This window comes from Capsicum annuum, chromosome 2 (assembly GCF_002878395.1).
Source record: "Capsicum annuum cultivar UCD-10X-F1 chromosome 2, UCD10Xv1.1, whole genome shotgun sequence".
Taxonomy (NCBI): Eukaryota; Viridiplantae; Streptophyta; class Magnoliopsida; order Solanales; family Solanaceae; genus Capsicum; species Capsicum annuum.
This window is the reverse complement of record NC_061112.1, coordinates 139,346,950-139,408,127: the sequence shown is the minus strand read 5'-3', so window position 1 is coordinate 139,408,127 and position 61,178 is coordinate 139,346,950. Positions and strand designations below refer to the sequence as shown.

The following is a 61,178-nucleotide window of genomic DNA, read 5'->3' as shown; positions in this document are numbered from 1 at the left end:
TCCACCCCTTGTGCTGTAAGGATATTCTCTTCAATTCCATCAACTCTATCATCTAACAGAGTTCCAGCTACAGTTCTTCCTTGCAAAGTTGAAACATTATCCTCCAACTCCAAGTCTGAATTCCCATGGATTAAATAGTCATTACTTGATCCAATATTATCAACTTTATTCTGCAGCACATTTGAGTGTTCATTCTGAGTCTGAAAGGGAAAAATGGTCTCGGTAAATATCACATCTCTGCTAATGAAGAATGTGTGATGCTCAAGGTCAGACAATCTGTAACCCTTCTGTGTAGCTCCATATCCCATCAAGACTGACTTAACTGCCCTGGGGCCAAACTTATCTGTTTTATGTGGAATTATTGCATAACAAAAATATCCTATTATCCTCATATAAGACAAGTCGGGTGGTCTTCTAAACATCACCTCAAAGGGAGATACATTATGTAAAACAAACAAAGGAATTCTATTGATAATATGCACAGGTGCAAGTATACAATCTCCCCAAAACCTGACTGGTAGATGCCCTTGAAATTTAATTGCTCTAGATGTCTGTAAAATATGTCTATGTTTCCACTCCACTATACCATTCTGTTGTAGTGTATGTGGACAGGAACTCTGATGCACTATCCCATAGTGTTTGAACAATTTATCACATTGAGAGTTAAAGAACTCTCCTCCATTATCTGGTCTAACAACCTTAATCTGTGACCCAAATTGAGTCTTAACCATTGAAACAAAGTGTTTCTAGATAATAGAAATATCTGACTGAAGGTGCATTAGAAACACCCAAGTCCACCTGGAATGATCATCAACCAATGTAAGGAAAAACTTCATGTTATTATGCGTAGCAGCCTTGTACAGTCTCCATACATCCATATGAATCAAATCAAAATAATTGACACTGATTACTGATTTGAATAGGAAGCCTGATCTGTGTTGCTAATGGACATATATCACATTGAGATTATGCAAGGTTATGATCAGTCTTTAACATACTAATCTTTCTTATTATATTCATCGACATATGCCCTAGTCTTCTATGTCATACACCACCATCATCATCACTTCTCTTAGCTGTTGTTAAGGATCTTGTACCATGTCTTTTTGCTTGATGTTGTCTTTGTGTTCTCAACAAGTATAATCCCTCTTTCTCTTCACCAATCTCCTTTACCTTTCCAGTGAAGAGATCCTGAAGGATGAAGAAATCCGGAAAGAATAAAGCACAACAATTCAGCTTTTTAGTTACTTTAGAAACTGACAAAAGGTTGAACTTGAAAGATGGTACACATAACATATCTTTAACTACATCACCTTCTGTTAACCTTGTATTCTCTGAGTGAGTACTAGTGGTTAAATCACCGGTAGCTAAATGAACCTTTCCTGGATTCAGTACCTACCATGTGGTTAGTAGCACCACTGTCTACAATCCACTCTATACAACTATCACTAGTTATTTTACATAAAGAAGTACCTGCAAATGTACCTGCTATATTTGCACTTAAGTCCTGCGATTTTGGCATGTTTAACATGTCCAGTATTTGATTATATTGGTTTGGAGTGAAGTAAGGGACTGTTCCTCTTCCATAGCTAGTTCCTGGCTGAGAATAGTACTGTGAATAAGGATTGTACTGCTCATAACCATACCTCTGAGATCTTTGTGTTGGTACCTGTGGATTAGGACACAAACTAAGGTCTCTTACCCCTTCCACCTGTGATCCATCTGTAGCTTGAACCATATTGACCCTCCTTTTACCCTTCCAATTGGGTGGATATCCAATCAGCTGGTAACAAATCTATCTTGTGTGTCCTTGAATGTTACAATGCATACAATGCTTTAATTTGTTGTAGTCATCTCTGGTATGCCTTTTCATGTCATAATAGTCACAGTAAGGTCCTCTTGGTTGCCTTTGCAAATGGTTGTATCCTCTACCTCCTCTATCTCTTGAGCTTGATCCACTACCAGAACCACCACCTCTATTAGACAATAATGCAGTAGGTGCAATTCCTTCACCTGCACCATAGTTCTCAATACCTAAAACCCTCTGGCTTTCATCTTATATGATCATGGCATAACATTGATTAACACTAGGTGGTGGATTCATCATAAGTATTTAGATCCTAGCCTGACCATAACTGTCATTCAAGCCCATCAAAAACTGTAATAATTTCTGTCTACTCATGTTTTCTGTGTATTCCTTTGATTTGGCACAATCACAAGCAGGTGGCAGAATGATGGAGTCAAATTCATCCCATAAATCCTTGAGTTTGGAATAATACACAGATACATGGGAATTACCTTGAGTGTCTGTAGCTATGGCTTTGTGTAAGAGAAAATTTTTGGACAAGTTCACTTTATCAAATCGTTCCTGCAAATCAGACCACACAAGACCTGCACTCGATCAAAATAATATTCCACTGATCAATTCCTTGCTAACATTACTCATTATCCACAAGATAACCATCGCATTACACCGATCCCACTATTTTTTCTCCAATTCATCAGTAAAATCATCTCTCTTAATGCTCCCATCAATAAACCCCAATTTATTCTTCGTAAGAAGATTCAACTGCATTGCACGACTCCACAATGTGTAATTCTCCATTCCGACGAGCTGTATCCCAATTTGTACAGCTCCTAGTACATCGGAAGGTGAGAGAAATAACGGATGATCATGATCAATCTTCTTCACCATTGTTGCTAAAAAATGAACTCGAATATGAAGCAAAAACAAAAATTTGTAGAAAAATTTTGAAGGTTGATCAATTCTGAGATCGATAACTCTCAATATAGTTGTTCCCTCTCTGATACCATGTTAATTTGTACATCAAACACTGATTCGAAGTAGCTTACGAGTGAATTCAGAGCATATCAGTTCATACACACACAATCTGTTACAGAGATGAAAATAGAAACTACTACATGATGATTGAACTAATTCCTAATTCATGATATACTACACCTCTATTTATATACACACTAGCACTAACCAACTGAATACAAAATATCTGATATATACAGCTGTCAACATGTACAGCTATCAACTAACCTTCCACTAATTAGTTGTAATAACCTAACTAACAACTCAACTAACTGCTGATGACATGACACTCAACCTCAAATTAACTATCTGCAATATCTTTATTATACTCTCTAATAGTATCTTCGAAAGAGTAGGATCTAACCTAATAATACTAGCTTTTTTGTAGTGGGACTAATTTGAGTTTTCACTCTTCAAATAAAATTTACTCCCTAGTTTATATCATGGATTATCAGAATAGTCAAGCCTCCAAATGTTGAAATCAGCTGCATGACAAAAGGCAAAACAATATAATACATTATTGCACCGTCAACATTTATTTTCATTTGCGGGCAACAGGACTTCTAGTCCTTGAATCAAGGAGTGATTTTCCAGTCACCTCTTTCTCTAAATTTGATACTCCCTTTTTCCTAAATACTTGTTATCCTTATTTAAAATAAATATTTCATAATATTATTTGTTGTTTGAAAAAATTAAGACATAATTAATTATTTATTTTCACTTATATCATTAGTCATACATATAAAGAGATATTAATATGGTGAAAAGAAGAAAAGTATTAAATAGAAATAAGTAATAAACAAGGATAATCTAAAATTACTCTCTAGTTAATGTTTTTCTTAAAGGACGTGCAGATAAAAAATATGATTAGTATTTTAGAACGGAGGAAATAATTTCAAGCGTAGGCAACCACTCCACTATAACACCAATTATGATCATATAACTTGATTTGTTCTAGTCCTAGTGATCATTAGCATTATATATCCAGATGGGAGTAATCATCACCCATTATAAATTTATAATCATGGATGCTCTTTCTTTCCGCAATTGGTGGTCCAAATTATCTGTTCCATGACATAAAATGATTGTTTTCGTTAATTAGAATATGCTTGGCAAATCATATGATATAACATTTGGATCGATTTTGTAGTGGAAGAGTAGGCACAAATCTACGCATTTATGGAGAAACTCTTCTACGAGGTGTCATCTGACCTTGCTTTTACTAATATTGAAAATAATGCAAAGTAAACATCAATATAGGACAAAAACCGAAGTCTTAGATTTCTGCATCTTTACATAAAAAAAAAACAAATACAAGTTATGAGAATAGACCAACCCCATTTAAATGAAATTCTGCTTACACAATTGCGTCAACAAGTCATGATTTGTACCATTTTCCATACCCCACACCATCTTATAACCAACTTGATAAACCATTTCGGGCAAAATGAGTCATCCCCACTTGCTTCAAGATCCAATAACAGTACCATACATTACTTGAATAGATGAGTTACATAAACAGTAGAAGATCTAAGCCATTGCTGCACACAGTAAATGTTAGTATTATGTGTATATTATAACTAACAGTTTTGATTTTCAAAATTTGAGTATTATGTGTATATTATAACTAACAGTTGTTATTTTCAAGATTTGAGATTGGGTGGTCATGATGTTATTAATTTGGACATATGTAAGGAGAAGCATTTGTCTTAACTGGATTCTTTTTTCATTTGCTAGTTAACAAAGTCATCTAGTTGGAGGATACTGCTCGTACTTAGATTCCAATAGAAGCACCGGACAAAATGCAGGAAAAGAATAGAAAAAGAATGGTGGATGGGGCAAGAAAGAAGATCTCAAAGTAACTTCCCTACGGTTTCATCTTGATATTCGGATTAATTTCGCGTATAGTCATAACTTCATATTTTAATGTGATGCGAATAATTTTGTAACTTTAGTGTTATAATTAATAAAGTATTGCGACTAATCATGAAACTAGTACTAATAATTCCGAGTGGTACAACAATGGTAACAACTAAGTCCAAGTCTCAAACAAATCGAGATCAATTATATGAATCTTTAATGATCGCGTTCCAATTTAAAGTCATCTCAGGTCAACTAAGCTGTAAGCAAAAGTAGTAACTTGCACTTAGTAAGTGCATGCCCTATCTAATATATTCTACTAGTGTAATCTACTTGAACCGCATGAGGCAACTGTTTACAGCTATACTGTATTCAATACACCTCCATATTCCTAATCTCAATCATATACATTATTATTCATATCCAGTAATCACAGCACCTATGGGACTTTTGGGTAGGAGAAATTCTTTCTTGTTCATCTTCTTTTATATAATCTTTTCTTTTTGTGTTCCATGGCCATTAGAATCTTGTCATTTGGTTGATAAAACAGCATTGTTAGACTTCAAGAGAAAAGTTACTTCTGATCCTTCAAACTTACTGCAAACATGGACACTTACAACTGACTGCTGCAAATCTTGGGAAGGTATAGCTTGTGATTCCAATGGTAGGGTTGTCAACGTCTCTCGTCCTGGCCTTGCTTCAGGGGACGATTTCATTATCGATACTTCAATATCTGGATCTCTTTCACCTTCTCTTGCTAATCTATCTTTTCTTGAATTGCTTGATCTTAGTAATCTAAAGGACTTAACAGGTCCAATTCCACCTGAATTTGGCAAGTTGTCGCGTTTGAGTTACCTCTTTCTTGATACTAACAAGCTCTCGGGATCTATACCTGTCACGTTCAAATATTTGTACCAACTCAAGAAGCTTTATCTCAGTGATAATACTCTTTCTGGTACTATACCTTCAAGTATTTTCGAAAGTTTTGTTTCACTATCGGAACTTGGTCTATCAGCAAATCAGTATTCAGGTCCAATGCCATCTTCGATTGGGAACTTATTATCATTAACCAAGCTTGATATGAGCCAAAATAAGTTCTCTGGTAGCATTCCAGAGAGTATAGGAGGACTGAAGAATCTTGCATATGTTGATTTGTCAGAAAATCAGTTATCTGGAAAGATTCCAAACTCCATTGGAAATCTTTCCCAAGTAGTTCTAATGTATCTGAACCAAAACCAACTGAGAGGAAAAATTCCTTCATCAATATCTGGTCTTAGCTCCTTGGTTTTCTGCCGTTTATCGGAAAACCAGCTGAGTGGCAGTATACCACCTTCTCTTGGCAATCTTCCTAAGATCCAAAGGTTAATATTTGACAACAACAAGCTTAGTGGAAAACTGCCTGCAACACTTGGACATCTTGTAACTCTCACTGACATGTACTTTTCGAATAACCTTCTTACAGGCAAAATCCCATCAAGTTTTGGCAATCTACAGAACCTACAGACACTAGATTTGTCAAGAAATAAGCTCAGTGGTGAAATCCCTCATGAGCTTGTTAAACTAGTGAGCTTACAGACCTTGGATCTGTCATTTAATCCTTTCGGGCTTTCAAGAATACCAAATTGGTTCAAGAAACTTAAACTGTTTCGTCTCATTTTGGCGAAGACTGGGATCACAGGGAAGCTTCCAAGTTGGTTGGCTTCATCATCATTATCAACACTTGATTTATCCAACAATGCTTTGACAGGAAAATTACCTACATGGATTGGAAACATGACCAACCTCTCATTCTTGAATTTATCAAACAACGCCTTTCATTCATCGATCCCTGATGAATTCAGGAACCTGTCACTGCTGATGGATCTTGATCTTCACTCCAACCGATTTTCAGGCAACTTGGGAGCAATCTTTTCCAAGAATTTTCAAGACCCCCTTGGCCGCTACAATTCCATTGATCTTTCATACAACATGTTCCGTGGACCGATAAATGAAAACATTGGAAATGAACCAGTCATGACATCTATTGTGTCACTAAGTTTATCCCAAAATCCATTGACAGGGCACATACCAAAATCATTAGGAAATTTGACAAGCTTGCAGGTAATTAAACTAGCCGAGAATGGGCTAACAGGTGGAATTCCAACAGAACTTGCGAACGCCAAGGAGCTGAGAACAATTTTACTTCCAAATAACAATTTGGGAGGTGCAATACCAGCAGAACTTCTTAATTTGAAAGATCTCCAAGAATTTAATGTGTCAGGAAATCGACTAAGCGGTAGAATCCCTCCTCATAAAGCCAATATCCCAAAGTCTGCATTTTTGGGAAATCATGGCTTGTGTGGAGCTCCACTTCCTCCTTGTAAGCACACATAGTCTCTGCCAAAAGGCATTTTCATTTTCGACATGATCTTTCGCTTTAAGGCATTGTATTTCCGCAGTACTCACTCATACACATGAAAATCAAAAGTTATTCTGACCACCACAAGTTTCTTTGTCTCCTATTTTTTTGGACAGATTCATAGAAGGCATTAGAAGCCTGTAGGCAGATGATATTGTCCTCTTCCAGTAGGTGTTTTGTTTACAAGAATATTGTATAAAACAGATACTTTCAGTTCCTTTTAAGTATCTTCTTTTGTAGAGCAAACATGCTAGAATGTACAGACAAAAAATGGATGTCAGCTTTTCACTTACTGTGGATATACCACGACTATTTAACATGATCAGAAATAATGTAATTTAAATACATACAACCTTTTTTCCTAGATAGTTAATTTTACTCTAAAACCTCTACATCTCAATGCAAGTAAAAGTCAGCTGGTAAATCATCTATAGCAGATTTCCCTGGTGCCAAAGGAACCAAAACAACTGATAAATTATCGGCGCTGCCTTCTGAATAACTTGTTGAGCTAAGCTTTCAAATATTTCATCAAATGCCACAACCAAAAACTCATGTTGAAGTTAAATGTAGCCAAACAATTTGTAGAAAAAGTTGGAACAAAGTTTGGGAAATTTTCTTCATGTATATTCCTTCTCAATGACCTTTATTTATACAAGCTAAACTAAAGAAAGAATCTTCCTTTCTAAGCTAAATAATGAAACTAAAAATTCTAAAATAGAGAAAATGGCCAAAAGAGCCCCCAACCTTTGCCCCAAATCTCAACTACACACTTATACTTTGTCGGAGTCCTATGACCCCCCTGAACATTTTAAAAATGGAATTGTTACCCCCCGAATACTCACACCCAGATGGGTAATGGAAAATGAGCAACACGGACCTGCCATGTCATGCCACGTAATTTCCACGTAATATTATATTTTTATATTAAAAAAATTAATTATTATTCTTAAATATGTATATTCTCTTTCTCTATATCTTTAATAAGCTAATATACCTTCTATCTTCTCTCTAACTTTTGGCCCCTCAATCTACGGTCGTCTCTTGGAGCTCCGGTCGGCGGAGCTCCAATGGATACTACGAAAAATCAACAATTTCCGTTTTTTAGAAACTAAAAAAGAAGTATTATTCATTGTTAGTTTTTTGTGCTTAAATTTCTGTATTTTGGAACAGTGTCATATAAAACATTGATACCTACATCAGATTATTCGTCTTTTATATTTCTTGTTCATTTTGTATTCAGTTTTTGAATTCAATAAGAGATTTTTGGAAATTTTTTTCATGGATTGTGTTGAATCCCTGAAGTATTTGAGTTTGAATGCTGATTTGGGATTTGGATTTTTGGCGTTTGGGTAACTTGGACAATTGTATAAAGATTTGGAGTTGTTGTTATGGTTTGATTTGGGACAGAGGGTTTTGCAATTTAGTTGGTATTGTAAGGATTGGAACCTTTTTTTTGTGATTTTTGTGGGAAATCAAGTGAATTGAGAAATGGGTGTTGTTCCAAAAATGATTTTGATGGAAAATGTAGTGAAAAGATAAAGTCTTGTAAGACTGGGTTGTTGATGAATTCGAACTTAGAAGAGGAAAAAAGTGTGGTTTATTGGAATTGGATGATGAGAAGGAAGAGTTTGAAGAAGAGTGCAATGATGAGAAAGATAAAGAGATTGGCCATGGTAGTCATTGAAGAGTTGTTGAAGCTTTTTATGAGAGTATTTTGGGATGGTGATGAAGAAGAAAGAAAAAATAAAATAAAAATAATATATATATATATGTACTTTTATATTAAAAAGAAATGTAAAAAATATTTTTTTTAAGATTTTCGGACTACTCACTCTCTCAGAGAGAGTGAGATACACTTTCTTTGCCATATAAGCCTTTAGGGGTGTAATAGTTCCATTTTTAAAATGTTCAGGGGGGTCATAGGACCCCCGCAAAGTATAAGTGTGTAGTTAGGATTTGGGGCAAAGGTTGGGGGCTCTTTTGGCCATTTTCTCTACTAAAATATAAAAGAAGAAGCTTCTCTTCTAAGTTAAAATAAAGTAATCTTCTATTCTAAGTTGGCCATGTTCTTGTTTGCTACTGGAAATGTTTATTTCGGCCCAAATGTTTATTTCTTCTAACAAATGAAGCTTTCTTGTTTGGATCGAATGACCTTCTTCCTTTATTCTAAACATCCCCCTCAAGATTTCGGGGATCGAAGTGAGTCCCATCTTGGCAAGAAGACGGTGGTGCGATGGTCCAGAAAGGGACTTTTTGAATATGTCGGCAAGTTGATCCTTTGAAGGGAGATAGTGAAGAGAAATGAGCCCGGAAAGAAATTGTTGCCGAACGAAATGACAATCTAGCTCCACATGTTTTGTGCATTCGTGGAATACGGGATTTCTAGCGATATGAATCGTTGCTTGACTGCTAAAACGCACGGGTATCGGCAAAGCCGGTGGAACTGATAGATCATACAGTAAGCGAGTTAACCAAGTGAGCTCCGTAACTAATCATCTCATCGATCGATATTCTGCTTTAGCTGATGAAAGAGACACAGATGTTTGCTTCTTGGATTTTCAAGAAATGGGAGAACCTCCCATGGAGATAAAAAATCCACTGATAGATCGACGAGAATCTGGGCAAGACACCCAATCCGCATCGCAAAATGCATTGAGGGGAAAGATGGAGAGGCGGATAAGAAAATCCATCAACAAGAATGTCCTTTCAGGTAACGCAGAACCTTTAAAGCTGTTGTGAAATGTATATCGCAAGGAGTTTGCATAGATTGACTTAATGTTAATACTGCATAGCATAGATTTGGCCTGGTATGAGTTAAATAATTTAACTTGCCAATCAAATGCCTGTAAACAGAAGGATCTGACATGGGTGTTCCTGATGATTCAGAAAGTTTACAAGAAGAATCCATCGGAGATGATACAGGATGCAGATGAGAAATGTCAAACTCTTGAAGCAAATCAAAGGTATATTTCCTTTGACTGATGATAATTCCATGATCTTCCCTTAAAATTTCCATTCCCGGAAAGTAATGTAGAATTACTAGGCCTTTTATTTTGAATTCAGAATGAAGAAACTGTTTTAGACACTCAATCTCTTTGGTGTCACTACCTGTAATAAGGATATCATCGACGTAAACAACCACAATAGATATCAAAGAACCACTCTTTTTGAAAAATAAGAATAGTCGTTGAGAAAAGCATTGTAACCTTTGAAATGAAGAGCACCTGCAAGTTTGGCATACCATTGCCTAGAAGCTTGTATCAAACCATAAAGCGATTTGTTGAGTTTGCACACCAAATTATGATCAGGAGAAGACCAACCAAGTGGAAACTTCATATATACTTATTCTTGTAAATCTTCTTGCAAGAAAGCAATTTTAACATCAAATTGAGAAATATTCCAATGCCTTTTAGCAGCCATAGCCAAAATGCATCTGATTGTAGTCATTTTGACTATGGGGGAGAAGGTTTCATTAAAATCTACCTCTTCTTTTTGGATGTCCCCCCTTATGACTAGCCTAGCGTTTAGCCTCTCAAGTGATCCATCTACATGATGCTTTACTTTGTAAATCCATTTGCAAAGTAAAGCCTTTCTTCCAGGTAGAAATGGAACCACAACCCGAGTCTGATTGGACTGTAGAGCTGCTAATTCATCATCCATAGCACTGTACCAATCTGGATTAGTAGATTCCTGGTGATGACTAGTTGGTTCTTTGATTTTAGACACTGATTCAAGAATAAGTTGATTTGATAAAGAGAGTCCAGCAAAAGAAATAGAATTAGGTACAACAGAAGATGCAAAACAAGACTCAGTGACTGGGCTAAAAAATATATTGTTACAAAAATAATCTTGTAAATAAACTGGAAATACACCTTTATTAGTTCTGTCTGATCTCCTAGGAAGTGGTGTAATGGTTGTAGGTAGATTTTCTGGTGGAGAAGGTGGGTTTGATTGTGAATGTGAAAAATCTGAAGCTGGTAGTGTATCTGAATATGGAAAATTGTGGTTTATGGAATTTGTGTTGAAAAGGAGTGTGTCATCAGTATAAGAAATAGTTTCATGGTCTGGTACAGAAAAGATAGATAGAGGTGATATGGGATTCTTTGTAAAGGGAAAAATGTTCTCACGGAATTGGACATCTCTAGTGACAATTATTTTCTGTGTATTCAACTCTAAGAGTTTAAAACCCTTTTGATTAATGGGATAACCAAGAAAGACATAAGTTTGTGCTCTTGATTCAAACTTCCCTCTCCCATGTGATAAAGTTCTAGCATAGCACAAACATCCAAAACACTTTAATGAACTATAATTAGGTGTCTTACCAAACAATCTATGATAGGGAGCTTTTCCATGAAGGACTCTTGAAGGTATCCTGTTAATGAGAAAAGTAGCAATGAGAATACACTCTCCCCAATATCTTAAGGGAACCTGAGATTGAAATAAAAGAGTCCTTGCTGTTTCAAGCAAGTGTCTGTGCTTCTTCTCAACAACTCCATTTTGTTGAGGGGTAGCCACACAAGATGTTTGATGTACAATCCTTCAGAGTTGAAATAATTAGTTACAATCAAGCTCTTTCCCAACTCCAGGGTATTATCTGACCTTATTTTCTTCAACTTAACATTAAATTGTCTCTCAATCATAGTAAAAAAATATTGTAATACAGGAAAGGCATTACTTTTGGTTCTCAATAGATAAGTCCAAGTCCCTCTACTATAATCATCCACTATAGTAAGGAAGTATCCATATCCATTGTAAGTATTAGGGTCCCCAAGTATCAATATGTAAAAGTTCAAATATAGAAGTTGTTGAAATTTGACTAATATGGAAAGAAAGTCTAGATTGTCTAACTTTGGGACAAATATCACAAAAACACTCAGAATTAGATGAAAAAGAAAGGAAACCGACATTCTTCATTAATAAAAAAGGCAAATGCCCCAATCTAATATGTCAAAGTCTTACATCAGCGGCTGCATTAGTACAAATGGGAAAGAAAACAGTACTATCTTTGTTAGCAACTAACTCTGAAACTGAAGAACTACTAGGCTTAGCAACAATCTTCCTACAAGTAGTCTTGCTGAAACTAGAGAATGACTCCTTGGAATTTGGCTTAAGTAGGTAAAGACCTTCTTGTGCTTCACCAAACACTTGAGGCCTCCACATGGAAGGGCCCTGCATCACACAGTTTATTAAAGTGAAATACAAGGTTCAAGAAAACTGTTTACACAACTTGTGAATAGACATAAGATTATACTTGAAACTAGGAATATATAACACATTTTCTAGAATCAAATCAAAAAATATGGCTACTGTACCCACGTGAGTAACTGAAATAGTTTGACAATTAGAAAGATTGATAGTTAAAGAAAATTGAAGATAAGTTATGGAAGCAAAGGAAGATGAATTGAAACACATGTGTTCTGGTGCACCTGAATCTATGATTCAGGTGCTAGAGTTTAGGACAGAAAAACATGAACCAAAATGCTTAGAAATTGTATCAGCTACAAAATTAGCATTGATGTCAATTCCTGAATTTGAACCTTCCTCCATCTTCATCTATTTGAACATCTGAACAAACTGAGAATATCATTCCTTGCTGAAAGGCATCTCAGATTCAATAGCTTATTTTTGCACTACATCTTCCACCATAACATTATTCCCCGTTATCTGATTTTGAGAATCCTTATCATTTGTGAACTGAAAATTCTCAGGAAAACCTATCAATCAGTAACAATCTACTTCTAGATGTCCTTACTTTCCACAATAATCACAAGAGACATTTGGGTTGTATTTTCCTTTTTTTCCTTTGACATTTGAAAGTTGTTTGTTGACCCTCTGTTGTTAGATCTGAGAAGGTGCAGATCTGGGATAAAAATTTCCAGATCTGTGAGGAGCTGATGGTACAAATTTTTGTGTCTGTTTCCCTGCTTTCTGATTGTTAATATTTCTTGTCATGGAGGCTGATGAATCTGCAGAATTCACAGGGTTGAAATAAGATTACCTTTGGTTCTCATCTTGCAGAATCAAATAGTAAGCAAGATTGATGTTAGTTAATGGGTTGATCATGAGAATGTTGCTTCTAGCTTGAGAATAGGAATCATTAAGAGCCATGAGAAACTGTATCAACCTCTCATCCTCTAAGGATTTCTTTAGTTTGAGCTTACCTTCACACATACACACACAACTACACTGAATATTAGAATTAAGAGAATCCAGTTCATTCCATAATTTTTTTGAGTTTAGTGAAGTATACTGCTATGGTATTTGTTCCTTGATTTAAGCTATTGAGCTCCTTTTGCAGATGATAAAGCTTAGCACTATTGGACTGATCAAATCTGTGCTCAAGGCTGGTCCAAAGTTTTTGTATAGTTTTGAAATAATTACACTGTCAGCTATATCTTTAGAGAGTGAATTCAAGATCCAGAATGTGACCATGTCATTGCACCTGTTCCATGCTTGAAAATCTGTTGCATGCGATACTGGGCATGGGTGGGAACCCGTGATGAATCCCAATTTATTCTTTACTGACAGAGCAATTAGGACTGATCTCTTCCATCCTGGATATCTCTTGCCATCAAAGGGTGTATTTACAAGTGTCATACTAGGATTATCAGAAGCATGAAGATGATTATGATGATTTGGATCCATGGTGAGGGTGCTAGCAGTAGTAGTCACTGAAGTAGTAGTTGTTTGCTCCCCCATGTTTGAGATCGAGAAAGGAGAAAGTTGGTGTTGAATCTGATCTGAAAATTATTTCTCTGATACCATGTAGAAAAAGTTGGAACAAAGTTTGGGAACTTTTCTCGATGACCTTTATTTATACAAGCTAAACTAAAGAAAGAATCTTCTTTTCTAAGCTAAACAATGAAACTAAAAATACTAAAATATAAAAGAAGTTTCTCTTCTAAGCTAAAATAAAGTAATCTTCTATTCTAAGTTGGCCCATGTTCTTGTTTGCTACTGAAAATGTTTATTTCGGCCCAAATATTTATTTCGTCTAACAAATGAAGTTTTCTTGTTTGGATCGAATGACGCTCTTCCTTTATTCTCAACACAATCACATCTAGAATATAATAGCTGTGATGTCACATTGTTCCAACGAAACATCGCCGATACCTTGAGTCATGGGAAAGTGGCTCATGAGGAGATCAGTAGCATTATAAATAGGAGTGAATATTCCTCCAAAAGCTTCAACCTTAGCCCTCTAAGTCCCAACCTATCTGCATTATGATGTGTCTTCAATTCTTTGGCCAAAGAAGCAGAGCAAATAAACGCCTTTCGAATGCAAACCGTGGAGAATTCTAAGTCAATACCCTCAATGGTTTCAATTAATGATGAATTTAGAAATGAGCATTGTTCGATGTAATTCGTAAGACTCTGCTGCATTAGAAGTATTAATCAAGGTTTTTTATATAATAAGTAATCTCCTTCAATACACTGCACCAGTGGTCTAGTGGTAGAATAGTACCCTGCCACGGTACAGACCCGGGTTCGATTCCAGGCTGGTGCATCAATATTTTAACGAAAAAGAAAACTAAATTTTTGGTTAAAATATTAAAAAAGCTTGGGGTGTTGCGAGAATCGAACTCACGACCTCTCGCACCCGAAGCGAGAATCATACCACTAGACCAAACACCCAATACATCAGTTGAAACAATTGATTTCCACTTTTAAAATTAACTACCCGATGAATTCTATATATTCTACGACTATGTTATGAAAGTAGATTTACTTGTTAAAAGGAAGCATTTTAGTATGAGATTTCATGTTATGTAATGTACCTGAGTTCCATGGGGAGGTCTACGTAATTGGTGTTCCCGCATATAAAATCAAACTTTTTTGTCCCTTTTGATGGATTGATCCATAAGTTTTTTGTCCATTAGCAAAATTGAACGTAGGCCTAGTGGGCATAAGTTTTTCAGAAATTGAATTTAAGATCAAGTATGACTTGTAGAATACTATGATATGAAAAAATAAACATATATCGCGAATAAGTTACTATATTTGTTTTTAGAATAGAGACGGAAGCGTAAACCACCTATTCTAGCAGTCTACCTTGGGCTCAGACTTTAAACCTTGTTTCTTCTTTTATAACTTGAGAAGGGCCTTCGATTGGGCTCTTAACTTGGGAAGGGCCTTCTACTTTGAAGGGATAGCATAGGCTACCACTTCATGTTTCATCTTAAGAACGTATTTCTACAGAATATTTGATTCTTTTTGGGGACATTTTGTTTTCATTTGAAAATTAGTAGAGTAGTATTTTAAATAAATAAACAGAATTATTTTGAAATTCTGGAATTGCTAGCAGAAAACTCTATTATTTCAATCTACACCGCCTTGTTTCATAGTTTAATTTTGAGACATAAGATGGGTCCCCATTGACAGGCTGGAGGCTGATGAACATCACTAGATAACTCCCAGTATACTATACCATGTGGAAGTTCTTCTCATTTCAATTAAATGAGTGAATTTATTAAGCTTCTGATGCTTAAACTTTTATCATCTCAAATTAATAAACGTAATAATATAGGTGTAAAATTAAAAATAATCTCTTACTTCTTAAAAGTGGATAAATAAAAGTGAATATCTATTATTCGTATAGCAACTATAACTGATAAAAGCATATAGAGGGAAGGGCGGAGCTAGCCCTGTAGTTGTCTTGACAATTAAATCTAATTAATAAATTAAAATCAGAAATTATAAACTTCGTATTCTAGCTCCTACGTCTCGAAATGGAAGTATAGGAGGTATGAGAGTCCGCGTGTAGAGTAATAATAGTAATCCATTAAAATCATGACTCCCTCACTCAGTGGCGAAATCAGAATATTTACGAAGGGGTTCATAACGGAATATACGAACTAACCGAAGAGGGTTCAACGTCTAATATATATACATAAAAAATAATTCTAATCATGTATATATAACATAATTTTTCGCCGAAGGAGTTCGGATGAACCCCTCGGCAAAGGGTAGATCCGCCACTGCCCTCACTACACATTACATGTGATTCTCCATAATTCCTACGTCTCAAAATTTGGAATTTCACGTTAACATTCACACTACTTGGAGGCTGGAGTTGGATATGTGTGATTTGTGAAAGGGTAGACCCAAAATTCAAATATCCGTTGGTACTCAAAATAATATATGAAGACACAATTAAAGAAGTTTCCGTATGTAATTAACTAGAAATGGTTTCAACATGAAGAGGGTTTATATGAAGATCTAAAAATTGTGAACTTGATTTTTTAACAAAAAAAAATAGAAAAAGGGATACTGATACTTAGAAGCTAAAACAGAGACTCACATAGACCAATACATTAGCATTCAAAAAGATTTGAGATTGGAAATTACTCCCATCATCTCAAACTATTTGTGGTGCTTCTTTTTTACATGCCGTAAAAAAATATTTGGACAATATAATATCTTTCTCCATTAAATTATTTGTGAAGAGGGTTTATATGAAGATTTAAATTGTGAACTTTATTTCCGAAGACAAAAATAATAAAAAAGGATTCAGATACTTAAAAGCTAAAACGACAAAGAGTCACATAGGCCAATACATTAGCATTCAAAAGGATTTAGGATTGGAAATTACTTCCGTCGTCTCAAATTATTCATGGTATTTCTCTTTTACACGTCCGTAAGAAAATATTTAAACGATACAATATCTCTCTCCATTAAATTATTTACTTTATTTGTTTTTTGTGTCATCTCTACATAATTTGTAGTCTTCAAAAACAATTACTATGAAGGATAAAATAAAATAAAATTTATTTTGACCTTTTAAAATGACAAAAAACTTAAAATAACATTTTTTAGAAATCACGATAGATTATTTGAGAGACAAAGAATACTCGGAATCTAAAATTAGCAAATGCACATTCTTTGTTGGCTACCACAGGCAGCATTGACTCATCAAGAGGTTGTTAAGGCACTTCAGAAGTTAGATCGAGATTTTTGTGGTGTAGTCAGATTTAGGTGAGATTTTTCACTTTTGTGCTTTGATAGTTACAAATACACAAAAAAAAAAAAAAAAAAAAGGGGGTTGAGACCTAATCAATTTAACAATCGAGTACTGTGAATGGTATTGTTACTTTTTTAAGCATGAAAGCAAATAATCATGCTACTACATTTTATGGGTGGGAATTTAATACGTGAAATAATTGCCTCTATTTATGAATTGTACTGATGCTGACAATAACTTTATATAGACTAACTAACTTGTTTCATGAATTTGGACATTGTTAATTGATCTTTTGTTCTTTAGTAAAAGTGATCATATCTGCAATAGAATTTTACTAATTGGGTGTATTCCACTTTTATAGTGGTAAAAACTATTGCTCAAAAAGTATTTGAAATACTTAGGCCCGTTTGGCCATGGATATTTTTCTTTTTTTTTTCGGAAAAACTTTCTGGAGTTGGAAATTATGATGTTTAGCCATAAAACTTTGAAAAATAATTTCGGAATAAAATTTTGAAAATGGAAAACAACTTTTTGTTGTTTTCCCTGTTTTCCACTTCCAATTTCAACTTCTATTATTATTACATATAACCTCAATCTTTAAATTTTTACACAAATCCTCTTATTAACTAAATTCCCTAATTTTTTTAAAAAGATCAAATTCAATAAAATAATTAATTCAAGTGAAAATAATTAAGAATTTTCATCAACAAATTTAAGAATATATAAAATATATTTATATCTATCAATCATATTTATCAAAATATATCTTTCTCTATTTAATAGATTATGGTTAGATAAACTTATTTAGCTCGTGCTTGTGATATTTTTATTCAAATTTTAGAAGACTAACAATAATAATAATTAGTTTGTTATTAATTATTTTATCAATTGAAGACATATAAATTATTTTCTCAACATTTAGTTGTATGTTAGTAGGTAAATTAGTAGTTGAGTGATTTTGATAATTTTTAAAAGTTGAGAGCATAAAATTATATTTAAAAAAGATTTTTCAAAAGTGTAAAAAAAAGTTTCAAAAAGACATTGTTAAACCCAACTCCAACTCCAACTTTATCTTCAACTCCAACTCCAACTCCAACTCCAACTCCAATTCAAACTCTGAAAAAAATAATTTTTTCGGTCAAACGGCTACTTATACTCCAACGTATAATCTACACAAGCTTTTGCAAGAGCATGTGGACTGTACTGGAATAGTGGTCCAATTTTGGAGCCATAATGTGCGTACCTAGTTTCGACCTTCATTTCCTTAAAAAACTGTTGGATATTCTAGTAAGCTCATCACTTGATTATATGTATTAAAAAATATTTTAAAAATTTTACTTCGATTAAATTATATGGAGAATTGATTATGTAAGCCTTTTACAAATTGGCTATACGATAATTATTTGTGCAAACTTCATAAAGAGTTTAGATTTCAGTTTAAACAATTGATAAGAGGAGTAGCAAATAAGCAAAGTTGGCATGGCAAGTAATGTAATGTAATGAAGCAAAATGGGGTACATACAACACTAGGGACGTCATAGGAAAGTAGAAACCTCCTTCCTAGTCTGTACCTTTCTGTTAGTTTCTCTCTTTCCATCTCCATATCAAAATAATATTTCATCTGATTCAGCGTACATAAAGTATTTATAAAGCATGAAGTTTAAAAGAAAATTAATTAAAATAAGTTCGTCTAACATAAGCTATAAAAATTTTATGTGGCTATGAATTATTTAACTAATTATAAAGTGGGATGTGACTAAACATAAAAATATGGTATCTTTTTCAGAAGAAAAAAGAACCTCAAATAAAGTGAGATGGACGGAGTATTTTATAGTCATAAAAGTTTGAATGTCATAATTTCACCAGATGTAAGAAAAATCACCATTAATTTTAGTTTGCATTACTATTGTAAAATAAACTAAGAAACTTAATCGTAATAACCTAATGAGCATAATATTTTATTTACACAGTACAATTGTAGAATCAAGTGTACGATTTAAATGAATTAACCTCGTATTATAATGGGTTAAATTAAACTATACCGATAGTGTGTAGCATTGCTGCTATTTTGGGAGCACATAGTATAGTATAATCCATTCAATAAACATGAGTTTGGGTTGTTTTGAAATTATAAAATGTGGAGGTTGTATATGTTGCATTTCAACGCTTTTGGGTACAGGAATCTATAATTTGATACAATAACTTCAACACTAGTTCAAATTTAAAACAAGAATACTATGAAGTACAACAACACCCTCAGCACAAGATCAAAATGATCTTTCTAAGAAGTGTGTTTTATTTTTTCAGAAATTAAGATGAAACAGAAAAGTAAAGTCAAGTCCCCCGACTTCACGGAGTGTCCTTAAGGAATAATTTCCCTCATTGTACCCGAGGTTTTGGAATTTTCCTCCCAGGATAAAATGACTTTCAATCCAACAATAGTGGTACCTCAAATAATTTGATTCGTCGAACTCACTCAACGATTTGATTGATCACAAGGAATGTTTTGAAGACAAGAAGGGTTTGTATTTCAAAAATTTTTTCATACCAAAACCTGTGGACAAATGCAGGTTTATATAGCCATCAAATGCCCCTTCCGAAAGGTGGCAATGGTTCATCCGAAAAGGTGTATCCTTTTGAAGAGTCATGTCTGTTTATTCGAAACATTGTGTCTTTTGCTGAACAGATACAACTATCTGAACAGTCACTCTTATTCCAAAACAATATGTCTTTTCATAAAAGTTTGTGTCCCTCCATTTTCTATTCTCACCAATTGAACCTAACAATCCCCCCCATGAATGGGGAATGACTATTCTTTGTAAAACTTTACAGACAAATATGTGATCATCAAGCAGAGACTGATTACATCAGGATAAGTGGGTTTCCCTTTGAACTTTTCGTAGTGAACATGCATCGGATGCACTCAGTCAATTGGTAGATTTGATATCTTTGAACCGTCGAGTTTTAATGTACACCTAGACAACACATGTCACACAACCAGCATTTCACCGTTTATGGTTCTCACGATTTTGCTCTTTTCAGCCATGAACACGTCCCGATTTCATAGGAGATTAGAGAATAGGTCTTTACTAACATTCTCCTTGAAGCAGCTTTCACTTCGCCCTCACATAGGTGATTTCTAAACGTACAATCCTATAGATTAAACTATTTGGTCAAATCTGTCAAATTTAGATAATCATTAAAAGACTTTTCACCTTAAGTCTTATCCTTGTTTACTAAACATTGTTTACGTCATGAGAATTGGTTGGTATTTTGACAATGTTAAACCTGTCAGACACAACTTTGTTTGATCTCCTTGAACCTGACTCTTTATATCTCCAGTCTGCTAGGTAGAATTACCACCATGCTGACTAGTCCTAGGCCTTAAACCCATTTCCTTGGATGTTCTCTCAACTCCTTCTATAAATAGGCCTTTTGTAAGTAGATCCAACACATTATCCTTTGACTTAACATAGTCAACAGTGATAATTCCCTTAGAGAGAAATTCTCTAACGGTATTATGTCTCCGTCTTATGTGATGAGATTTACCGTTGTACATCATGCTCCTTGCCCTACCTATCGCCGTTTGACTATCACAGTGTATACATATTGGTGCCACTGGTTTGAGCCAATAAGGAATATCTTTCAAGAAATTTCGGAGCCATTATCCATCTTCACTAGCTTTATCTAATACGTTAAATTCAGATTTCATTATAGAGCGAGCAATACAAATTTGTTTGAATGATTTTCAAGAGATCGCTCCTCCACTGATAGTAAATACATATTCACTCATGGATTTTACTTCGTTTGATTCGGTGATCTAATTTGCATCACTATATACTTCAAGTACCGTAGGACATTTATTATAATGAAAAGTGTAGTCTTGAGTGTATTTAAGATACCTCAAAACTCTTTTCATTTCCATCCCATGAGTTTTATTAGGAATACTCGTGTACCGACTCAACTTACTAATAACGCATACTATGTTTGGCCGTGTACAGTTCATTATATTCATTAAACATCCCAATACTCTTGCGTACTCCAATTGTGAGTCACTTTCACCTTTATTTTTTGAAGTGCAAAGCTCATATCAAAAAGAGTCTTGGCAATACCAAATTCCATATACTTGAATTTGTCAAGTACCTTTTCGATGTAATGAGACTGTGACAATGAAAACCTTTATAGAATTCTATGGATTCTTATCCCAAAGATCACATCCGCATCTCCAAGGTCTTTCATATCAAACTTGCTCTCGAATATTCGTTTCATTGCATTTATGTCTGAAATGTCTCTACTGATGATCAACATATCATCCACATATAAACACCCAATGACTTGGGAATTTGGAGTGTCTTTAATATAAACACATTTATCACATTCATTAATTTTGAATCCGTTTACCAACATGATTTGGTCAAACTTTGCATGTCATTGCTTAGGTGCTTGTTTTAGTCCACAAAGTGACTTAACAAGTTATACGCCTTATTTTCTTTTTCTGAAAACACAAAACCCTTAAGCTGTTCCACGTAAATTTCTTCCTCCAATTCTCCATTTAGGAATACGGTTTTCACATCCATTTGATGAATTTCAAGATCATATACCGCCGCCAAGGCAATTAACATTTGAATCGATGTTATTCTTGTTACCGGTGGATATGTATCAAAGTAATCAAGGCCTTCTTTTTGTTTGAAGCCTTTTCCTACAAGTCTTGCCTTGTATTTGTCAATAGTATCATCCGCTTTCATTTTCCTTTTGAAGATCCATTTAGATCCTAAAGGTTTATTTTTTGGAGGAACATCAACCATTTCCCACGTATGGTTGCTTGAGATTAAATCAATCTCACTATCATCTGCCTCTTTCCAAAAGGATGAGTTCGAAGATGCCATCACTTTCTTTAATGTTTGAGGCTCATTCTCTAAGAGAAATGTTAGAAAATTCGATTCAAACGAAGTTTATGTTCTTTGACGTGTACTACGTCTTGGATTCTCATTATTATGTACATTCTCACTTGGTTCATCTTGAGGTCGTTTAGACCCTCCAATAGACTGTTTATGTCTAGTTTTATACGGATAAATATTTTTAAAGAATTCAGCATTATCTGATTCAATTATCGTATTTATATTAATATGTGAATGTTTGGATTTATGAACCACAAATCAACATGCTTTACTACTTTTAGCATATCCTATGAACATGCAGTGTACCATCTTAGGTCCTGTCTTAACCTTTTTAGGCATAGGAACTTGGACATTTTCTAAACACCCCCACACTTTTAAATATTTCAAGTTGGGTTTCCTTCCTTTCCATTTTTCATAAGGAATAGATTGTGTCTTACTATGGGGAACTCTATTGAGTATTCGGTTGGCTGTAAGGATAGCCTCCCCCCACAAGTTTTGCGGTAAACCTGAACTTATAAGTAAGACATTCATTATTTCCTTTAAAGTATAGTTTTGTATTTTTGCAATTTCATTAGATTGAGGTGAATATGAGGCTGTAGTTTGATGGACAATTTCATTCTCTACACATATTTAGGCGAAGGGAGATTTATATTCTCCGCCCTATCACTTTTTATCATTTTTATCTTTTTCTTTAACTGATTTTCAACTTCAGTTTTATATTGCCTAAATGCATCTATTGCTTCATCCTTACTGTTTAGCAAATAGACATAACAATATCTAGTACAATCATCAATAAAAGTTATGAAATACTTTTTCCCATCACGTGGAGGTGTTCACTTCATATCACAAATGTTCGTGTGGATTAAGTCTAAGGGATTGGAATTTCTTTCAACGGACTTATACGGATGCTTAGCATACTTTGATTCCACACAAGTTTGACACTTTGATTTATTGCACTTAAAGTTTGGCAAAACTTCTAAGTTAATCAGTTTTCATAATGTTTTGTAGTTAACATGGCTTAAACGTTCATGCCACAAATCATAAGACTCAAACAAGTAAGAAGAAATTGAACTTTTATTGATTTCAACATTCATTACATTCATTTTGAATAGGCCCTCATTGAGGTAGCCTTTTTCTACATACACTTTTTCTTTACTAAGTACAATTTTTTCGAAAATAAATACACATTTGAATTCGTTCTTGTCTAGAAGTAAAACAGAAATAAAGTTATTTCGAATTAAGTGTCAACACTTTGCCGGAAGTCATCTTCAAGCACACTTTTCTTGTTCCTTCCACTTTTGCAGTAGCGGAGTTTGCCATGTAGATTTTTTCTTCTACTTGAGCCAGAGCGAACGTGGAAACTAACTCCTTATAGACACGTAATTTTATCTCCTTCACAACTTAGTTTTACCGTTTACCCCATATTACCGCTTATCCTATCCGCGTGGTAATTTTTTCACAAGTAAAACAAATAAATAACCACCTCATCTTTCACTTATTTATTTATTTATTTATTTGCTTTTGTTTTTTATTCAAATAATAAATCCAAACTAAATTTGTCTTATTTTAAAGATTCCAACAACCCACCCAATCAGAAATAGACATCTAACCCTTACCCTCCAGTTAAAAAACAACAACTCATCCCTCGCCTCACCACCCTCACTACCCCATACCCTACCCTACGTGACCCCTCCCCTTTCTTGGCCACAAAGAAAATACATATAGAGGAACCTTCCAGGAAGGTGGGGGAGGATTTTTATTTTTATTTTTATTTTTGGAGGATATAGATATATTCACACACATACAGGAGGAGGGGGGAGATACCGAAAAAAACACCTCATCCTCTCCATTTTTTTTGACACCAACACACACTGATCTCACCATATTTGCACACACATATCATCTTTTACATCAATACACACATATGAAATACTAGAGGAGGAGGAGACCCTCATCTGCTTCTCTTTGATTCTCCATCATACACCCGCATACCACACAAAATCGATGTGCACACTCACAAAAAAAATCACTAATAAACACCCGCACTCTGTAGGGAAAAACAGTGAAACGGTGTAATCGACACATACACAGCGAAAATTAGCAAAGCCGGTGCGATCTGCTAGTCGTTCTCAAGTTTTTCGACAACCTTTTCGTCGGATTTTATTTACAGTTGATCGTCTCTTCTATCCAGTCTTAAGACTCCAAGATTCTTTCATTTCCGATGACTTTCAGGTAAGCTCGATCGGAGAACGCCGAGGTTTCACCCGACTTCATATTGTTCTCATCGAGTTTTGTTACTGCGACTCACCGGAGTTGGGTTCGTCGAGTTTCTTAGTTTTTTTTGCTGTCGAGAATTGAATTCGGGTTTTGTCGTTACATTTTGATACCATTCCGGGGTTATTCATTTTGTGGTTTCTCTACTAATTTTAAATCTGTCCGGGTTGGATTCTCTCTAAAACTGATTTGGTTCGCTCATTATTGGGGTTCCTTTCTCGAGGATTTCAGCTTTCGGACTTCTTTGTTATTAACAAAACGTTCTATTGAGGTTCATTTCTTTAACTCATTCTCTTCTTTATTTTTGGTTGGTTACATTGACTCTGATTATGTGTTTGGTTGATTGCGATAGTCTGATTTCGTTGATATTGTTGTGTGGTTCGAATTTGTTACTAAAATGAGCATGGATTGTTAAAATGGTTTGTTATCGTGGAAATTTTATGCAAGAAAGAAATTTGGGATGGAATTAAAAGTGGATAAAAGTTGAATAGTTAAATTTTGGTCGGTTGTTATTTTGTTCAATTCGGGATAAACATGAATATGATCGAGCTTAGATAGGTAAACGTAGGTCGGGTAGGAAAATTTAGGGATTTTGGATTGATGAAATATTGGAGTCGTGTGATTGAATAATTTTTTAGCTATATTGTGTTGGGATCATTTGTATCATTTGGCCGGGAAATGCCCTGAAATACTTGTATTGATTTATTCGGGGAATGCCCCGAGGTATCTTGTAGTTAAAAAATATTTGTGGTGAAGGACCGAGGCATCGGATAAAGTACGGGAGCGTAGTTAGAATTAGTATATGTTAGATAGGATTTATTTTTGCATTTTATATTTGGACTGTATAAATTGGACTGAACACTGTACTTTTGATTCATTTTTATTTTGTTTGTTTGTTTGATTGTTTTATGTGTTTTGTGTGGTTTGTACATTCGCAATGTCAAAATTAGTCGATACGCTCCACCAAGCGACCATGGTCAAACCACGGGACTGAGGGATACCTAACACCCTCCCCTCGATCAACAGAATTTCTTAGCCGGAATCTCTATTCGTGAATGAGAGAGCCTTATTGGTGAAAACCCTCGCGGGCACCACAAGGCGATGGTGAGTTGAGAGAAATAAAAATGAGAGAGCCTTACTGGTAAAAACCCTCACGGGCACCATAAGCCGATAGAGAGTTGAGTAAAATAAAAATGAGAGAGTCTCATTGGTGAAAACCCTTATGGGCACCGTAAGACGATGACGAGTTCAAGAGAAAAGTGAAAAGGAAAGAGATTTGTTGGAGAAAGTCTTTTAAGATGTCATCAATTGAATGAGATATATGAGTCCAATGGATTTGAAGAAGCGGATCAGCGGCAAAGGCATAAACTCAACAATGAATGGGAAGTTTGGATAGGAAGATCAGACAGCTTAATCCAAAATGCATGTCATACTCATTGGAGTTGGTTGCCGTATTCAGATAAGTTTTATTTTTAAATAAGGGACATTGCACTTTTCTTTCATTTACATATTCATATTTTGTCTTTTATGTCATTTATTCAAATAAAAGTCACCATCATTTCTTTACATTTTAAGTCAAGTTTGTGTCAAAACAAGCGAGAAAGGATTTCAAAACTTGCTACCAATCTTTCCAATTGTCTGAAGAAAAGCCAAGGACCAGCACATGAGAGAAACATGATCATAATTCAAAACAAGGCAAAGGTAGTCTATCAACTGACAGGTTGTTGGATTCATGGGAGTATCAAATGTCAAAAGGTGCATCTCAGAGGCATGGTAAAATAGAAGCTCGGTATTTGAGTCAAAGACATTTCCCCGATCTGGTCTGGGTCAATGATGCGACAAGACAGGGGCAAGTGTCAGCAATTTGAAACAAATATGAAAGAAATAACTGCTGGAGCAGATGCCTGAAAAGCCAAGTAATACAAACCACCACTAAGCTTTCAACTGAAAATTTTTCTTTGATGAAACAGGGGCAAACTTTTGTTCATTGAGTTCAGCTGTCATTGGAAAGAATATCCAGGGATTTTACTTTATGTCCAGGACCCCCCTGAAAAATGGGATTTTACTTTCTGTTCAGGACCCTCCTGAAAAATGAGACTTTACTTTCTGTTCAGGACCCTCCTGGAAAATGGAAATTTACCTTCTGTTCAGGACCCTCCTGGAGAATGGGACATTACTTTCAGAAAAAAATAAAATCTTTCTTTATCATAATCTTTGTTTGGGATAATTTTCGTTCCAGTTTTGATTTTGATTTCAGGAGCCCGCCTGAAGAACAGGGTGATAGAACTGCAAGTCAGGAGCCCCCCTGAAGAACAGGGTGATAAAATGGCAAGTTAGGAGCCCGCCTGAAGAATAGGGTGATGAAGTTAAAAGTCAGGAGCCCGTCGAAGCACAGGGCGAACAAATGAAAAGTCAAACAACAAGGTGAAGAAGTTGAAAGTCAAGCAACAAGGTTAAGAAATTGAAAACCAGGAAACAAGTTGAAGAAATTACAAGTCAGGAGCCCGCCTGAAGAATAGGGTGATAAAATAGTGAGTCAAGAGTCAAGGAAAGCTGCGTAGCTAGGATTTTGTAATTTCATTTAGATGTCAACTTGTAATTTTCATTTCTGATGTAATAACGGAGCCACGGACCGGAACCTCGAGGGGACCTCACTCGACTCTCCAACTCAATATAGTCCATCTCCTTCCCAATTCTTTGAGATACCTGTCACTTGATTTCCTCATAACGTGAGTAGGTAGGAAGTCCTAAGTTAAGACTCGGTTGTTATGTTTCCTTCAGTTTCTTCCTTTGAATAACGGTCGGGACAAAATTCTATCTTGTTGTCTACTTCTTTGTCTAAAAACACCTTGTGTTTATGTCCAAAGGGGGCATGATGTAGACACGTAATTTTGTCCCCTTCACAACTTAGTTTTACCTTTTACCCCATATTACCGCGTATCCTATCCACGTGGTAATTTTTCCACAAGTAAAACAAATAAATAACAACTTCATCTTTCACTTATTTATTTATTTATTTATTTTTGTTTTTTATTCAAATAGCAAATCCTAACTAAATTTGTCTTATTTTAAAGATTCCAACAGCCCACCCAATCAAAAATAGACACCTAACCCTTACCCTCCAGTTAAAAAACAACATCTCACCCCACCCCTCACCTCACCACCCTCACTACCCCATACCCTACCCCACATGACCCCTCTCTTTTCTTGGCCACAGAGAAAATACATATCGAGGAACCTTCTAGGAAGGTGGGGGAGGATTTTTTTTTCATTTTCGGAGGATATATATATATTTGCACACATACAGGAGGAAGAGGGGGAGATACGGAAAAAAACACCTCATCCTCTCCATTTTTTTTGACACCAACACACACTGATCTCACCATATTTGCACACACATATCATCATCTACATCAATACACACACATGAAATACTAGAGGAGGAGGAGACCCTCATCTGCTTCTCTTCAATTCTCCATCATACACCCACATACCACATAAAATCGATGCGTACACACACGCAAAAATTATTGATAAACACCCGCACTCAGTAGGGAGAAATAGTGAAACGGCATAATCGACGCAGGCCTGGCAAAAAATAGTGAAGCCGGCGCGATCTGGCAGTCGTTCTCGAGTTTTCCGATAACCTTTTCACCGGATTTTATTTACAGTTGATCGTCTGTTCTATCCAATCTCAAGACTTCGAGGTTCCTTCGTTTCCGGTGACTTTCAGGTAAGTTCCATCGGAGAAAGCCGAGGTTTCACCCGACTTTGTCTTGTTATCATCGGATTTCGTTACTGTGACTCGCCAGAGTTGGGTTCGTCGATGTTCATAGTTTTTTTTTGCTGTCGAGAATTGAGTTTGTGTTTTGTCGTTGGATTTCGATACCAATCCGGGGTTATTCATTTTGAGGTTTCTCTACTGATTTTAAATCTGACCGGGTTGGATTCTCTCTAAAACTGATTTGGTTCGCTCGTTGTTGGGGTTCCTTGCTTGAGGCTTTCAGCTTTTGGACTTCTTTATTATCAACGAAACATTCTTTTGAGGTCTATTTCTGTAACCCGTTCTCTTCTTTATTTTTGATTGGTTGCATTGACTCTGATTATGTGTTTAGTTGATTGTGATAGTCTGATTTCGTTGATATTATTGTGTGGTTCGAATTTGTTACTAAAATGAGCATGGATTGTTAAAATGGTTTGTTAATCGTAGAAATTTGATGCAAGAAAGAAATTTGGGGTGGAATTAATAGTGGATAGAAGTTGTATAGTTAAATTTTGGTCGGTTGTTATTTTGTTCAATTCGGGATAAACATGAATGTGATCGAGCTCAGATAGGTAAACGTAGGTCGGGTAGGCAAATTTAGGGATTGTGGATTGATGGAATATTGGAGTCGTGTGATTGAATGAGTTTTTTAGCTATATTGTGTTGGGATCATTTGTATCATTTGGCCGGGGAATGCACCGAAGTACATGTATTGATTTATTTGGGGAATGCCCCGAGGTATCTTGTACTTGGAAGATGTTCGTGGTGAAGGCCCGAGGCATCGGATAAAGCACGGGAGCATAGTTAGAATTAGTATAGGTTCGATAGGATTTATTTTCGCATTTTATATTTGGACTGTATAAATTAGACTGAACACTATACTTTTGATTCGTTTTTGTTTTGTTTGTTTGTTTTATTGCTTTATGTGTTTTGTGTGTTTTGTACATTCGTAGTGTCAAAATTAGCCGATACGCTCCACCAAGCGACCGTGGTCAAACCACGGGACTGAGGGATGCCTAACACCTTCCCCTCGGTCAACAGAATTCCTTAGCCGGAATCTCTGTTTGCGGATCAGTTTAAAAGAGTCAAAAATCATTTTTCGAAAAATAATTTCCAATTGTGACTTGGCACACCGGATTATGTCAAGTGGCGACTCTGAATTTAAATGTAAATAATTCTTTTCGAAACAAAATTTTCATTTTTGTCACTTTAGTAATAAAAACCCTTCGACCTTTAAAATCATTCTTTTTTTGTTGAAAAAAGGGTTGTGACACTCCTTATTAGGACAAACATGGCGGGTGGCACCAGAATCCATCCACCATTCGCGAGGATTTACCACCAAGTTGCATTCGGAAAGCATTACACACAGATCATTCATTTCTTTCTTAGACTCAGCCGGATTTGCTTGGTCCTTCTTCTTCCCTTTCTTTGATGCGCGACAATCCTTAGACTTGTGGCCGATCTTGCCACAGTTGAAGAACTTTTTCTTGAATTTCTTCTTGGGTTGATTGCTTTCATTTCCAGCTTTCTTTTGCTTTTTAAAGTTGTTTTGGTCATCTTCTACAATGTTTGCTCCACTCATTGCAGAATTGTCTCTTGACCTTCTTTCCGCAGTCTTGTTATCTTCTTTAATGTGTAGTCGTACAATCAGATCTTCGACTGACATCTCCTTATGTTTGTGTTTCAAATAGTTTTTTAAGTCTTTCCACTTAGGTGGTAGCTTTTCTATTATTGCCGCTACTTGAAACGCTTCATTCACAATCAAAACTAAAATAAAGTTCATGTGAATACTAAGAATATTTTTAAATTGTTCAACAACGGTATTTGTTAAAATCATAACTTCCGCTAGGAGATCATGGATGATTACTTGCAGTTCCTGCACTTGGAAAACAATAAACTTGTTGTCTATCATTCTGTACTCCAGGAATCTTGCAACAAAGAACTTTTTAGTTCCGGCATCCTCCGTCTTGTACTTCCGTTCTAGCAGTCTCCATAACTCTTTTGCAGTCTTGGTTCCACCATACACATTGTAAAGGTCATCTTGGAGACCACTCAAGATATAATTCCTGCAAAGAAAATCTGAGTGTTTCCAAGCTTCCACAATCACGAAGCGTTCTTTTTCAGAGGTTCCCTTGGGCACCTCCGGAGCTTCCTTGACTGTGAACCTTTGAAGACACAGAGTTGCAAGATAGAAGAACATTTTCTGTTGCCATCTCTTGAAGTCAATATCCATGAACTTTCTTAGTTTCTTCACCGGTGTTATAGCTTGTGGACATTAGTTCGACTTATCGTGGCAATACTAGTTGCCGTCATAGTCGTTCCAGCATCATGCATTTGACTATCAGTCGTCATTTTTCTGTCACCACAAGACAGTACCTTAAGTATATTGAAATACTTATTAAAAAATTGCAACAACTTTAAACACTTCTTGTTTCTAGTTTAGCGATGAAGTTTTTATGACTTCCAATCATCAATCGAGTGATCTTTAACTTGTGATGAAGATTTTATTTTTTCAAATCACTAGTTAAGTTTAAACGGAGTAGAAAGCTAAAAGCTTTAATCTCCAGAAACCAAGCTATACAAATTTAAAAAAAAAAACTTTAGTGAAAAGAAAATTTCACCAAACATGCAAAAAAAAAAATATTTCTTTTTCTAAAAATTATTCCTTAATATTGTTGTATTTCAACGTTTTTCGGTACAAGAATCTGTAATTTGACATAATAACTTCAACACTAGTTTAGGTTTAAAAAAAGAATACTATGAAATACAACAATACTCTCAACACAAGATCAAAATGATCTTTCTAAGTCATAAATTAAGATGAAATAGAAATGTAAAGCCAAGCCCCCCTACTTCACGGAGCGTCCTTAAGAAATAATTTCTCTCACTGTACCCGAGATTTTGGGATCTTCCTTCCAAGATAAAATGACTTTCAATTCAACTATAGTGGTACCTCAAATAATTGGATTCGTCGAACTCACTCAACGATTTGATTGATCACAAAGAGTGTTTTGAAGACAAGAAGAATTTGTATTTCAAAAAAATTTTCATACCAAAACCTGTGGATAAATACAGGTTTATATAGCCATCAAGTGCCCCTTCCGAAAGGTGGCAATGGTTCATCCGAAAAGATGTATTCTTTGAAAGAGTCATATGTGTTCATTAGAAACATTGTGTCTTTTTCTGAACAGATACAACTATCTGAATAGTCACTCCTTTTTCAAAACAATGTCTTTTCATAAAAGTTTGTGTCCCTTCATTTTTCATTCATACCAATTGAACCCAACAGTATATAAAGAACAATAAGGTAATAATAGGGAAGTGCTAAATGACCACAATTTTTTTGCCCAAATTTGACCACAATTATGAAAAGACTTATATAGCCTTGTGAGTATTTTCTCAAATAAATTTTCATATAGGATAAAAATATCAAAAGATTAACTAGTTTATAGTGTGAACCAAAATTTTTTTTCCATAATAATAGTAATATATGGCAGAAACAGGTTATCCAGATATGTGGATATTCTGAGTATTGGTAGGCTGCACATTGCGAGGAATCTGCATTTGGAACGCCGAGGATCATAAAAAGTTGGCGCCAATAATCTCCAATCACCTTTTTCTTTTCTTTTAGCTATTCTATTCAATTCAAAAGTTTCAAAATTTGTATTCCCTCTGTTTAATTTGGTCATACTTTTTGAAAAAATTATACTCCCTCCAATTCTTGTTACTTGATATCTATACTAAATATAATATTTTAATTTATTTATTTAATTTATAGAATTAAAATTTTATTATATTTTTCTGTCTATTCTTAATGTTAAATAATTACATAAAATAATAATAATAATAACAATATAATATTTAAATTTAAAATTAAAAAGTATCATTAATATGATTAATTTAATAAAATACACCCTCTAATTAAAGCTTCTGAAGGGGTGTCCAAAGTCATCAAGAGTCGAGTAAAATAAAACGAATGGAGTAAATTTCTAAAATGTAAGAGTAACTTAACACAAGTCAAATGTTTTGGAAAAAGATGGCTCGTTAATAGTTTCTTAATTACGTAAACTTTATTTGTTTACAACAAATGTCTAATAATTTAAAAATAAATGTTTGTATGTGAAATGTCATTTATTTTAATAGATAAAATACTTAAAAAGTGTGAAAATGACACTTATTTTAAAATAGATAAAGTATTACTTCCTTAGGTTAAAATAATTGTTTTCTTTCTAAAAATATTTATTTTTAATTACCTTTTATTAAATTAATAGAATATTATTATATTTTTTCAATATTATCCTTATTATTAAATAATTAAACAAAGTGTATATACTTATATTTATATTTTAAAAATATAATTAATAAGATTAATTTGGTAAAATAAATTCATAGGAAATACTCTCTCCTTTTAAAAAACAATAACTTATTTTGACTTGACACAAAGTTTAAAAAAATAAAGAACATTTTTAAATCTTGTGGTCTTATATTAAAGTTGTGTCAAATGTACCAAAATATCCTTTAATCTTGTGATCCTAAACATGCCACGTGGAAAGTTGAAATTAAAGTATTGCCAAAAAGGGAAAAGTTCATTCTTTTTTAAACGAATTAAAAAAAATATTTTTTTTTTAAATGAAAAAAATATTTTTTTAAGAGAAAAGTCAAGTCAACTAGAGTTAATTATTTAAAAACAGAGGAAGTAGTAATTGGTCAACGATACCATACTCGACCTAGGATAGGATAAAACTTCAACCTCGAAATTGTAGAAATGATTTTTGATGCCGGTCAACTGGCAGATTTTTCATGCCCAATCAGAGTCATACACGTGTTACCGGCCTAAGTGGAGACCTTGAGCCGGCGGTTTAAATTTTTTGACAATGTAAAAACCGTCGCAGATTTGGTATCTTTGTTGAAGATAGAGTCCGTTGTCTTACCATGTTCGTTTTATTTTATGTTCTTTCTGTTTTATTTTTTTCAAAAGATTGACTTTAATTCACATGACATGAGGAGATTTTAATATTTCTATAACACTATAACTTCGGTTTTAGTCCGATTAAATTTACAAATTTTAAATTTTTAGAAGAATGTTCATTAAGATTCTTGATAAATTATTTATGTAATTAAATGAATTTTTTTAACAACAAGCGGAAGTTTGAATCAAAGTTAATTTTGTTGAATCCTCAAATAAAATTGTATCTACGCCCATTTAAAAAAAACATTGTATCTACGCCCGTACCTTGAAGCAAAGTGAGACTTATACTTATTTTTAATTTGGAGAACATTTAGAAGTTCATGTAAGCAAGGTCAGCTCGAGCAAAGTCCATAGTAGGTACGGTTTTATTTGATATGCGGGATAAAACAGAATTAGTTATTCCACTCTTTATAAATACAAATAATGAGATAAAGTAATTTCCAATCGTAACTAACTAATACTCACAAGCTATAATCGAACGTAAAATTAAAAAAAAAATTAATATTTTATTTCAAAATTATTATCTTATTCCGCATACTAAATAAGGCAACAGACAGAGTAGGAAGACAGCAGTTAGATTTTTGAAGGAATCATTAGAGTTGATGAAGAAGGAGGCAAATGCTGGTGGGGGAGGCAATTGGCTCTGCTTTCATCTACTTTTAGCACTCTTTGCTTTCAAGGGATTATACCATATATCTTCCTTATCATTACATGCACTATATTCTCATCATTTTTTTAATCTATTGTCATTCCCAAAACTATAGTCTATACTTTATACAATTAGAATATACTGCTAAATACACAATTTTGTCTGTATGCTTTCCCCAATCAGTCCTTAATACTACAGTAACAATTTATATGTACCTCTCCGTAGTCATGCTATGTGTAAGCACTCTTTCTCTATCTCAATTTTCTTTGTCCGTGCTCCTCGCTAGCTTATTGTTTGTCATATTAAAATTGAGCTGAATTAAATAAAAATATTTGTCCTTTCATATGTTATAATACTGAAAGGAATATAAAGATAAGGAGATTTTAGTTCTAGTAATTAAAACAAGAAATCAAGTATCAGAATCATGCCACAACATTTTTATATGAGACAAATTTTATTATATTGTCGTGGACAAAACAAAATGTGGTATATATGAAAGGGTCCTGGAATCCTGCACTCTATTGGCGCTCCAACATACTTATATTTTCCTTATATATTATATTAAGGTTTTAAATAACAATGAGTAGCAAATTATAATTTTCGTTTGCCTTGTTCGCCCGTTTTAAATAGATCTTAGGCTAAATCAATCTCAATAGCTAGCTCATGAAGTGAAGTTTGCTCAAAATTATATTAAAAAAATCTATTCATCACCAAAATGTAAATATATGGGATTTTTACATATTTAAACTCGAGATTGAATATCTAAAGTGTGAATAATATGATTAAAATGAGAATCCAACATGAGATATAAAATAATGAATTTGGATAAACATGTTAATAGTATGATAAGAAATAAATACTAAGCCTGGACTAATTCTAAAAACTAGTTCATGAAGTAATTAAAGACCGTTCAATATCGTATAGAAAATCTTTTACATACAATAAACCTAAAGCTTAACTTTAACTTCAAAAGTTATTTCTTTTTCCTTTTCTCTTAAAGAGCCGATAGAGCTTTAATTTGCTAAAATCCATTGTTAGGAAAAAATATTTCTTTTTTCCTTTTTCTCTTGGCTGTCTTTGCTAAAATCCATTAGGACTCTAACATTTAACGCACATTCATATTTTTAATAAAAGCAAGTTCCTCTTAAAAATAAATTTTAGATATATAAGAATGACATGGACTTGATGCTATTTTGTAAGGGTGACTTGGTATTTATTCATCATATTAATATTATGGAAGCTATTATACCCGTTATTAGTGCAGCGACTGGACTTCTGGATAACTAGTAGAAGTCCAATATATGTTTAGGTTAAGCAGCATATATATATATATATATATATATATATATATATATATATTAAATCAGACAGGTTTCACACTAGCTAGGCTCTTTACTTAGGTCTGCCTCTTTCATCAAGGAAATGAAACAAAGTAGATTGTCACCAGTTGGTAGAGAAGATTACTAGTAGAATCAATATTCTATTGTCTACTCTAAGCAACTATCATATGCCGGCAGATTATTACAGGTTATAAATGTAGTGTTGTTTTTTATAGTATTAAATTTTTGAGTAACTGTTTTCATCTTGCCACAAAGTGCGTTGAAGGAGAAAGACAGGAAATGGACGGAGTATTTCTGGGGAAAAACTAAAACTCACAAGAAAGTTTATTTGGTTCGCTTGGTGAAAGATTTGTTTACCAAAGAAATTTGAAGGTTTGAATATCAAAGGTTGTGAGACTGAAATGTAACATCTAGAGAAGTTGTGGCAAATAGCTTCTAAAAAAGATGTTTGTGGATTAAATGGGTTAATGAAGTATATATAAAAACCAATGCATGTTAATATCTGGGATCGCAATCCACCACATGATAGTAGTTGATATTGAAAGAAGTTGCATAATTTCAAAGACAAAATGGTTCAATTGTATAGAAGAGGGACTTACAAGCTTACTGAATCGGGAGGTAGCTATTCAGTTTCAGAAGTTATATTGATTTATTGGGACCGATGACTAGAATGGGGGAGGCTTGTATGTGTTGTTACCAAGACATGTATAGAATGATCTTATGGTTAGCCCATCAGGACAAACTGATGACTAAGGAAAGATCGATTATTGATCTTATGCTCTCACTATTGCTTGTGTGACTTGGGATTAAAGGAGGCTCATCAACATTTATTTGTACGTGTAGTTGGATTTCTGAAGTAAGGAGTATATCGAGCACAGGGCCAGACATCTCGCGTCCTTCTAAGAAGGTTAAGGAGAGTATACATTGGATTAAAGCTAAGCATTGGAAGAGATTTAAGGAGGGAGATTGCAGCAACATTACTATACTTGACAGGCTCGCAATTGAAAACTGTATAGAGGACTGGCTGTTAACGTAGGATTCTTTGTCGTACAAATACTAAAAGAAATCAAAGAAATAGTGGGTATCAATCTTTATAGACTCGAAGAGAGTTGGAGGTAGTCACAGTATTTTACAGTATAGTTAGTTACAATTTGAGATTGGAGGTACTTGGTTCAGCCTGATTAGGGGACAATATCTCTCAATTCTTTGTAGGTTGTAATTGTTGTTTTGTTTGTTGGTATGATATAGGAATGACATGGACATAATTTTTCCAAAAATATTTATAGATAATTGACTATCTAGTTAAAGTAAAATTTTTAACATTAATAATAATGCAAATAAATACAATGAATCAAGATATACTTAAAATTTGAAATTCTCCATGAAAATTCCGCTTGAAAATTACATAGTATAAAAAAGAGATGTATGAAAATACATGTAATAATCCATGGTCATCTTTAATCTTTTAAGAACACGTGCTATGATTCTCTTTTTTGAGCTGATGATTTAAGACAAGGGGTTTATATCCCATTAGAAAAATAAAGGTGGTACTGTTTTTTTCAAATTCAAAATCTTTAGGTGGTTAGGTGTTAAAAAATTCAAAATAAAACTATATTGGTATATTGAAAATGACGTTCAATCAGGAATTGAACCATTTATAGACTTCAAGGTGATTTACCACGAATTGTAGCACAGGACTGAAAGTACAAGTTCACTCTGAACTTACTTACACTGTCTTAATTTATGCGATATCAAAAATAATTTTTTTTTAATTTTGATCATAAATTTTGACATAAAATTTAAAGTTATAATATTTACATACTTTAAAGCTATTAGAAATGACAAAAATTTAAAATATTTAACTCAATCGAAATTAAAGAAAAAAAGATATAAATCGAGACACATAACATAATATAATATATACTATATAAAATAGAAAAGGTAAGAAAGGATAGCCATACTGTATAATTTAGGTCATAGTGTTTGTATTTATTTGCAACTTTAATTTCCCACTGTGCAATGAACATCATCAAGTGATCAATTGTTGCCTTACACGGGCCACCCAAAGACGAAAATAAGGTCAGTGGTATACTTTACGTGCAAATTACAACCATCCTTCGTGGGCAATACATGCGCATGCAAAGTGATTTCATTCATATTCCTCCTTTCAAACTCAAAGTTAATAATGCCCATTAGAATTACATTTTTTTGAAATTAAAAGATAAATAATTAATAAATTACAATGTTATTTTGGCAAATATAAACATTTACTACTCCTTCCATCCCGCTCTAATTCTTTATATGATGATATTTAATTTTCCACGTAAATTTGGACTTAGAATTCTTATGTTATTTGAAATAAAATTTACAAACTTAAGAATAAAACTTTTATCTTATTTAGCTTAATTTTTTTTTGTGTGTGCATTCCCATAATTATATTGTGTGTGTTTAAAAATAAAACTTTCATCTTATTTATCTTTGATTTTTTTGCGTGTGCCTTCCCAAAATTATGTCGTATATGTTTAAAAAAAATCTTACTACATCTCATTTAGTTTGAAATTAAAACTTTCAACTTAAGTTTGTTAAAGTAAAAGAGGATTTGTTGTTTATGTCACTTCATTTAAACACATATCATTCATATAATATAGAATATTAAAATTCATTTTAATTGATATATACAATATCAATTTTTAAGTGATTAAAAAACTATTTAATTTAAAATATGTAATTAACAATGGAGTCGACATTTTTATTATTTTTAAGAGAAATTAAAATATATAAATAAACATGATAATTATTCAAATAAATTTAACGTATAATATATTCATAAATAAAATATTTCTTAAATGTGTATGAATCTCTAATATTTCATGTTAAATTACTTATTTTGTTCTAAATTCCATAAAATATTGATAATTTCATTTTTTTTAAAAAAAATTCATCATCAAAAAATGTGAAAAAGAATTACTCTCATTTTTCATTATTTAGTATCATTAATATTTGGAGAGTCAAATTATATTTTTTTTTAAAATAAATTTTCAAATATTTTTAGCTAAATATAAAAATATTTTTTATTTAATAATTAAGCATGTATTAAGTTATAAGAAAGGGAATGTCAACATATTTTAATAATTTGTCCATGATTTTATAAAAATACCTTATATTTTATATATAAAAAAATAAAGTAATATATATATATATATATATATATATATATATATATATATATATATATATATATATATATATAAAGTGATAATCTAAGAATTTGGAGGGCAATTGTGTCCTTTTCTAATTTTATCCCAAGAATGAATAATGATGGGATTGTTATCCCACCAAATGAGTGGATAACTTATCCCGGTACTATTTATTAGTTCAAGAATAAGTTAGCCCGAATATTGCCAACCAAACATACATTAAAAATTTTATCCCAAATTATTATTTTATCCCAAAATTGTTTGTTTTTGTACCTTACACCAAATGGCCCCTGAGCCTTTTTCTCCCCTCCCCCCATAAAAAAAATAAAAATAAAAAAGCAAATGGATTTTGGTAATAAACTGATTTAACTTATTTAAGTTGGAACTAGATTATATCAGTAGCGGAGCCACCTTTGCTCTAATGGTTGAATTCCCACGAAAAATTATACTATTTTTACATGATTAAAAATATCTGTAGGTATATATAGTAGATATTGAACCTTTTCGAATAGTTCGTACAAATATTTCTTATTTTCCTCAATGAAAATTCTGACTCCGCTACTATACAGTGAATCTCTAGCAATTCTGCAAAGGACCAAGAAGATTAATGGAGGTTAATTTATTGAGCAATTTCTCCTTTTGATAAAAAGAGGTTAACGTAGGAAATTAGAAAAGTGTAAAGAGCGGGAAAGCAAATCGAATGGTAAATTGGCATCAAGAGCGCCGAATAAAGCGGTAGCTAAGATAAGCTTACGTAATTAATTAGTCAAAAGTAATGGGCCCAAATCTTCCAAAACAAGAAAAGTTTCACCCCCTAAATCAAAATGAACAATTTTTTTTTGTTTTTCTTTTTGGCAGTTACATTTCATTTCTTTTCAATGGCATAATTTTTCAAATTATGTTAGGTCTTTACCTCCATAACGCTTCATTCATGTAGTCAATTTAAGAATAATAACAAGGCTTATGATATTGGGGGATTAATTTATCCTTTGAAATAACTGTAATTAACTTCACTTCTTTAATTAACTAGTTTTATGTTAGGAATTACCACATTTACTAACAATGAACTTTTCTTAGTGTGAAGTTAATAGTATTTTCAAATTCTAATTAAGTTTCATTTAGATCTATATTGCATGGCAAAGTCAGAAAAAAGAATAAACATACCAATGGGGAAAAAAAGAAGTAATTTTGAATTAGGTTTTTATATGAGAAAGAAAAGAAATTTTTATCTCTGAATTCCATAGCATTTGCCATTTTTATAGATTTCATAAACTTGAGAACTTCAAACGAGAAAAAGAATCAAATCTTTATAACTAATTTGAACTTCCCACCAACAAAGGAGTACCAAATCTTGTAGTAGCACCAAATTACAATGAATATTAGGATTTAGGAATAATTTAGTCCATAATAGCCGTTTGAGCATGAAATTTAGAATTTTAGTTATAAGTTTTGATCTTAAATCAATGTTTGTTTATAATATTTGCGTAAAACTTCCACCCCAAATTCAAATTGCAAACTCATTTTAATTGTAAAAGTTGACCCATACTTTTTTATTTTGTTAAAAAACTATCCTTTAAAATTTTGTAAAAATAAGACAACGTCAAATATGAATAGATTATTTGTATCATGTGAAAAATTAGGAATAATACTTACGAAAATATCTGAACTTTGACCGAATTTTCAGTTGAGCATATTGAACTTTGAGGGGGCCCTATTATCCCCCTAGACTTTTTAAAGTGAATTTAATTTCCCCCGAAACTCTATACCCAGACTCAACGTTGGCACGTGTAATACACGCGTCAAATCTCGTTTTTACACGTGTATTGACGCGCGTAATACACGCGCCACATCATATTTACACGTGTTCAAGTGGGCAGATATATGACATCAAAATACGGGAAACAAAAGTCTAGAAGGGTAATAGGATCCCCGCAAAGTTCAGTATGCTCAACTGAAAATTCGGTCAAAATTCAGGTATTTTAGTGGGTATTATCCCAAAAAATTATATTAAAAAATAACTAGATATTATTATTATTATTATTGATTGGTGAATCTTTGTAAAATTATTTGAATTTTAAACATTGTAATAACATGTAATCTCAAACATTTTAAAATATATATATATAAATATGTATCTTATAACATCGTTCCTAAGGAGAACAATTATCTGCCAACTTGGTAAGATTTGTATAATAGTTGAAGGAGTTTTTATAATTTTCACAAATTGTAATTTTTTCTTATTTTTGAGGAAAAAAGAATTGGCCACAATTTTTTGATCACAATAGAAAAAAATTATGTTCATATTATAACTAGTTATTTTTTGGACATTTTTATCTTTTTATTTTAAAAATTAAATAACTTTATATATTTGAAAGAAAAGAGTAATATAATCTTTTAATTATTGTGACCAAATTTAGGCCAAGTTTTTATGGCCATTTAGCATTATCCTTTTTAATTTTTCTTTGACCTACTATTTATTTGGTCATAAATTACTAGGTTTTTAAATCCCCAAACCTGCTTCAAAGAAGTATTTGGGTCAAAATATTACTATTGATTTCATTTAAAATTTTAAAATTTACCCCCGACTTCATTGTTTAATAAGAGTCTCGTAGACTTCTTTATATTTAGTTTGCTTGATTAGTATAATTTTTTTATTAGATTTATAAAATCGTGTAAATATGTGATGTTGTTTTTCTTCTACATTAATATTTACTCGTAGTTTATAAATTTCTCTTCAAGTTTGAAATTTTTTGCCAATATATGAGGTCTTTTATTTCCCATTGTTGTTATTAGTTATTAACTTATTTTCTACACTAATAAATCTTCGTAATTAATTATAATTTTGATGATTTTCAGTAGCTAAATATTCGAATTATTAACCATTTAATTTTTTTTTTATAATTATTATGCTTGTAGAATAGTGTATTATCCAATTTATGATAAAAATAATAATTTTGTAAATTTATCTATATAGAGTATTATGATTTATGAGACAGACTTCTGAGTTATGAATGCCATCAAGAAGGGTGTGCGTAATTTGGGATTAGAAAGTAAGTAATGTTGGTACAATAGAAAATTTTGTAAAAAATAAAGTATGTTCTAAAGTTATGCATATATTTTAAACCTTCCATCTAAATTTCATCTAAATCTATTTTTTTTTTTTAATTTTTGATCAAACACTAGCTTAACATGTAATATGTGATTATGTGTAATATTACAAAATAAGCCAGTTTAGTAAAATCTTAGAGAGTCAGAAAATCATTCATAAGTAGTCAGTATATAGTATTCAAAAGAAATCCCTCCACACAGAGAAAGTACAAAGGAAAATAAAAGGACAAAGTGGGGGGTTTTGGTTTTGGAAGAAAAAAATATTTAAGACAAGTTTTAAGGAAGATTGCAAAATTAATTCTTCCCTATCTCCTCATCCACCTCTTCCTCCTCCTCTTTAACACCTCTATATCTCATTCTTCTTCTGTACAGGTACTTTAATTTCTTTTTCTTCTTTAAAGTTTCAATCTTTTTTTGTGTTTCTTCTTGTGAATTTGTTTTTGTGTAACTGTTTATTAGGAAATGGACTATGTGTTAGGGGCTCTGAAAAGCAGTTTTATGCCTGAGACACAGTTGAAAATGACCCAAAACATGGGTTATGGGGATGAGTTTTCTGCTGCCGGCGCCGGTCAAAATGGTGTCTCCGGCGACGACTTCTTTGTTGATGGTCTGCTTGACCTCTCCAATGGCTTTGCTGAAGGCGAAGGAGAAGAAGAAGAAGAAGAAGAAGAAAAACAACAAGGGGGAGAAGATAACTCTGTTCACAAACTTTGCCCTGTTTCGCCTCAGAAAAAACCAGAAGCTGTTGACACCATTTCTGTTCCCGTTAAAGAAGATTTTGCTTCTCTTCCTGTTAGTGAAATCAGTGTTCCTGTAAGTCCTCCCAACCCCTGTTTCAATTTGCTGTTTTTGCTTCTCTAGTGACTCGAACCGATAACCTTAAGGTTGAAGGGGGACAGTGTTTGCCATTCCAGTCAATCCCTCTTGTGGTAAAGTTTGGTTCTTTTTGAGAAAAGAAACACTTTTTATTCAAGTTCTTAAACTGTGAAGGTTAAAGAGCGTATTTTTGGGGTACAGGAGGATGACTTGGATAGCCTTGAATGGCTGTCTCATTTTGTTGAAGACTCATTTTCTGGCTACTCAAATGCTTATCCCGCCGGAAAATTGCCGGTCGAGAAACAGTCTGGCGTCGGAGAAAACCCGGTTCAAGAGAAGTGTTTTGAGACTCCGGTTCAGACCAAGGCTAGAACCAAGCGTGGGAGGACAAGCGTCCGAGTTTGGCCATCCGGTTCAGGTTCATTGACCGAGTCATCTTCTTCTTCAACTTCGTCTTCCTCCACCACAACCATGTCGTCATCTCCTACTGCTGCTTGGGTCCTTTATCCGACTCCGGTATATTCCGCCGAGTCACCAGGTAAACGGCTTACTAAGAAACTGAAGAAGAAACCGGCGGTTCATGGTGGAAGTGTACCTCAGCAGCCACGGCGGTGCAGCCATTGTGGGGTTCAGAAAACCCCACAGTGGCGAGCCGGTCCAATGGGTGCAAAAACGCTTTGTAACGCTTGTGGGGTCCGGTTCAAGTCCGGTCGGCTTCTACCGGAGTACCGTCCGGCATGCAGCCCGACTTTTTCCAGCGAGTTGCACTCGAACAATCACCGGAAAGTTTTGGAGATGCGGAGGAAGAAGGAATCAGAGGAAAGCGGTTTAGCTCAGCCGGTTCAGATTTTTTGAAGACATTTTAATTAATTTTTACCTAAAAGATGGTGTGCTTGCAGTGTAGGGAATTTTATTTTTAGTTAGGAAAGGAAGGAATTTTAGATGAAAAAAGTTGAACCGGAGTTAAGGTAACAGAGGGTAAAAAACAGAGCCGGTTTAGTAAGAGAGTTAGGCCCGGTTTTAGATTGTACATTCCTAACATGGACCCATGATTTGGTGAAGGTAGGTTTCAAAGTTTAGTGTAACGGACGAGTAGTCTTTAATGTACTTTCCCAGATAAAATTCCCAGAAAAAAAAGTAGTAGTAAAAGAAAAGGCTCTTCTTATTTTTTTTTGTTCTAAAAAAAAAAGAGAAAAAGCTTCTTATTGCATATGTGCAGTCTTGTTGTTATTCTTTATTGTTGTTTTTGTATTATTGTGCAAAAAATAGGAGGGAAAAAATTAGATGACAAGTGCAGTTGGAACGTTTCAACCTTTAGTAAGCAGGCCGTTGAAAAGTGAGAAGTATATGAGCCTTTTAGGCATGGTTTGGTAAGCCTTTTAGGAATGATTTGGTAATCGGGGTAAAATTCAAATTGTGTTTAGTGAGGAGTATATGAGCCTTTTAGGAACGTTTCAACCTACTGCATTGGTTTTGCAATACTAGTACTGGAGAATTTTATGTTTCTTAAGTTTGTACTATTTCATACTCTTGTTCTTTTTTTACAAGTAGTTCACAATTTTTTTTTATATAAGCAAATGGAAAAATCAAATCAAAGAGATTAATGACATTTTGGGTGGCCATGATAAATCTTGTTGTGGTCCACACCATACTATTTGGACAAAGATTTAGAGAATTCAAAGACACATGGTTAAGGTGGGAAGGGCTCAAAAACAAATTCCATACAAGAATTTCGATGTGACCGATAACATAAACGCCCTCCATTTCAAATTTATTTGTTTTACTTGTTCATTTAGAAAAATCTCTTTTTTTCTTTATCAATTCTTTTTTAACTCTAATTTTCTACATGATATGCTTAAATTCACAATATTAAAGAACAGTTTGATACATTAAAACGTACTTTATATTTATGTAAGATTCAAAAATGCTTTTTTATCAATTAAATTTTTTTTTGTCGACAAACAAATTTAACGGAGAAAATATTTTACAACTTGAAAGGCAGAGGCAGAGCTAGCAAGAGTCGAGGGAGTTCATTCAAATCCCTTCGACCGAAAATAATCATCTTTATATATGATTAAAATTATTTTTTACGTATAAATAGTAAATGTTAGCCCTTTTTATCTTTTTTGTATATTTACTTTTTACAGTTTAAATTCGTTAATGAAAATTCTAACTCTACGGACACAGCTGGAAAAGGGAGTATCTTACTTTTTAGAAGTAGCTTTTGGTGGAGGAAAGGAATCACAAGCTTTTCGTGTAGAAAGTAGAAGAAATAGAGTCTGCATGGACTGTGACTGTACTGTGCTGTGGGAAGAGGAGAGGGGCGCGCCTTCCTAGTTTTACTATGGTTTCACTTCACGCTCTTGCATTTACCACTCTTTGACATGGACATTACCCTCTCCCTCTCCTATTTTATTCTTTCCTTTTATTCATTTTTCTTCCTAATATTTGATCACTTCCTTCCTCATTTGGGATACATGGTTGAGGTGTTTCGAAATTGAAGTGGCGAGGCGATCTAATCCACTAATTTCACCGAATATTTGTCATCATCATTTACTAACAATCTATATCAGATAATTTTGCCTATCAAAATTAGAATGTATAAAAGGAATTGGCTACACCGTTATCTCTAGTGGGACAAATTGACAATCTAAGTTTTTTATATAATTAAAAGGTATATCATCACACCTAATTATGTGTTAAAATCATACCATATATAAGCAAAAATTAAATAATGTATACTTCTCGTGATCACACTTTGAAGTTTGAACGTAACCCATCAATCTAAGATTGTCACTTGGACTTTTGTAAATTACTAGATGAGAACCTTCATCTAAAATTTGCTGTCAAAAACAAAAAAAATGAACCTTCACTTAAAATGGAGACTTGCACGTTTTACTTACATTGTTCCTTAATTTTGGGTTTTAATTTGTATTATTTAACGTCTGATGACACTAGCTCCCATATCTACTTAGGTTACAAATTATTATCAGCAGCATTTCTCGTACATTTCTAGGCAGGTTTCTTTACATGTGATCACACAACTTATCACGTGATCATACTCGCACTATTTAATATAGCAGTGGCATATAGGATCGTTTACACATATAATTGAGCTACTCAAGAAGGGAGGACACATTTCCCCCCCAAAAAAGATAAAATAGAAAATAAAACTAAAGTTTAATAATTAGTGAAGCAAATTGGATTTAGGATGCCAAACTTAAAATTATCCGTTTATTTATTGTTTATTATAGGACGTGTCTATACTATCATAGACAAGCTAAGTAAAAATGGGATGTAGAGAGTAATTTGATTGAGATTAGCGAATGCATAATCAACAATTGATTAAAGAGCGCATGCCATTTGTCACAGTGGTTGTACTCTGACTTTCACAATTTCTATGTCATTAGTGTATGTAAATATAGCTCTAATCAATGATTGATTAGGTCGTATCTAGAGTAATTAGTGGAGGTGATGATAAGTGCGACTGTGAATGTTCAGAATATTGTTTTCTAAAGAGTAGGTGTTTCCAGTAAATTGATAAGCTCAATAAAATAATATTATACTCTTTCCGTCCATCTCAAATTATCTGTCGTAATTTTCATTTAATTTAGAGGTTTTTCTGAAAATTATTTTATTTATTGATAGTAGTAGGCTAAATTAATATTATACTCTCTTCGTCCATCTCAAATTATCTGTCATAATTTTCATTTAATTTGAAGGTTTTTCTGAAAATTATTTTATTTATTGATACCTGAACTATCATAATATATAACACTCATAGTAATTAATAGAGGTGTTTGTCGTTGTCAATAACAATAACTACTAAAGGTAATTAAAATGGAAACAAATAATAAATTTTATTTTGAACGTTCTAATGTAAATAATTTAGCAGGGCTATTTTTAAAAATAACAACAAATAATTTGAGATGAAAAAAATAGTACCAAACTATCAAAAGTTGTTTTTCAAACTTCTATAGTAAGTTAAAGTATTTAGCTAAGTGGTTAATTCCCATTTAGAAAATGAAATGCAGGACAAAAGGAAATCAATATAAATTTCTTTCTTTAAGTTTATCAACACTTAATCAACATAATAAAAATTCTGACATCGTTATTAATAATTTAATCTATAGATGCAGACGAATTTATGTAACATGAATATAGGGGACATAAAATTGTAAAGTAGCATAAAGTTTTACCTTCTATGCTTACCTACAACCCACAGACTATTATTGTAAAGGTTGGATGAAAATGCTTGCCAGCATCCCTACTACGGAAAACACATACCTAACCCCTTATTTAATTAATTATTTTTAATTAATATATATTTTATTTGATGAAATTGCTTAATTATAATAAAGAATATTAATTTGACGTAGATAACAGATGTGGATAAGTTTTTACCTCCCTGCTGCTACTCCAAACGGTCTCAATTCAATTATGATTTCTTTATCTACAGGCATCATTGTACATGCCACCTAGCTAAATTTGAAAGAAGTGTGATAAGTGGAAAATATCAATAATAAGTAAATTAAATGTTGATGTTTGGTACTTTTAAAATCTCTTTTCGTGACGAAAAAAATAAAATAAAGAGAAGATGTATTGTCAAGTTTAGTTAATCTTTTAGATAAAGTGTTTGATGATATCTTCCATTAGCATGTCCTCTTTCTCTCAAGTTATACTGATTTTCTCGATTGTTTGGTCTAATCCCAACTCTGAACCATATATTCATTTATTCAATTTTGCAGTTTACTAATAAAATCGGTCATTTGTTAGCGATTTAGACGCATCATTTTTCATATTAATAAAACCAACCACCTCTTGGTTGTGTGTTTTGTTTTCCTGAACAAATAAATACTAAACTAATGCAATTTGCAATGTCAGCTACTAGTGCTTGGAAAATGTTATTTACTATTCATGACGTCCTCTGCGCTTTGCTATTTGGCTGTTTACTAGCTGGTACAAATTTCATCATCTACCACTGAGAAATTGGCTTAATATAAGTTCAAAGTATTATAGTAATTGTTTACTCACCAGTCACCACATTGTTGTTATCGCAATGATATTGACATGTCAAATTCAAAAACCACCAGAAGCCATGCTATGTGCCATTTGAATTTCAAAAATTCAACTTTCTAAACATTACATTCAATTTTTTTCAATATTTATATTTTCCTGTTCTGATGAATGCTTTTTTATTTGTTGGCTTCTCATATCAATTAATAAGCCTAAAGAATAGAGTCTACAAATTTGTTCTCTCTCGGTCTAAAGCGATTTTACCTCACTACCTGTTGCAAAGGCTCAATCATTTCCAGCCTAAATTGGAGTACTGGTGATATGAAGAGAATTTTGTTGCCAAGTTTTGATTTAGGGCTGGGACCAATTGAGTTATTGGTCTTTGCTATTTCTTGATCCAAGTGCTTGGATCAATATTTGGTGGAATCTAGTTAGTAACCGGTTCTTTATTTCGCAAATAAGAAATTATGCAGAATTTGAACGAATCAAAATGAATTGAGTTGATAAATGAGCAAATTTAACCACACTTGACTCAATAATTCCATTTATCGACTCGACCGATTATGACTGGCATTACTAGAGAAGAGAGTACGAGAGATTCATCCTATCCCTTGTGTAAACTCAAACAACGCTGCCATATTCCGGACAGGAATCACAATCACTGCTCTGCAAAACCTATTGATCCAAAAACAACAATGAGACTCTTCACCAAAAAGTCTTCACAAGGATATAGGACTTTGGAGTACGACCATGCACTTCTTTTAACCTTTTTGTTTCCCTCTGCACAGCATATGGAGTGTTTGGTACGGAGATAAATATTTTTTGGAAAATATCTTTTGATCCATGTTGATTGGTTAAAATCTTAAAAAGTAATTTACTTAGTTGGAAAAGGAAATTTAAAAACAAATGTCACAAGTTTCATTTCAATTTGGCATAATAGATAATCATGCTCTTTAACTTGGTCTTAAATGACATCTATAACCTTCAACTTTGGGTGTGAACAAGTAGACAGTTAAACTTGTAAAATTGAACAAGTAGACACATATGCCCTATGTGGTGCCTACGTGGCTAATTCTTGTCCTACATAGTGTTCTAACTCTCTAGTGTTTTCTTATGTATAGATTACATATAAATACTCTGATATTGTTTTTAATTATGTATCAAATATCAAAATATTAATAAGAAAATTGCCTATTTTTCAAAAAATATTTATATCAGCTACAATAAGTCCAATTTATTTCACCAGTGGGGGTCTTAGGAGGGTGGTGTGCACGTAGATCTTACCTTTTACGTGTGAAAATGAAAAAACTATTTTTTTCGATAGACCATCAAGTAAAATAATTCAAAGCAATATCAAATTCCAAAAAATATTTAACTGAAAAATATTTACCATCCTACTAAATAGTATGCCCACCCATATTGGTTTGTTTTTCTTATTAATCAGCCCAAGGATCAGGGACGAAAAAGAAAAAAAGGCCTTCAATAGGGAAGATATTTCCACTAGAACGGAAACTTGGCCACTTGGTGCTCATTTTTTGGAACTTGAAACAAGCATTTGGGTTGGGCTCCCCAGAGGATCTTCATTCAAGTCCAAAACCAATTTCTTCATATATTTTTATCTTCATATGGGGTATCTAGGGTATGGGCTTAGATTTTCTTGAAAGAAATTTCATCCAACAGTCATCATATTGCGTTGCTTAGATATTTATCTGCTTCCACATATTTATGACAATACTTTGATAATTAGCAACATTTTTATTTTTACTCCGTCAAGATTGTTTGATACGTAGAATAAGGTGGAATATCTAAAAATTATGCCTGCACCGAAATTTATACTGCATTTGAATAAATTGATATGTTATTTATATTGTAATATTGTTTATAAATTGTGGCAACAATTGGCACTGATCTGTATGATATAAGTTCAAAGAGGCTTTCTCTTCAATGTGTCAAACTTAACTTGAGTACGAGCCATAGTCTTATAGAAGAAACAATCAGCCCATAAAAAGCACTAAAACTAAAATGTCCCATATATAGGAGTAACTCTTTTTTTTATTGATAATCACTTACTACTAAACAACAAAGGTGGACAATAATTCCATTAATTAATGAAATCATCAATTCCCACAACAATCAACTAGCTTTAACTTCCAAGACTCTTCTGTTACAAAATTTATTGCAAGTGATAGAAATTAGTTTCGCACAACCAAACAATAGCTTTAAAATGCCTTTCAGGCTTTACGTAAAAAGAAAGTGATAAAAAGTTAGGCCATGCATGCAAAGATTAGTTGCCTTTTGGAGGATGATCCCAACATCCCCACCCCCAACAATTTCCCCCTCCTCCTCCGCCACCGCCACCACCACCTCCCCCTCCCCCTCCCCCTCCCCAGCCCCAACCCCAGCCTCCTCCCATGCCGCCACTGCCACCACCACCACCTCCTCCCCCACCACCCCCACCACCTTTACCTCCGCCTCCGCCTCCGCCTCCTCCACCACCATTACCTCCTCCTCCGCCTCCACCTCCCCCACCACCTTTACCTCTGCCTCCACCTCCTCCACCACCTGCACCTCCACCTCCACCTCCTCCTTTTCTTCCACCACTTCCCTCATGTCCTCTACTTTTTCCATTTCCTCCACCACCACCACCTCCTCCTCCACTTCCCTTTCCTGCTCCCCCTCCTCCCCCTCCACTTCCACTTCCTCCTCCTCCGCCTCCCCCTCCACTTCCCCGTCCTCCCCCGCCTCCTCCTCCTCCACCTCCACTTCCACTTCCTCCCCCACCTCCTCCTCCACCATCACCACCTCCACCTCCACCTCCCTGACCCCTACTTTTTCTAGCATTTTCAATATTCACCATAACCTCACTCACAAAAGTTGTGTTCCTTGCATTGGAAGTAGTGACATTAACTTCTGAAAATCTTCCCGTGGTTGGCTTACGATCCACATTAAGCCCATTACCCAAAAATATTGAGCTCAGCACAGTAGCAAGTAATAATAAAACTACTCCCCAAGAGCCCATTGTCTTCAATAATTACTCGAGATTGCATGGAGACACATCCATATACCGCCGATATTTATACTCTTCTAATTTTCCTTCAATGAATAGCTTCTAAAAGGCTTAGCAAAGCAGACAAAGTCCCCACATATATGACAACAGACATCAAACTAATTTGTTCCAAAGGCTGCAAGCAAAAGGAAGGTAAAGAGAAACTGGGGACTATACTAAACTGGACATGATGGACTTGCTTCTCATTCAATTTTGTCCCCACTCTCACAAGCTTCTCTCTCTCTAACATGCTCACTAGTTATATATCTTTCTTTTATTATATTTTCCAGCCATATTCCTTAAACTATTGTTTTTTTCCCCTCTTCATTACAATAATAGTACTAATCACGTGGGATCAATTGGATAGCGGCGCAACTTTTCCAGCGTTATTAACCACAATGCTAGTACACATGTATTCAAAATCTGCAACATCATTTACATATTAAGCACTAATTAATCATCCCTTTATTGATCTAGCTTTCCTTGAGATAGATGCTGTCGTTAATAAGAGTGGATAATTCCATTTCTCATTTTTTTGCGGGACATATACAGCCACAATAAGCAATTATTAAGGATGTTGAGGATCATGCATTTATTTTATTAATAGAGTTGAGTATTTTATAAATATCACAGAAAAATCGCCATTAATAAAACCGTTTGTATGTCATCTTCGTTCCATACCCAATTGACAGCCCAATAATGGGTCCTTCATCATTTTGTTCAAGATTTGAAAGATCAATTAAGGTGGAGATGGTCATCAAGATATGATTATAACACACCCATTTCAATTTGTTTTTCTTACTTTTCCTTTTTCCTTTTTTGACAACTCTTTAATTTCTATTTTCTACATAACATGTTTAAGATCATAAAAGTTAAATAACATTTTGATACATTCTATATTTCTTTAGCTCAACACTATAAATTTTAGTCTTCTTTTACATTCTTAAATTTCGTGGTATGTCAAAAATTCGATCGACAAATTGAAACATAGTATAGTTTAGTGGAAACATGGTCTTGGCTCATTATATTTTAGTGACCCATCATTTTCAACAATAGCCATCCATGTACATCTTAATTTGGGCGTGTTAGCTTATATTGCTATATATTATATAATCTTGGATTACATATCTTATCATGAACTCGTCTTCGTGTTTAATATAGGCCTAAGGTCTGTTAATTTCTTAACTGATTGTCGCTCCTACTAAGTCTAATACAACTAGATCATGTCCTACATACTTCACATTGAGTTAATTTGAATGATATACTTGCATTCAATTGTTTTTGCTCAATCTTAAGAGAGAAGTGCAATTTGAAAAAAAAAACATTGAAAATATATAGTAGAAAAGAAGGTGGATATACAAAAGTACATGTTCATGTGATGTGGGGCTGGATGGGGAGGTTTTACCTTTAACTTGACGTCAGGGATAGGACAATCCAAGAAGTGTAAAGCACGTGATAGGAAGTGGTTAATGATGCAAGTCACTTAAGCAACTAGTGATATAATTGGATTGAGGTGGTGCGGTGGATTTTAGGTTGTTTCTTAAATAGAAGTGCTGTCCAGATATGTTCCAGACAGACCAGACCTCAACCACTTGTTTTTACATGTTGGATTTAACCTTTTTAATGTTGTTTTAGCTATAGCCAGCAACATAACAATAAACTGCGAAATATAAATATAATATAAGAAATTTTATTGTGAAATTATTATTTGCTCAATGGAGTAAAATAATACGATTCATTATTCTTGAAGAATTTACCTCAAATCTTCATCAAATCTAAGTGATTTTCAGGTTGCGGCGCTATTACCAAATTAAAGGGACTAACTTAAGTATTTTTTTTACCCTTACAATCAAATAGATTGCAACAACTCCTTTCAAGACTAAATTCCTCCTTTGTTGATCTATTTCAAAGCTTCTAGGTTATAGTCTAAAGAACAAGAGACTTAAGCCTAATCAACTCGAGAACCTAAGCAATAACTTAGTGGTGCTTGGATAGTTTTTTTTTAAGTTACTTAAAAGCTAAAAGTTGAATGTCAAAATAGTTAAGCAACTCACTTTTGGCTTCATTTTTTATTTTTTTTTTATTTTTTTTTATACTTTTAAGCCAAAAATAAAATGCTGAAGAATATTTTTTATCTTTGATAAATACCTCCAAAAATAAAAAAAGTCAGCCACAAACATTACCAAAACCTAATACTTCGTATAGATATTTATTATAGTCATCAAAGCTAAATTCAGCTTTGCTCAGCTAGCTCAACAATTATATTTATCCATTAGGTAAAATCACAAGGATACTGTGAGGATGTGGCCTTTTCTTAAAGCAATTGCTTCATGGATATATTTGGTTTGTAAAGTGGCAGCAACTTTACCTTACGGGCCCATGATGGAGAAAGGAATTTGTTATTACCATGTCAAGCTAAGGACCTTTCACTCGAATAATTCTTCCAATCTTTATCGATGGAAATCTAGATCTCTATTTGCGTTGCGCTTGCAACTACTACAAAAATATCTTAACGATTTAACATGTCTTGATGACTATTCATTATGGACCGTTTTTCTATAAAGGAACGAGTACATTTGTCCATGTACTAACATAAATTGAGCAACATGCTTCCGTTAATTATTATGTTTTGTTATAATTTTACACTTGTTATGAAAGAGTCTTGGTTTTCAGAACAGAGCTCCCTGATAAGGATTACTTTAAATCATAATCAAAAGTTTAACAGACAAGTTATAAAGCTAGACATACTTTTTTTTTTTTTCCATGAAGAAATTGAACATGTGGAGTCCACAAGGTCTTTCAAGCTAGAATTCCATTAATGGATCGGAAAATATAAGAGAGGATTTACTAACGACAAGGATATTTATGATCCAAGAGTTTGACATAAAGCAAAAAATTGAACAATTTTGAGTAATGTAGTCTCGATTCAAACTTTTTCCCTTTCCCCATTTCTAAATATCTTTATTGCATATGAAGTTAAACCTAAAATATTTGAAGGGGAAAGACCCTATGAGCAGAAAATAAAGATGGATTCCCATTTCCTAGTGTGTTATCACTTTACCTCAAATAATTTAGGTGTTTTTACAACTAATTTATCATACTGTATAATTCTCCTCGGGAAAAAAAAAATCTAAATATACAACCTTAGATTGTTAATTATAAATCATAACAATATTTTTTAGATTGCAATAAAGAGCAATTTTTTTAATAAAATATAAAGAAAAAAATGTTTTAAGAAAATAAAATAAAAAATTCATCCTTAAAAAAAGACATTAGTTAACAAAAAAATATTGACCCCTAATTTCTCTATTGAAACTTGTTTTTTCTCTTTTCAAATTGAATCTGTTATTCTTCTTATTTCTTCCACGATCAGCAAACATATACTTATCGAGGCACAACATAAAAAGGGATAAAAACGTTTTATTATTATTTTTTTTTTAAAAAAACCATCCCTTAAAAAATGTTGATAACTAAAAATAGGACATTAATCATCTCCATATATCTCTCTCAATTTTTTTTCCTTTTTTAATCTTTCATAGTTCAAACTTTAAACATATTAAACTTCATCTTCTTCTTGCAGAATAAACTTCTTTATTTTCGTCCAAAATCATAAATATATATGATCTTAAATGTCACATAAAATATCATTGCCTTACTGAACAAATATATAATAAAATTTTTGTTAATTTTATACATAAGTTGGTCGTTAGTTTATTTTGTTAATTCTATGCGAATGTATTAGGTGTTGTTTTTATGAAAAGTGGAAGGCTTAATGTTACATTTAGATGGCGAAATTATTTTTGATTTGTATTCAAAGAAAAAAAAATTATGGTTAAATTGAGGTATAAAGTTAGTATAGAGTGTTGTACATATTTGGGTACTTGTAGTATGAAATATGGTGTAAAAAAGTTTATGTTCGTGTTAAAGCTATTTTAGTATGCAAATGTATTAATTGGTGTATTATTGTGTTAGTGATATGAATCAATACATTAATTTGTTCTGTACTCATTCATATGAAAATAAATGTACAAACTGACGTTCATGTCTTGACAAATTTATTGTAGTTATTAATAGGGTTGAAAATTATATCAATTTTTAGGGTCTAAAATTGATATAAAGGCTGATTTTTTTTTAATTTTTATATGTTATTAAATAATTTAGTATATGAAATGAATACAAAAGTTGTTGTTCATGTCATCAACAAGTCTATTATAATTGTTAATAATGTCTGAAATTACACCAATTTTTTGGGGTGAAAATTGATATGAATATTTGTTCTCTATAATTTTACATATTTTTAAATAATTTAATGTATGAAATGCATATACAAATTGATCCTCATAATTTTTATACCACTTTATACACGATTATTCTTTGTTTAATGAATAATATTTTTGATAAATTTTTTTCTTAATTATATGAAATGGAAATAAGTATGGATATTCTTGTATTCACATAATTTTTATTTATTATCATTCATTTTTATACAACACATCTATACATCTTGAACTCTTGTAGGAATAAAATCAAACTTAAGATTTTGAGACGTGATTCAAACAAATTTTGATAAAACTCCGATGAAAATCAACGAGAAAAGACACAAAAATAAATCACGCAATAAAAATAAAATAGATAAACACAAAATCGAACATAAGAATTGAAACGGCTAGTGATCAATTGATAAGAATTTTCAAATGTAGAGATTACAAATAAATAAATGTATAATTGTTGGAGGTATTATCTAGATTTGAGAGAGATAAACATGGGATTTCTTTTTCATCCTAAATGTAAGAAATTAACAGTGAGAATGGTGAAAATCAATTATTCATTTTTTTTAATCACAAAATTTAATGGAGATTGCATTATATTTTGGGAGAAGAGTATACAGAGGAGAGATGTAGGAGTAAAAAGAGGAGAGATGGAGAGGAGTTAAGGAGATAATTTAGGAAGTAAGAAACGTATACGATATATTTTTTTCCCTACTTTTTAGTTTTTAATAAAGTATAATTTATCAAAACTACTATAACTTGCAATTATGAAAAAGTAAAGTTATAACATGCGATAAACCTTTTTAAAATGATATCTGGGATAATTTTCACATTCTTCTGTCCAACAATAGCCAAATTAATTGGAATGGGCTTTATCCATTCTATCCCAAATCCACTTGATCCAATTAGAAGTCTCCAAAGTTGGAAAGTGACTTTCCTACTAATTATGGGCTTGTGGTCCAACAAACGCGTTGTAATTCCAAAAGGTTCTGGGTCGAAAAGTGAAAACGTTGTTCATTTCTTCTCAGCTCGATAGCGATTTGTGGAACATTACTTTTTATAGACATAATTTTAATTTATAAAAATTATGCAAATACACAACTTATACTTCCAATATTACAAAAAATTTTAACTTCATAAACATATTACAAAAATTCCAATATATACACAGAATGCTATGTATATGTCGGCTATGCTATGTATATTAATAGGGAGAGATAGTAGAATAATTAAAAAAATAGGAGAGAGTGTAATTACTTCCAAAAGGGTTGATACTTATGTTATTTATACTTTTTATTTGTTCTTAATAAAATAATTTACAATCACACAAATATTATGTCTTGCTTTAGATTGCAAGTTTCAAAAGGATAGTTCGACATCTACAAATTTAGAATGACTATTAAATATACGAAAAGAATAGCATAAAGCTATCTTCCTACCTCCCCAAAAAATCAAAAAAATTCCAGAATAGGACTAAAATTAGTCAAGATATCGAATATTTATATATACACAAACATGCGACACCTATAAGACGACACTAGCAAAACCTCCTTTTTCTACTTTCTCATATGAACTCAACTACGGTAGTTTTATTCCTTTTTTTTTTTTTTTTTTTTTAATGTTGTTGCTAAAATAACTTACAAGAAAAAATACAAAATTCAGCGATCTTAACTAACGTTATAATGAGGTCCTTATCAGCATGTCTTGACAAAATTGACAAGCTTTGGTACTCTAACTTGATACAAGTGTGCATTTATGCATTAATTCTTCAAGAGTTTAATATAAAAAGCTAACATTGTCATTACGGTAAATGTGGTTGACCAACGTCGACGAAAATATTGAAACTTACACAAGATAGAAGAGACAAATTAAGTAGTGAAAGGTGATCCAATTTTTCTTCACAATTAAAGATATTTAGTGGTAGGTTTTCGATACTGACATATTTCATGTTTGAATAATCTCAAACCTCATGCTATATCATTTCTTCAATTCATTGTTGTGATTAAACGCGTTGATTTGTTTTCCTATAAACATTAATTGTCCAAATTAAATCAAAGTTTAATGCTTTTGGGCCATATGGCTTATAAACTATATCCACAATGTATAGGTAGTGTATACTTTTTTATTTAATATACATACTTGTACACAACAATATAACCAAAATGTATTAGTAGTGTATACTCACCACTACATTAGCATGATGTCATACTTGAGCCTCTCTTTTTTAATTTCCTTTTTTCTTTATGTTCAAGATATAAAAAAGTGTTTAGCTCTATATACTTCATATTTTATCCATTTTTTACTTTCTGAAGTGGAGACTTTCACATCTGCACTTAGATATAAATCTATTGTTTTTTATTTGTTAAATGGAGCCATAGCACATGCTAATGCTGGAACGAATGTATTTAAATTAAATGAATCATTGCTTGAAGTCATGAGTTCAATTAGTTTGTATAGGATTGTCTATGTAGTGACTAGGAATATTTAAGAAATTAGCAATATATGTGGCTTAAGGTTAGTAATAACTAACAAAGAATAAAGATAAGGACTAGATAAGTATGACAAGTTGGAGGGGATTGGAATCTGCTGATTTTGGCCGACAATTATGGTGGTTTATGTGTGTGTATATTTTTTTCATACTCCAAGAATTTGTCGAATTCCCTTACATTTGTTGAGTGCTTTAACTATACCAGCGATTGGTAATGGCACAACCAGAAGGTTTTTCGGTCCCCCACATCGACTAATCGACGAGACTATACTAAATTTACGTGAATCTGTATCTGAGCTTCTAAATTTATTTCTAACTATATTATTTTCTATGTCCATTTTTACTTGTTCACTTTTCATTAAATTTATAAACTGGACAAGTATTATTCAACATCCTAAAAATAGAAAAGTTGACAATTAAAGAAGGACGTATTAATTTGGGACAACATTGCATGGAGTCTTCAAACTAGAGAGGACAAATGCATGTGATAGAATTTGTTGGAACTACTAAAAATTCTAGTTTTATGACCGAATTAATCCCCTTCTATATGTGGAAATTAAAGGGCTTAGTCTTCAAGGTTTTCAACTAGAATTTAATGACTCGACTAATTCAAATTTCATGTACAAACCTCAGGAAAAGCAGTCCTTACCGGTACTCTTTGGGACCCGAAAATAAGAGAACTTTATTTTTTTAATGCGGTCTAGAACATGTTTTTTTATTTTTCGAGTAAATTTGATATTGCTGTCCTACCTGATTTTTCTAATAAGAAAGAATCCCTAATGTGACTAAAGGAAAAAAAAAATGATTAGATTAATCAGGGATGAATTTTTCTTCAATACCATGTACAAGTTGGTATATATATAATAATGATGTCCCGGCAATTTCGTCAATGAAGAACTATCTGTTTAGCGGAGGAAATCCAAATCTTTTTAATTTACTAAAATATTTTGATATTTTCTTTAAAAAGTTACTAGGAGAAAAATGACCTTACTAATAAAAGTAGAAAAAACAAGTTCATTCTTCTCCGTACCCGAACAGACACCACCCACATTCCGATCCCAACCTTCAACCTCATCTGCTTAATGTTTGCGTAGATTTTTCTATATAAATATTTTGAAATAATATTTTCTGCTAAAAACCCAAACTCACCCCTAGTGCGTGAATCGCCGCCCAAAAATGGTAACTGGTCTTCGAATAATAAATTAAAGTCGGAAAAGGAAGAAAACGAGTACCTAACACAAGCCAACACACGTTGAACAGAAAGTGACATATAGTGCCAAACAATCTAACTCCCAGCATCTTCAAATATTTCCACCTATCTCATATTCACTTTTTTTTTTTTTTTTGATGAAACAAATCTAATCCCACAGTAGTACACAGTCCACGCACAAATGTGAATGGGTGTATCAATTATGATTAGAGTAGAGCATTACTCAAGATCATATTGTATCTTCGTTTATATCATGCTGAATTATTGGTGAAGTCATTATGACTATAGATTGAAGTAAGAAATCACTGCACTTGGATTACAATCATATCGGCCACTACTTAAATATATAGCTTGTCTCTTTCATTTCATATTCATATGACATATCCCCCCGCCCCCACCCCCCCCCCCCCCCCCCCCCCCCCCACCTCGTTAGCCGTGTGCATATAACGATAAATTATGAGAAGATTTATCTCATGTATATCGAAGATATTATTAAATAAATAATGAAGGTCTACTTTATCAAAAAATAATTTTAAGCTTTAAAATAAAATGATCATACACATTAATATATATCAAAGTAGACGGATTTATAATTTTATATCATAAATTCGAGTTTCACCACCACCCATTATCAAGAACTTTCTCTCGCTTAGGGCAGTGGCGGATTTAGGATTTTTCTTCAAGGGATTCGAAAAATAAAAATATAAATGTGTGAATAAGCCAACAAAATACAATTTCAAGGAATGCAATAATAGTAGAAGGGATTTAGGACAACACAGTGAATTAAACAAACAAAAAAAACCACCAGCGTGGATCGAACCTGCGACGAGGGCATTAAAAGCAACCCAAGAAGTATAACCAATATCACTAAGCTATACAACATTCTTGATTTGGGTGGCTCAAAATTAATATATATACTTAAATATAAATTTTGCTACCTTATATGTACAATATAATTTTTTATCGAGGGGGTTCGGGTGAACCCCCTTAACAACTACGTGGATCCGCCCCTAGATTAGGACCCGTTTGTCCATGGTCTTAAATCAGATTGATTTAATATTGGAATTTTATTTGGAGATGCAATTTATATCTCAAAAGCTTTGTGTTGTTTTCATTAACATGAAAATTCCGCAACTTATGAAAATTAACGATAGAAACTTTCCCAACTCGATCACAATATTTAAAATGAGCAAACCATGGTTCCTAAATAAGGTATTATTAGAATATCCTAAAATGTGAAATTAATAAATCACATATCTTCATATTTCTTTTATAAATAAATATTTCCGCTTCATGTTATTATAAACGTTCAAATACACAATTTTACAAAAATCAATTGGGCCAATAAATCAGTAATAATAGCTACCCTTTAATATAATTTTTTCACATAATACGAACAATCTTTAGTTCAAATAAAAAAAAGTCTCTTTAGGTCTAGTGTGAATTTTTTTTTTCTTTCTTTCTTTTGCAAAATTAAAAATCAGAAGTCTTTTTTTTTAATATAAATTAATGGGTCAAGTTTTAAATTTTTTAAAAATTAAATCCACAAATTAAACTTGTAATGAAAATCTTACCCTCAGTAGAATTTGACGTGTAAAATCAATATTTCAAATTGAATTGAAGTTGTGTTCAAATGTCATAAACAAACATTGATTTGATCAACTCAAAATTTATTTGAGCTCCAAATTATATGATCGAATGCTTGCTTAACTTTTCGATTAGATGATCACACACTTTAATAATATAAAGTTATAATTATAACAATAGAAGTAACTCTTTATAACAACCTAAAAATAATGTTGTAACGACCAATTATTTTGATTTTCAATTTAAAAATTCTGTAAAATATCAATTGGACATATAACCTGATTACCTGAATCGACAAGAACTCAAAGTCAATCATATAGTAAAATTATTTACCATATAATCCGTGTAACTTGATTGGTCTGTTTATTTGTGGAGTGCGTTACTGTAGATGAGTGCTATTTTTCATCAATTCTGATAAGATCAACGTACTTGTTGCCTCAAATACAATTTACAGGTTTTGATAATGACTCCTTTTATTAAATTAATCTCTCTTTTAAAGCCTTCTAGCATGTGGTTTAGTTGTTTATTAAGCAAAGTTTATGACTAATTCAAACCTGTACGCTGATGTTCTTTTTGAAAGAAAATAACTCATCTTTCATGTGTTTCTTGTTAAGATCTGATTTGTTGCCTTTTCTTTTTGTTTAATTTACTTTAAAGTTAAGAGCTAATTTTATATGATTACGTATTGGAGAATAATGTGATACACTTGACACCTATATATATGATCAACATTAACTCCTCATCTCACGGATAATTATGACGTGTAAAGACGCACATGACGTTAATGTTCTACCATATAATCTTCTATTTTTTTATTTTTTTTTGGGATTTCTATATTTTGTAGTACAAATGAATAATTCGAATGTTGCTTATTTAGTTTTAGTGAATTTTGACCAATTAACGTAGAAGGAGTGTGTCATATTAATTTCACGTGTACATATTCATGGAAGTATTCTTATTAACCATTAGTGAAGTATCTTAGCCATGCATTATATTTTGGTCTAATAGTTGAATCTTGTAAGGAAGCTAAAGTAAGCAGAAAGGATAAAATTTAGACAACAGAACGTGTAAAGCAACATATATGTGTGATGGATATAGATGAAACAATTATCTTATATCATTTGTGTGAGAAAAACGAATCTAGAATTTAATTTAATGTTGTGGGTTCTGAATTTTCAAATGAAAATAATTGAATTCTAAATTTAATATCTATACATATTTCATAATTTTTTTTTTTTTTTTTAAATAAGCACATTGCTTCATTGGGAAAAAATGCATGGTAGGAGGTTTGTTTGACCTAATTATGTTAGGTCTCCTAAAACCTGACTGCTTTTCTCCGAATAAGTATCAAGTAATATTATTGAGCAGTGTTAGTAAATTAGCTTAATATACTACATGATTTTTTAACCTGCATAGGTTTGGATGGTTATTTTTTTACTCAACTTATTTTGATCCATTTAATTTAGCTTACTTAAAAATTAAATTGATATGCATTTCAAATTTACTTGT

General features: G+C 32.9%; 3 protein-coding genes and 2 non-coding genes across 5 annotated transcripts; 3 read left to right on the top strand and 2 right to left on the bottom strand.

Annotated features, from left to right (window-relative positions):
* The first annotated feature begins 5,122 nt into the window (after nucleotides 1-5,122).
* LOC107859916 (LRR receptor-like serine/threonine-protein kinase FLS2) lies at nucleotides 5,123-8,763 on the top strand. Its single transcript, XM_047407845.1, has 3 exons — nucleotides 5,123-7,040; nucleotides 8,320-8,428; nucleotides 8,658-8,763. Exons 1-3 carry the CDS (start codon nucleotides 5,123-5,125, stop codon nucleotides 8,761-8,763), a joined length of 2,133 nt encoding a protein of 710 aa, XP_047263801.1.
* A 5,752-nt stretch (nucleotides 8,764-14,515) lies between these two features.
* On the top strand, nucleotides 14,516-14,586 carry TRNAG-GCC. The gene has a single exon. It is a non-coding gene; the product is annotated as a tRNA-Gly (tRNA).
* A 56-nt stretch (nucleotides 14,587-14,642) lies between these two features.
* On the bottom strand, nucleotides 14,643-14,714 carry TRNAP-CGG. Its single transcript has one exon. It is a non-coding gene; the product is annotated as a tRNA-Pro (tRNA).
* Nucleotides 14,715-41,379: 26,665 nt separating this feature from the next.
* LOC107859915 (GATA transcription factor 5) lies at nucleotides 41,380-43,264 on the top strand. Its single transcript, XM_016705072.2, has 3 exons — nucleotides 41,380-41,610; nucleotides 41,698-42,051; nucleotides 42,256-43,264. Exons 2-3 carry the CDS (start codon nucleotides 41,701-41,703, stop codon nucleotides 42,907-42,909), a joined length of 1,005 nt encoding a protein of 334 aa, XP_016560558.1. The 5' UTR covers nucleotides 41,380-41,610; nucleotides 41,698-41,700; the 3' UTR covers nucleotides 42,910-43,264.
* Nucleotides 43,265-49,354: 6,090 nt separating this feature from the next.
* Nucleotides 49,355-50,089, bottom strand: LOC107858283 (putative glycine-rich cell wall structural protein 1). Its single transcript, XM_016702961.2, has one exon. The coding sequence runs from the start codon at nucleotides 50,087-50,089 to the stop codon at nucleotides 49,355-49,357; it is 735 nt and encodes a 244-aa protein (XP_016558447.2).
* Nucleotides 50,090-61,178: the final 11,089 nt, after the last annotated feature.

What these genes read in the sequence shown, in the direction of transcription:
- LOC107859916 (XM_047407845.1), top strand. Translation starts at nt 5,123, where the DNA reads ATGGGACTTTTGGGTAGGAGAAATTCTTTCTTGTTCATCTTCTTTTAT. An exon ending in TGGAGCTCCACTTCCTCCTT is followed by an intron (nt 7,041 to 8,319) that starts GTAAGCACACAT and finishes TTTTGTATTCAG; the next exon opens with TTTTTGAATTCAATAAGAGA. An exon ending in TTTGGATTTTTGGCGTTTGG is followed by an intron (nt 8,429 to 8,657) that starts GTAACTTGGACA and finishes ATTCGAACTTAG; the next exon opens with AAGAGGAAAAAAGTGTGGTT.
- LOC107859915 (XM_016705072.2), top strand. Translation starts at nt 41,701, where the DNA reads ATGGACTATGTGTTAGGGGCTCTGAAAAGCAGTTTTATGCCTGAGACA. An exon ending in TTAGTGAAATCAGTGTTCCT is followed by an intron (nt 42,052 to 42,255) that starts GTAAGTCCTCCC and finishes TTTGGGGTACAG; the next exon opens with GAGGATGACTTGGATAGCCT.
- LOC107858283 (XM_016702961.2), bottom strand. Translation starts at nt 50,089, where the DNA reads ATGGGCTCTTGGGGAGTAGTTTTATTATTACTTGCTACTGTGCTGAGC.